General features: G+C 44.0%; 2 protein-coding genes across 4 annotated transcripts in view; both read right to left on the bottom strand.

Moving 5' to 3' along the window:
• Window positions 1-28,894: 28,894 nt before the first annotated feature.
• On the bottom strand, window positions 28,895-52,516 carry LOC142470943 (extracellular calcium-sensing receptor-like). Its single transcript, XM_075577749.1, has 10 exons — window positions 52,428-52,516; window positions 50,872-50,935; window positions 50,298-50,419; window positions 45,073-45,138; window positions 43,920-44,108; window positions 38,843-39,134; window positions 35,703-36,533; window positions 33,638-33,865; window positions 29,953-30,076; window positions 28,895-29,861 (listed from the first exon to the last, which is right to left on the bottom strand). The coding sequence occupies exons 1-10, from the start codon at window positions 52,514-52,516 to the stop codon at window positions 28,939-28,941; spliced, it is 2,928 nt and encodes a 975-aa protein (XP_075433864.1). The 3' UTR covers window positions 28,895-28,938.
• A 10,874-nt stretch (window positions 52,517-63,390) lies between these two features.
• The window catches only part of LOC142470695 (extracellular calcium-sensing receptor-like), a 25,478-nt gene continuing 16,779 nt past the window's right edge, over window positions 63,391-72,089 (bottom strand). For 2 of the 3 annotated variants that reach the window (XM_075577328.1, XM_075577329.1), the window contains exons 5-8: window positions 69,418-70,248; window positions 65,738-65,965; window positions 65,220-65,343; window positions 63,392-65,133 (exon numbers count right to left, since the gene is read on the bottom strand). In XM_075577328.1, the coding sequence (XP_075433443.1) occupies window positions 64,211-65,133; window positions 65,220-65,343; window positions 65,738-65,965; window positions 69,418-70,248 (2,106 nt within the window). In that variant the 3' untranslated portion in view covers window positions 63,392-64,210. Of the gene's footprint in view, window positions 65,134-65,219; window positions 65,344-65,737; window positions 65,966-69,417; window positions 70,249-72,089 lie in introns of all 3 variants that reach the window. The other variant, XM_075577330.1, reaches the window with a different exon arrangement.

Raw genomic sequence — 72,089 nt, 5'->3', positions numbered from 1 at the left:
TGCTCGGAAGAAACGTGTGGAGAAGCCACGTAATCCTCGCTTCAATGACCAGGAAAATACAGCTCTTGTCACTGGCATTCTGGAGCACTATGACAGTATATTTGGACATTTACTAGGTAAGTGTACATTTACATTTATTATTCAAATACATGTGATCCTAGGTCATCTGAGTTTTGTTCATATGCAAATATGGCTTCACAATATCTTTCTATGTTAATTAGTCTGGAAACACAGCTTTTTATCATGCCTTACAAGGACAACTAAACACAGGCGGTCAATTTGCCATAACTGCATACAATATGAATGCAACCTTGCTTACATGTATAGGTTTAGTAGTGAATGCTCATGTGCTTCACATATTACACATAAAACAGCATGTTTGCTATCTCTTGGAACAGCTAGCAGTGTAGGAAACTGGTGCTTCTATTATTAATCATTTACCTCATATATTTGATATGTTTTTCAAGGGCGGACAAGTTCAGCAAGCAGAAAAGAAATGTGGGACACAATAGTCATTGGTGTCAATGCGTGTGGGAATCATGTGAGGGACAAGCGGAATTGTCACAAGAGATTTGATGATATTAGGTCCAAATTGAAAAAGAAAATACAACACCAACGCGTGCATGCTACTGGCACTGGAGGTGGGCCCACACCACAACGTCTCATATTAAGTCCATTGGAGGAGCTGCTTCGGGCAAAATTACTTCCCGTCGTCGTGGAAGGCTTACCTGGTGACCGTGATATAGGAATTTACCCCTCACAATTTCCACCAGGTGAGAAATATTACTGTACTAGGCGTGTCGTTGCTTACAGTTATTTTGCATAGTTACACTGCTTTTTATACTGTCTTCACAATATAAGCATACCTGCATCTATATATGTATATGTCTGATTCTGTATATATATATATATCTAAATAGACATATATGTTGTAGTCCTACTAAAAGCAGTAACTAATATAGCACGTGCCATTGCGTGCTCATTTACATGTGAATTCCCAAAATGCATTGCTGCAGTGGAAGCAATTGATGGTGGGCGAAGATGGGGAACAACAGGGTAGTACACATGTGTAACACATGTTAATGAGAAATTATTACTAGCTACAGGTACAGAACAGAAATATGTAGAATATTATTGTGTATTTATTTATTTTACTCCGACAAACATGACATTACTGCCTATTTTAAGCATGCATCAAATATATTGCATGCAACGGCCTACAAACATCACTTGCACTAACACATCTATAGTTGTTTATGAAAAGGTCCATTTTTGCTTTAAGTCATATACAGACAGCATAATGAGGCACACGTATCATATTTTATGTCATTGTTTTCATAACTTCAAAACTGCACACGACTATTTAGCTCATCTACCATTGTGTTAAAGCAGCTGCAATTAATATCTCATCACAGCATACACTTCAACAGAGGGGGTGGGGTTCAGCACACACACTAATTACAGCCTCATTTTAGGGGCAACTTAGTTCACACCATTTTCACCTGTTTCAAGTAATTGAAAGGTGTGGCTCATTAGGCTTTTTGGGGAAGGGAATACCGTTCTTACAACCTGACTAGCACAACTGAAGTTAATCACACTCATTTGAAAGCTTCACTTTAGCTACTAAATGCCCCAACAACTAATTACTTATCAAACCGTACGTCACACATTAGTTCACTCATATCTATAGTTGAACTACTATCAACGACACATTATCACACACTGCATGTGTTGTCTTGTTTAGTCACAGCCACATTCATGTGTGCCACATCTTATATTAATGTACCACACATATCCTCTACCAAAAGCAACACTTTTTGCAATATGACCACCTTCATGATAACCATTGTGAATGGTCAGCTCATGATAGTTATGTACATTATGATACTGATATCACTACACAACATATGATTTTTATGTACAAATTTAATGTATTTTTCCTCACGCATTACTGCAGAACCATAGTATGTTGTATGTTAGGGAACTCAAAACTTCTAAGTACACAGGCATGTACATTGTTATTACAACTATTTATGTTCACTTTCACACACACATTTTGGGTTAAGGAAATGATGCTGTTAGGTACTCATAAATACAGAACATACAATAACTGTTTGTTCAATATTTACACATGTAAATGTAAAACTTATGTTATTGTTATATATAGTTGCCCCTGAAGGACATGTGTCACCTGAGACTGAACAAGTGTCTTCACCTGGGTCAGCCAGCTCAACACACCTAGAAGGTGAGTGTATCAGTTGGTGGCCATATAATATGTGCTCTTCTATATGTTATGTTGTCATGTTCATTAATTGTTTTGCACATCTTCTTTAAATAGGATTACTTAGTGTCAGTGAAAATGAAGTGTAAGGCAACTTGTATTGTGTTAGTGATGTTAACTATCATGTAGTAGTTGTGAGTTTACAGCAAGTTTTCATTCACTCATATTTCATTCTGAGTCCAAACATTATTCTTAAGTCAAGGTAGTTTTTAATGTGAGGTTATAAAACGTATGGAAACATGTTAGTTGTTACTTATGACACAGTACAATTACATAGTAACACAGCAGAGATTAACATGACATTTAATAATTTGTACATTTATTTGTAGAACATGATGAAGAGGATTATGATGATGATGATGATGACGCCACCGCCATACACACACAAATAGAAGCAAGTGACCATGAAGACGTTCCAATTGAAACTGTTTTACCGGCAAATCGTCCAGCAAATACGACATACGATGCAATTGTAGCTTCTGAGGGAAAAATTGTGGAAGCAGAAAATCGTCGCCATTCTGACTTCATGACAGTGCTGGAAAGGATGATTGCACTGCAGGAAGAAACAGTTTCACAATTGGCACATCTCCACAGAGTCTTCATTGAAGTGCCGAAACAGTTGCAAAAAATCAACACCTCATTCGAAGCATTAGTTGTTCAGCAAACACAAGCTAATTACTGGAGAATGACTAATGTACCACAATTCAACACCTCCCAGCCAGGATCTGTTCATGCAGGTCAGTTTTCACCACATTCATCTGATATTCATTCACCAGGCCCAAATGTTACCGGTCAAGTAGCAGAGATTGCTGTGCAGGTTCCTGACGACATACTACCACTGCCATCTGTACAAAATCAGCAGCTGACACCTACAAAGGAGCCCACAAAAACAAAATACAAGCAGTTACTACTGACCAGTTTTTGGTCAAAAACAACAAAAGACACACATGAAACAGACCAACCATCACTTGTGCAGTGTCTACCAACTTGCTCACAGTCACTACCCAAAAGCCCTGTAGGTGAATCACTGCCCAAAAGCCCTGTAGGTGAATCACTGCCCAAAAGCCCTGTAGGTGAATCACTGGCCACAAGCCCTGTAGGTGAGTCACTGGCCACAAGCCCCGTAGGTGAACAGTCACTGCCCAAAAGCCCTGTAGGTGAGTCACTGCCCACAAGCCCTGCCCGTGAAGTGCCAGAGGCCACTCAAAGTGGCTCTGCTGTGCCTAAAGTTGGTGGCAAAAGAAAAAGGAAAATTCAAGAGACAACAAGCAGGCCTGTTACTCGCTCGCAAAAGGAACAAAAAAAATAAATGTTATAATTCAGAAAATATGTCTTTGGCCTTGTTTTGTTGACTTCACATTATCTAATTACTATTGTATGTATGCTGAAGACTGTGTTGTTTCCAAACTTTCAAGTATGTTCTTGTACACGTGAAGTTTTGGAAATGTTAACACTCAATTAATGAATAGTGTTATAAATATTTATGTATTAATCGTCTGTTCAGTAATGGTCCACCTGGAACCAGTTGCAAAGTTTAGAGAAGCTGCCATTGACTTTGCAGCAAAACATTGCATTTGGGTGTGTTAATTGATGTAAGAATTGCATATGCATATTAGTCACATGCATTTATAAAAACACCTAAGTAACTGCAAACATCTTTCTTGTACGTGTACAGCAGGATTATGTGTAAATTATTACTTACCTTTGCCTTGCTTGGGCATTCTAATTTTGTCCTTTAATCATTTGTGTGTTCTTGTTTCAATAACATCTCAGAATGTATAAAAATATATATACACACACACACAGTGTGTGTGTGTGTGTGTGTGTGTGTGTGTGTGTGTGTGTGTGTGTGTGTGTGTGTGTGTGTGTGTGTGTGTGTGTGTGTGTGTGTGTGTGTGTATATATATATATATATATATATATAGTACTATATAAACTGGTATACATGTATTTTACAAACTAATACACTTCATGCTTCCTTGTGAAAGCACACTATTTTAATAATACAGGCATAATGTTTGAGAAATATCCTAAGTATGAGACTCTAACAGTATTGTGCTTAAACAAATGTTTATTACTTCATTCAATCATGTTTCTCACCATTTAAATAGGTTTCATACAAGGTATACTTACTGCCATCAATGTTGTGTGTACTCCTGCAATATTAAAAAAAATAAAATATAATATATAAATATATATATATTTTTATAAGAGAGATATATTTAGATATATATATATACACACGTATTTAAACTCATGCAGACAGGGAGTTAACCAGACTTTCACATACACACAGAAATGTAAGCGGGGAAAAAACATTTCTTTTTGCAGGTGTGTGTTTGTACTGATATGCCTGGCTAAGAACTATTTTCACACAGTGGTCTTTGTTAGTTTTCAAAAAAACACTATGTGAACGATTTCAAAGTCTAGGGATGTTTTTCAGAAACGAGATAAAAGAAGGAGAAATGTTTCTCCCACAGTCCCATATCACTAACCACAACTGTTAACCCAATTAGATTTACAAAGCCAATTGGCGTTTGAAATAAGGAGTCAAAGTAGTTAGTTTTGATGACCTTGACAAGGAAAAACAGGAGTTTGTTAGCCATTCAGCACATTCATTTTGATGAGCAAATAACACAGACCTGCACACAGCTTTTGTGCTACTCAGACATGGCTGATGAATTCGTTACCAATATTAATCCCCTTTTAGGGTATAAGTACATGATCTGTGAAGCCATCTTGAACAGTCGCGGACAGAAAGCAAGCACACGCCAAATCGATGATTTCATTCGAGCAAAATATCCTTATTACCAAGACCGTAAGCATGCACGGAATTTTAATTCCTCAATAAGATTCACTTTATCAAGTAATGACTTTTTTGAACGTGACCAGGATAAGCTACAACACACCTATGGTTTCTGGAAGATTGCCCAGGAAAAACAATTTCTCCTGAAAGACGGCACTTATATTGTCGTGAAAGGCATATTTATTCCTAATGGCAATAGCAATGTATCCGCTACTACTGATCCGTTTGAATCGATACGTGCTGCAATATCTGCAGCCTCCATTCCTGAAACCCACATTGTACAAGAACAAAAGTACTATGATTATGTACCAAGCCTTTCAGCTGAAAATGCATTGGAATGGGAACCCGAAGAAATGAACCTACCTCCCGACCAATTATTTGAAGAAAGCAGTGGCGATTCCTATGAGCGCTTCCTGGAGGAGATATGTGTCATACTGGATTCAGCGGTTGGGTCAAGCGTGGATGAAAATGCCTTGCATTTCTGGAGCGACCAGTTGCAGCCAGGCGAAGAGTTAATTCTAGAAGAATGGTAAATATAACAATCGTTATGCGTTGACTCTGCGTTTAAATTTTTTTTTTTTTTGTAACCACCATTTTCACTTTCAATGCGTGGATACAGCGTAACATTGCAGACTGCATAACATGTAGCGATCACAAACAAATTGTTTCCTAATACAATATAGTAGAACCTGAAAGAGTAGTACACATTGCTGACGGTATACATATACGTACTTTCCTATCCCTTTAAACATATTAGCAACATTTTTCCATAACTCTAACACATACCTGTTTTGTTATCATGCAACATCTACAACATTGAAAACCGGGTCCACCACGTATGACGTGGGACCCTTGTCATGGGCCAAGGCGTCCTTAAAAAGGATTACGGATGTAAGTCCCGCCCCCAAGCGACGTGCGCGCCTCAAAGCCTATTGGCTGTCATGTTTTGTTATAGTAACGGTAACTGCAGTGTGTGATGCGTGCGGCTCAGTGTTTGTAGGCGTACCCTGGGCGTTAGCCGAATGTTAATTGAGTGGGAGGAGTGTTAGCGTGCGTTTCACGCTGGCTTAACATGACGTCACACGTATTGCATTTGCGCATTGTGTTATCGGCCGTCCTTTCTGTCCAAACACGTCTGGTTTAAAAGAATACAGATGTACTCGTTTAGAATGATTTTAGTTTCATCTTCATTGTATTTGAAATAAAGATGTGATGTTTACTGGTATTTTCTACATGTATTGAACGCACAACGTTCGCTTTGTTTTGCGCATGCGCTAACAGTTAGTGGAGCCAAGCGTGAAGTGCGTGCGCACACTAAGATGTGCGCGCACATTTTTCAGTATACAGGCAACGTTCACTTCATATACATAGTTATGGCTGCTACAAATGATAATAAAAATTACATACTGATGTACACTTGTAGTTGTAACATATAAATGAGTGACGTGTGTATGTACACAATCATATAGAGCTGTGTAACGCGTTGTCACGGATACATATATAGTAAGGTGCCATATTTGACCATCATGTGTTTGCTGTATTTCAGAGATGTCGGGGAAGATACAATCGGATCAATGTATGATTTCAGAAGAGTCTACCTTTATATGAGATGATTGTGAGGAGGAGCCACCGACTACTATACTACATATGGAACTAATTTTATATTGCTTGCAGCGCTTATTAACAAACAATTAAAAAAGTGATACCCTTATGCCTATATTGCATAAGCACTTAATTAACATAATGATGTTGCAAAATAGTGCCTATTGAATTTTTCTTGAGTGTTCTTTAATGACTACTAACATTTTATGACATGGTGTGTTTTTTATATAACAACCATTCCCACTCTGCTAACACATTTGTTTATTCTATTGTGTAATGGAACGTATGACTGTCGAAACTATGTAACAATAATAATAATAATAATATGAGCATGTTCATGTATAGGGCTGCTAGTTGTACGCAGCGATTTACAGACACATGTTTCAGCCTGAGGTCCCTGGCCCGTGGAACGTACTAATGTTTTTTTGCCGCATGAGGCACAGGGAGATAAAGTGACTTGGCCAAGGTCACAAGGAGCCCACACCGGGAATTGAACCAGACTCCCCTGCTTCAAACTATCAGTGCCAGTGTGTGTCTTTACTCACTGAGCCACTCCTTCTCCCAATGTAAAGGACACTTACAACCAAGTAGCCATTTATATTTAAAATCTCTTGTTACATGGGTATGTAGATAAAATGGTTTGGGACTGTAGCAAATAATGTTACTGGCCAGATGTTATGGTCCCCTCCAATGCATGATGTTCTGAATATGACATCACCATCATGTTATGAAGTACGTTTCTGTGTATATTTCATTAACCTAACTAACTATAGTTTACGGTGTTTATTAATCGTTTAAAAATACATAGTATAGTCAATATGATGATATAAGCTACCATAATAAAGCTGGTGTTATCATTTGTCGGTGTTATACATGGATCCTACACCAATTGATAGAGACACAAACAGTTGTCTTAAAAAGTGTGTCTATGCTAGTGATGAATGTGCTCCCGTAAGTAAACAAATAAGTACAGTTATCCCCTTTTCTCCAAACACCTCTATATTACATTAATGGAAATTATAAGGAAACATACATAAAATGTGATGAAATGTGAGTAATCATTTTGTAATACAATGCACATGATACCTCAAGAGTAGCTAAATGCATATACATGATACAGAAAGTACATATATGTAACATTTGTGTTTAAACCAATATGTTGGGTTTTTAGTTCAAATAATTATAGGAAGATTGAGGTAGCCACATCTTATGAGAGATGTCAGCAAATATACATACCATGATCAGTCATACTGCAAATATACCTATAATGCAAAGGAACAATATATAAATTGCAAACATTGACATGCCATCTTCAGTACCGTAAACAACACATCAAAGTGTGTATTTGGTGTTAAATGTGCAACACCATGTATATTTAATGACATTCAAAATGTAAATGAGCCTGGTGTACACATCATATGGATGTACATGTTACACTGCACCAATAACATTGTATGTAAGCATACTAGAAGCATGAATGAGTATGGGCATAATATGTGTATTGTGTTAGCATAAGGAACAACACAATGCTAAAATATTAGTGCTTTGTTACCCCAGTTGTATTCACATACACACAACTAAAGTACAATTGAAGAGGGATTATATAACCTGTGCAACAATAACATACCGGTGCCACATCCCTTTGTGCACACAGCAGAGAAAAGAAAGGTGTGCAACCCATATTCATCTGTGTCCTAACAGAAGTTTATATAAAAAAAAATTATTGTTAAGATAACATAATGTAAGTATAAAAGTAGAACTTGGAACATATCTGTTTTTACTTACAAGAAAAAAATGAATTGATGAGATTCTGGCGTGTCTGGCCACCACTGGCTGTTTGTTCATTTTCAGCAGCTACATGGGTGGGATGCTCGTCTACCAAAGGCTCAGCTAGGTCTGATTGTACATTGTGCCTGAGTGCAACATTGTGCAAAATGCAACAGGCAAGGATAATATCAGAGACTTTTTGAGGCTTGTATAGAAGAGCCCCACCAGTTCTGTCCAGACACCTAAATCTGGTCTTGAGTAGGCCAAATGTCCTCTCTATAACAGATCTTGTAGATATATGGGCTGCATTGTACCTCTCCTCTGCTTCAGTTTGAGGGTTTAGCACCGGAGTCAAGAGCCACGGCCTAATTCCGTATCCTGAGTCACCTATAATGAATGGAGCACACATAAGCTTACATTAGTGATCAAATTCTACAATGCCAACATTCCTAAATAAAAATGTGTTTTGTGTTATAACATGTAAATGTGTACTCATCCAGCAGCCAACCATATTCAAAATGTCCCTCTTCGAACGCATGGAAGACTGAAGAGTTCCTCAGGATAGAGGAATCGTGACTGGAACCAGGGAATTTGGGTACCACATGCATTATCCTCATCGTGGCATCACATACCACCTGTACATTGAGTGAATGGTAGTGCTTCAGATTGCGGTACACATGCTCACTCTGACTAGGTGCAATCAAAGCAACATGTGTGCAATCGATTGCACCCAGCACACATGGTATCCCTGCTATATTATAAAAGCCAGTCCTGACTTCCAGCCACTCTGTCGCCTCTGTAGGAAAATGAATATAATTCCTAGCGCGTCTATTGAGTGCATAGAGAAACTGGGTCAAGGCCCGCGAGAATGTAGATTGCGAGACCCCGCCCACTATGCCCACAGTTGTCTGGTATGACGCGGAAGCAAGATAATGTAATGAGCACAGCATTTTAACAAGCCCAGGGACTGCACGACCTCTGGCTGTGAAAAAATCTAAATCTCCCCTTATCTCCTGATAAAGAGCTAAGATTGCTGCTGAACTCAAACGATAGCGACTTACAATCTCCTCCTCACTCATCCCATCTAACAGGGTTCTCTCCCTGTACAGACGCGGACGAGGCACAACTTGTCTCCTCTGTCTTCTCCTCTGATCTCCTGTCCCTCTCCCTGTCCCTCGGCCTGTCCCTCTCCCTGTCCCTGTCGTATCCGCGTCACTGTCCCTGTCACTGTCCCTCGGTGTGTCCCTCCCTTGCCCTATATGATTGTCTTCATCATCAAGCATGTCATAGAAAAGAATGTTCCTCCGTCTCCTAAACAATCTCAACATTTTGAAATGAGTAGCTGTGAATGAGCAGGTAATGGGCGTCCTTTAAATAGGTATAATGATGTCAGGTGACATAGTAAAATGCAAGGTTTTACATGAACATAATAAAGTACTTGTGTGGCAAGCTGTGTGCAGTTGTTGTGTGTATTCTGCAGGGAATGATGATATTTGCCAATGATGTGACGTGATGCTTTGTAGAAACATTGCTTGCTAATAAATAGTTGCATGTGCAATGCATGTAAAACTTGTGAACGCAAGAGTCAGTCATGTAATGAGACAAAAAGGCTGAGATTGATGTGGGAAAAGTTTTGTGTAACATGTGTAATTAGCCATGTTATTGTGACATGTTGCCAACAATGAATAGTCGTGTGCATATGCATGCATTTCTGTAAGGAGGATAGTTAGTATAGAATGAGTTAACAAGGTGTCCCAATGCTGAATTACTGTACATGTGTGTATAAGTTAGGTTGAAGTGCTTGTAATGCTACGGTTACAATGTAAACATGCAATGTGATTGAGCGTCCAATAAGTGACGTCATGAAAATAGGGAGGACCAAACGTAGATGTAAACATGAGAATTTAGATGTACATGAACGTTTAAAGATGCGTGACACATTACAAGCATTGTGTAATGTAAAGGAACATGAATATACGGTGTATGTGTGACATGTGTGACATGTGTAACATCATGTAAACAATTGTCGATCAATGCAGTAAAATGTGTGCTATGATGTGAGGTTCTCCTTTAAGAGTTGAGTATAGTATTTTCCCTTGCCACATCATCACATGATGAGTAATGTGACCCGCAAATGCTGCAAACATGTAAAAGTATAATGTTATGCAAATAATACACGTCAGCCGTGACACAATGCAGGGAATGCCCCCCACACTGTAATGCAAATGACGTTTGTATTGTGAGCAATGAAACGTAAACAGTACTATACTGTTATACGTCCCCGCTCCATTGACTCCATTGATGTACAGAAGATTTTTTTTTTCTAAGTGCCGTTCCGGCAGCCTTAGCGATCGTTCTCCCGTCCAAACTGCCAACTTTAGTTGGCGGGAGAAATCGGCCATAACATCTCAATTTCGTAGTGCCGATCAGGCCCGATAAGCTGTTTTTTTTTTGTTGAATCCAGCCGATTTAAAAAAGTGGCGATCAGTGGCGAAAACAGGCTTATCGGCAGCCGACTGGCCATAACAAAATAATCGGCTCCGAAACCTGGCGAAATCAAGCACTTATCGGCGCTTACTGAATCTCAAACCCAATTTTGGCTATAAAATGGTGATAATTCCCTTATCAACGCTTACTGCATGAGGCCCTATGTCTCAAAGGGGAGTATCAGAAGGGCTTAATCTCTGAGGTATACAAAATATTGGAGGCAGCCCAATCCCCCCCCACCCACTCCTATATGCAAAAGTGGAGCGAAGACCTGAACACCCCCATAGACCTGGAGGACTGGGAGGATGTCTGGGAGGCTGCTACCAAAACGTCAATTTGCTCAGTCACGAAGGAAAATATCTACAAAATCTTATTCCAATGGTACCTGACCCCGAGTAGACTGAGCCAGATCTACCCAGGCACCTCCGACGTTTGCTGGAGGGGATGTGGACAAAGGGGTGACATGTCCCACATTTGGTGGACATGCCCGGAGATCCAGAGATTCTGGACCTGGATACAGAGCCTCCTGATTGAGACTTTGGACTTAGAGGTCCCCTTGGACCCCCTGACCTACGTGCTGGGGAAACCAATTGAAGACCTCCCTGCCCCTATAGCTAGACTTACATCTGCGATCCTTACGGCCACCAGATGTTGCATCGCTGCGGCCTGGAAGCAAGTTAAGGCCCCCTCCAGGAGAACAGTAATTACAAGGATAGACGGGGTCATGAACATGGAGAGACTGACAGCCATGCTGAGGCAAAAAATGCCTCAATTTTATAGAACCTGGGAGCCTTGGCCGGGGTCGGGAGCCCCGACACTGGTGCAAGCCCTACTGCAACACTAGAACCCTTACTACCGAGGGCCGAGGTGCCCCTCCCCGCCACAATCCCCTCTCCCCCTCCCCTCACCCCTCCTCCCCTGCTTTTTCCCCATGTCGTTCCCAACTATCTACCCGCCCCTCGTCATCCCCTCTCTTTTCACCACTGTAAATGGAAAAAAGGTTTATTGTGTGTTTCCAATTGCCTCCCTGTTATGTGCCTGTAATTTGTTTCTTTGACAAACTGTTCTGCCATGTTGTGATTGTCAGTGCATCAAAAGACACCAATAAAGGAAAAATATTTAAAAAAAAAAAAAAAGATAAGCAGGTAACAAGAAATGAGTGGCCTATGGGACTTATCGTTAAAACAATCCCAAGCGGAGACGAAAGAGTCCGTAAGGTTGAAGTAAGAGTTAATAGGAAAGGAACTGTGAACCCTTTATAAGGCCCATTACAGAGACTATCCTTTAAATGTCCAAAACAGACCTGTGAATAAACGTCACCAGCCCTATGCCTGGCAGACCTATATTAATGTCTACAGTGCAGCAATGACAAGGTTAACTTTCAGCTGAGAGTTCTGGTTAATTAGTCTGGTCCCAGCTGCCTCCTCAAGGAGCTTTAAAACCCCCAGGGTGAACGCACATGCAGCCTATCTGAAGCATGTAGATACACTGAAACGCTGGAGGGAGAACAGCTTGATTTAAGGTCTGTTTTTCTGGGACATTTGGTTTGATGCTGAATTGTTTATGTGGACTTTGAACAGAAAGGGCAAAGCTCTGCTCAGGACATATATTGATTTACTTTATATATGCTGAAGAAAAGCTCTTGTTATTTTTGTGTGCCATATTTTGAGGCTCAATAAAAAGCCTTATCAAGAAAACCCATGTGTGGTTGCATATATCCTGCAAGATATGGTGGTGCAGGCCCACTTCCTGATGTCGGCTCGTCGCCAAATGAGAGGAACTTCCGAGGACGTCGCCCACAGGACCCATCAGATGCCTGGTCTCCAGTATATGGTTCAGCAGAGCGCTATCCGCAGCACCCCCCTGTGAGGGAACCTTCTCCCTGTTCCACTTGCGGAGAACAAGGACACCGGCATGTGGACTGTCCTCAGATGGATTGTTCCTTCAGCAGGACAGTCGCCTCGGCCTTCCCCAGAGGAAGTTGCAAGCCTTGGTTACTTCCAGTACGGATTGGGGGTAAAACTGTCCAGGCCCTTGTAGAATCAGGCTCTGGAAAAACGCTGGTCTTCCAGGAACTGTTACCGCCTGACGTGCTTTCCTTTGACTCCCCATGGAGTATAGAGTGAATACACGGTGATGTAAAATGGTATCCAATGGCAAAAATCCTGCTACAGGTAAAAGGTCAGGAGGCCAGGATCGAAGTAGGAGTCGCTCCTTGGCTCCCTGCCCCCGTTTTGCTCGGCCGTGACTGGCCTTTCTTTTCAACCCTAATGACTCCAGTCTCTCAGGAGGAGCCTCATTCTCTGGCTCAGGAGAAACCTGGTAAACTGTTCCCCTTCTCGGCAGGCCTGTTCCCCAGGTTCCAAAGTCTTCGAGACAAAGACGCTATGACAAACAGGACTGGTGGCAGAAATCTGGGACACAAGGTGGCCATACTAATAGCCAGGAGTCACAAGTGATGGCTGGGGGTGGCCAGAAAGAGGGATATATAGGTCCTGGGGATTTACCAGAGCTATACCTCCCTGATTTTTGCCAGTGGCAAAGGGAAGACCCAGTCCTTGCAAGACAATATGATAAAGTGGTAAAAATTGATGAACGGATATTGAATGCACAGGGGGTGATAGTATTTCCCCATTTTAAATGATATCCTGTATAGGGTGAATAGGCAGAAACAAACAGGGGAGGTCACCAGACAAATATTGGTTCCCAAGGCGTTTGTTAAATCTGTATTCACCCTAGCCCATACTGTTCCTTGGGGTCGTCACCTTGGCAGGGATAAAACCTTGGACCGTATTTCATCCTGATTCTATTGGTCAGGGATGCATAGTGATATTGCTAAGTTATGTGCGGCATGTCCTGAATGCCAGCTAACTTGTCCGAAGGGACAAAAACCAGCCCCCTTGGTTCCTCTACCCTTGCTGTCAGTTCCCTTTGAGAGGATTGGAGTAGACTTGGTACAGTAGGACCCCTAGAACCTTCTGCGAAAGGACACTGGTTTATTCTCGTAATAGTTGATTATGCAACAAGATATCCTGAGGCGTTCCCCCTGAGGACAGCAACGGCGAAGCATGTAACCAACAAATTGTTGGAGCTGTTCTCACGGGTTGGACTTCCCCAGGTTATGTTGACAGACCAAGGTACAAATTTTATGGCTAAACTGATGCAGGATGTCTTAAAATTACTAGAGGTCAAGTCTGTTCAGACATCGGTCTACCATCCACAGACTGACGGATTGATGGAATGATTTAATCGAACGCTAAAAGGTATGCTGAGAAAATTTGTAGATTCAGAGAAGAGAGCCTGGGATGAACATCTCCCTTTTCTGCTGTTTGCCGTGCGGGAAGTTCCTCAGGCCTCCACGGGATTCTCTCCATTTGAATTACTGTATAGTTGCCAACCCCAGGGTATCATAGACCTCCTAAAGGAGTCCTGGGAGGAACAGCGGTCCCTTTCTAAGAATACCCTGCAATACGTATTAGACCTTAGGAAGCGCCTAGATGTGGTCGGCCATTTTGCTAGGGAGAATCTTAGATCAGCCCTGGACAGTCAGGAGAAACATTACAATCAAAATGCGCGCATGAGAGTGTTTCACCTGGGAGACCAGGTGATGTTATTGTTACCCAGTTGTGAGATCAAACTCCTAGCAAAATGGCATGGCCCATTTGAAGTACTCCGCCACACAGGTGATGTGGATTACGAGATCGCTCAACCAGGGTCCAGGAAGAGTAAACAAATTTACCATGTGAACTTGCTGAAACCCTGGACGGTGCAGCGGTCTCTGCTCATCCACCCGGTGGAGGAGGAAATGGACCTGGGTCCTCAGCCCCCACGGGGGAACATCGTTGGTGACGAACAAATCCCAATGGGTAGACAATTGTCCTCTGAACAAAAAGGGGACTTGTTAGAAATAATTACACAACTCAATGATGTTTTTACTGATTTACCAGGGAAAACTAATTTAGTTTCACATGTGATAGAGACAGCACCTGGGGTAAAAGTACGTTCTCATCTTTAAAGGTTGCCTGAAAGCCGTAAGGCCCTGGTAGAGAAGAAGGTACAAGAATTGTTACATTTAGGCGTGATTGAGGAATCATGCAGTGAGTGGTGTAGTCCACTAGTTATGATCCCTAAACCCGATGGGAAGGTAAGATTTTGTGTGGACCTCCGAAAGGTCAATGCAGTATCCAAATTTGACGCATATCCGATGCCAAGGGTGGACGAGTTAATTGACGCCCTTGGTAACGTGGAATATATATCCACTCTGGACTTAACAAAAAGATACTGGCAAATACCTTTAGAGGAAAAGTCCAAGTGCAAACCAGACTTTGCCACTCCCATGGGTTTATACCAGTTTGTGACAATGCCATTTGGACTGCATGGAGCCCCAGCCACATTTCAGAGACTCATGGATAAAGTACTGAGACCTCATAGGGCTTATGCCGCAGCCTACCTAGATGACATTGTCATTTATAGTAAACACTGGCAGGCCCATCTAAATAGGCTGAAAGCGGTCCTCAAATCTCTAAGAGAGGCAGGGCTCACAGCCAACCCTAAGAAATGTGCCTTGGGTAAGGCGGAAACCAAATTCTTAGGTTATGTAGTGGGAGGTGGAAAAGTAAGGCCACTATCCGACAAGGTAGCTGCCCTGAAAGAAGTTCCGACCCCTCAAACAAAAACGCAGGTACGCTCTCTGCTGGGTTTAGCAGGGTACTATCGGCGGTTCATCCCCAACTACTCTGAAGTTGCAGCCCCATTAACAGACATCACAAAAAAAATGTGCCCCTACACAAGTGGTATGGACAAGGGAGTGCCAGAGAGCCTTTGAGGATGTTAAAAGGTGTCTATCAGAGGGTCCCGTCCTTAGAAGACCAGACTTTAACAGGCCTTTTGTTGTGCAAACCAATGCATCAGAGATAGGGCTAGGGGCAGTGTTGTCACAACAGTTTGAGGGAGTGGAACATCCAATCCTTTTTCTGAGTAGGAAATTGTCCTGAGGGAAAAAAAACTACTCAGTGATTGAGAAGGAGTGCCTCGCATTAAGGAGTAGGCAATCGAGGCCTTGAGGCATTACGTGGCAGGCGTCCATTCTACTCCACTGACGGACCATGCTCCATTGAAGTGGTTATGTTACTAACTAAGCTATTCCTGTTTGATATCCCTAGCTGGATGTTTATAATAATATATAGTCCCATGATTTTATTGAGGAACAATATACTCTGACATGAGCTAAATATTTAAGATGATATAAACACCATGTGAGTCACCTATATCAGGGGAGGGTATTTGTTTATTTTTTTTTTAATATATTTTGTGAATACACAATACTTTGTACCATGACATGCATTTTCCATTAACATTTTTTGCTTTCTTTTTTGTATATAAATTTCAAACAGATGCATTCGTTTCATCAGAGATTACATAGTGCCCTTGATGCGGGATGTTCCTGCATATTGTGGTGATGTCATCTTCCCTCGCAGGCTTGCATTTATCTGCAATCATTCCAGCATCCATGTATCTTTATAGTAATTTTTATATAAGATCATTGTAGTGTTCTTTTATTGAATTCCTTTATGAGTTTTGTATTGACAACTGCACTATGGGGAGAATCAATTGGAGCACGGGGCTGGGACTCCCGAGCCCTATGAAGTGATGATGTTCTACTGTATTCACTATGGTGTTTGACGTTACTCACGTCATTTGGGGCGGGTGGATCGTACTCTTCCCTTACCCTCCATGACAGTCTCATTAGTGCGCTGTACATCATACAGTCTAGCCACTCGCGCATGCGCACAACTCTGGGTATGGAGGTGGGGGGAGATTCTGCAGCAGGATTGTGATAGCGGCGACACCCGTTGCTAGGCATCGGGCGGCCACCGTGTGTCATTGTCATGCGCGTCGCGCTTCAGCTCTGACTGGTGAATGGGCTTGCGCGATTGGTCTATACTGAAAACGATGCATTGTGATATGACGTCACCATTTTGGCGCGAATCCGTGGTACAGGTTTGTGTATAAATTGTTTGTATTTTTCTAGTATCAGGTAACTCCTTGATAAAGTGCCACACGGCACGAAAAGCGTAGGAGCTTTTGTACCCTCCACCGTTTTTTAATGCAGTTTGAAAAAATTCATATTTTATTGCCACATGACCAGCTCTTTGTGCGGTGCACCTTAGGCTAAGGCCCCGCTCCCAGAGTCAGCGCGCCCGCACTGCATACAGGCGGGGCGCTGGCATACACAGACCGTGATATGCGGTCTCTAGGGAGCGGGTGCCGGAGCGGGAGGTGAGCGGGAGTGGGAGGCATGAGCGGGAGGGGGTGTGTGGCTTGACCGGAGGGACTCGCTACTCTTCCCCCCCCCCCTCCTCCACGAGCTCGGGCTGGAGCTGACAAGCAACACACACACACACACACACGCAGGCACTCTCACACACACACACAGAGAGAGGCAGGCACTCATACACAGACACACACACAGACAGAGGCAGGCACTCACGCACTCAGGCACACACATACACAAACACAGATAGGCACTCAGGCACACACAAAACACAGACAGGCACTCAGACACACATAGGCAAACACAAACACAGACTGTTTTCCCTCCCCGCTCCCCGAAGCCTCTCCTCCTCCCGAAGCCTCCCCTCCTCATTGGCTCACAGCCACACCACCTGACGCGTCGACGCTAGGGAATACAATTATCTTGTATCCCGTAGCATCTGACGCGTCACAGCCTGTAGCGAGCTGTGCAGCCAGGGAGGACCGGGACCGGCTCGGTGGGGATTCCCAGGCTGGTGGGGAACGCCCGACCCGCCGCCCGTGCCGCCGAGCGCAGCGGGTCCCAGCCCTTACACTACATTTTGGATACGCTTGTACACAAATGCAGCCTGTCTGAAGCATGGAGATACACTGAAATTCTGGAGGGAGAAGAGCTTGATTTAAGGTCTGTTTTTCTGGGACATTTTGTTTGATGCTAAATTGTTTCTGTGGACTTTGAACAGAAAGGGCAAAGCCCTGCTCAGGACTTAGGAGGCTATGCACTAAGCAGTGATAAGTCGCTTTAAGAACGCAAAGTGCTCTTAGAACGTGATGTTCTGCCGAACGCGATTCACTAAGCCACGCATAAAGGCACTTTGCATTCTATAACGGGCTTTTTTCAGGAAATTTTTCAAAGTCCAACTTTGCTCGTACGATAACCTGTTTGCGTTCAAAATTGCCCTTTTCCAGGATTCACTAAGCTACGCAAACTTATCGTACGTGAAAGTTGCATTCAACAAAGCTCACCAGCTAAAGGCAGGTGATAAAAAAGCTGGACTTTGAAAAAATTTTGCATGCGAAAACACCCATACAACAGGCTGGCGGGTGTCCCCGGCTGACCCCGTGGGGGTCTCCGAAGGAGGCCGGGGGTCTCGCGGGTGTCCCTAGCTGACCCCACAGGAGTCCGGGGGTCCCCGGGTCACCAAGCGGGGGTCCCCCGGCGGGACTGCGGGGGTCTCCGCGGGAGTCCGGGGGTACCCGCGGGCCTGTGGTACCAATGGAATGCCTCCAAAAAAATAAACAATATTTCTAACTAAATACACCCCCCTCCCCCTGCCCCCTAACACATACAATACATTAATGGGCAAAATTACTATTATCCACATATGGATAATAATGCATTTGCCCATTTAAAATACATATAAATTACAATAAATACAGTAAATACATATTACACTTACCTTTTCCAGGCACCCACGATGAAGGCCGTCTTCATCCTCATATTCATCCTGCCCATCTCCCTCCGGTGCTGCAAAACATACACAACAATCAAAATAGCCAATGTAATGTCCCCTAACCCCTTAATCACCTTAGCGGTCATTAAGCGCTACAGACATTAAGGGGTTAACCCACCCTCACCCACCACTCGGGAGGCCTAAATACCCTCCCCCACTACCCATCCCATGAGGCCTAAACACCCTCACCCACTAACCCAGGCGGGAGGCCTACCCACATACCCTTGGGGCCAATACCCCCTTCCCCCACCCCCAGTAACCACAAGAAAAACAACACACAGACCCACAATAAACATCATTATATTTATTCAATACGTAACCCACCCCCTGTGCCCCCCAATAAATACATGATTTATTATTTTACATACAGGACGTGGTCTGAGTGTTGTTCCTACTGAGGAGGGCGGCATACTGTATTTCTATTCAGCATTGCCGTGGAGTATATCGCATCTGTGGAGGTCTTAAAGCGCATGGGTCTTTGTCAAGACAGGGGAGGACCTCAGAAAGATACCAACATTTCCCGTGTGCTCACACATGGCCATGTGAGTAATGATTTTACATTATATTTCCCTATTTCCCTTCCATGTGATGTTTATCTGATTTGATTCTGTTTAGTTTTTGCTAGCATACCAGCGCTCCCCTCCTATTCTGTTTCTATTGTCTTAAGGATCCAGGTAGATCCTTTTTGGGTGAGCAGCAGGCTGTTTACCCCCATGAGTGACTCTTCATGGTGGGCACAGTAAGGTTCTCAATACGGTAGTATTCGTTTGTTTTAATTGTCCTCACGGTAGCGAGCGCCCCAGTTTTTGCTTGTATTGTTGGCTTGAGGTGCATCACCTGTGTCGTCACGGTACCTGTCACGGGGCGGGACATAAGACGTTCCTCACACCCACTCACCGTCACACACTCATTCATCCTCCTGAGTACCGGATATGAACCAGACCAGGCAGCCATCAGTCTGTTCTGCCAAGCGGGCTTCAGAACAAGCAGTTGCTGCCCAGGAATGAATTCTGTGCTACGGGCATGCTGGTCATAACAAGTCTTCTGCTTGGTCTGAGCCTCCCTGATGTTAGCCTGTGACAATCCCATAAACATCTCTAACTAGTCCCGGAGATCTACTACGTACTGAAGCACAGAAGCATTAGTAGTTGTAGTCTCCCCTTCCCATATCTCATAGAATAGATCAAGCGATCCCCGTACCCTATGACCATATAGAAGCTGGAAGGGGGAGAACCCAGTGGACTCTTGCGGTACCTCTAGGTTGGCAAACAGCAAGTGCTGAAAATGAGTTTCACAGTCTTTTCCTTCAGCCTCTATGAATGACCAAAGCATCTGCTTGAGGGTAAAATTGAACCGCTCACATAGTCCATTTGTCTGGGGGTGGTAAGGGGCTGTGCGCTGGTGCTTCACCCCGCATGAATCCCAGAGACACTGTAGTAATTCTGACTTGAATTGTGACCCTTGATCAGTTAGAATCTCACTCAGAAACCCTACTCCAGAAAAAATCACAATCAATGCCTTTGCAACTGCACTCACCTCAATGGTGGCAAGCGCTACAGCCTCAGAGTAACGGGTCGCAAAATCCACCACTGTGAGTATGTAATGCTTGCCGGTCCAGCTAGGGATCATCAGAGGTCCCTCTATGTTCATAGCTACTCTCTGGAAGGGTTCCCCAATAACCAGTTGTGGGTTCATTGGTACCTTCACATTTTCGCCCGCCTTACCTACTTGCTAGAAGTTACAACAGGACCAGCAAAACTCTGTCACTGCCCTTGATTCCCCCGATCAGTAGAAAAGCTGCAATAACTGGGCTCTGGTGCGAGTAACTCCCTGAAGCCCCGCTTGTGAATGAAGTGAGCTACCTGCAATAATTGCTGCCTATACTCCCTGGGTACCACTAACTTTCTCCTACCTGTCCACACTCTATCTGGAGCGGTAGGGGCTTGCTGTCTGTACAAGAGCCCACGGTGCCAAAGAAACTGGTCCGACCCTCTCTCAGAGGCAGACTCGGACGCCCAAAGTCTCATGCCCTCGAAGCCGGGATTGGACCGCAACGCATCTCTGAACTGTGCCCCCATCTCCGGCCACTCTCCATCAGTCACTATGTCGGGTGATGGGGAAACATGCAAAGGGGAAGGAAAGTCAGTGTAATGTTGCGACTCTGTCTGTCTTGTTTGCCTGGTCTCCTGAGAAACCTCTGGAGCTGTTGGTTCCAAATGTAGGGGGACTGCGAGATCCTCAGTGGGCAGGAGTACCACAGGCTCGCCTTCTTGGGCAAGTTCCCTGCTCTTGCTTCTGGTGATGGCTGCAAACAGTGCAGCTTCCTCCGCAAAGCAGCAGATGAGGTGCCCCAGGTCATTACCGAGTAGCACCTTAGTATCCAACCCAGGCAAAACCCACACATCCCTTATGCCTCGACCGGCACCCCAGTCGAGGAACACCTGGGTGATCTGGATTGACCTAAGTCCCCCCATCTGGCACTGTGACCTGCATCCCTGTGCCCTGGAGCAGATCCTCTAGATTGACCATATCAGGTCTTACTAGAGTAGCAGTGGAACCGGAGTCAAGCAAGCCGGCTGCTTGGCGAGCTCCAATGGTTACTGATCGCAAATGCTTCCATCTGACATCATTGGATTGCAACTCAACAGTTGTAATCTGATGCCCCTCTGCTGCTCCTGCTGTGCTCACTGAAGTGGTAGAGACCTCCGTTGTTGTCCTGGATGCTCTGGACAGATGCCCACTGCTCCTCTGTGTGTCCCAATCACATGGAGGCGACTGGTTTTGCAGCTGGAGTGTATTGCCCCTGATGGGGATTACCAGACCTTGGCCGGTCCAGACAATCAGGCTTGATGTGCCCAGTGCGGTTACACTGATAGCGCCGCTGCTCATGTCTTAACTCTGTGGTCTTGGGTGTACCCCCCTCAGCAATTGGGTTTTGCTTCCAGTGTGGTGTGCTATTTGCTGCCTGAGCTTTAGTGGCTCCATTCTGGGCAGACAACTTATTGTGGGACAGGGCACGACTAGTGATGTACTCATCAGCCATGTTGGCTGCATCCTGATAAGTAGCTGGCTTACAGTCAAAGACCCAGTCCCACACCTAAGGTGGGCACTGCTGGATAAATTGCTCCTTGAAGATCAAGTACAGTAAACTGTGGTACTTGGTGGCATCACATCCATCCACCCACTGAGTACCATGCGGGATCAATCATGAAGCAAAGCACATGTATTTTTCCCAGCTGGCCTTTTCCCCCGACCTGAACATGCCACGGTATGCCTCAGGAGTGAGGGCATACTGGGTCAGTAACAAAGCCTTGACATGCCTGTAGTCATTTCTGTCCATTGATGGGATTGCTTGGAAGGTCTCCAGGGCTATCCCAGTCAATAGCGGCGACAACCACAACACCCAGTCCTGTTCTGGCACACGAAACCAGTGACATTGATCTTCAAACACTTTTAGAAATCCATCTATCTTTACCATGCCATCTACAAACTTGCCTAAGCTGTAGTGTGACACCTTTGGCAGGGGAGGTTGGTCAGGGTTCCGCCGGAGTCTTGGGGGCTGCACACCTTGAGAGGCAGTAATTAGCTGCAACCACTGCTCAAAGGTGACCCCCTCTCCCCAGGTGGTGAGGAGAGAGGCAAGCCCTGTAGCAGGGAGAACTTTAGCCACTGGTGCTACCATGACTGCAATCCATGGATCATGCTCACCATCTGCTTCCTCATCATCCCCACTCTCCTCCTCCGCCTCCACTTCCCCAGGGCTGGACGATCCTCCGGTACCCTGGTGGGGCTAGTGGCCCCTGTATCCACAGGTGAGGCTATGCACGCCTCAGTTAAAGCTTTACTCACTTCATGTCTTTCGAGATCCTCCTCCAGCACTGTCTTTGCCCGACCGGCGGTCAGTAGTCCATAGCTTTCACACCGGATTATAATTCATAGATTGTCCCAGGTCTGATAGCAACCTCACCTTCTGTCCATCTTCACCTGGTGGTACAAAACTTAAGTGATAGAGAGAACCTGTGCTTTTCCTGCTTTGCGTAACGTGTGTAAGTCACTACTTGTTTTGAGAGCTCACAATCAAGGTAATTAAACAAATTGTAATATATTTGCATAAAATCATGTACACACTATGATACACAAAATACAGACAAAAAACACACTTACTGGGGGTGTGGGGGTCGAAAATTAAACTGTTCTAAGTGCAGTGAACTCTACATAAGAGTTTTACTCTGACTGGGACTTAGCCAGGAATCTCCTGGTTCCCAAATCGGCGTGAAGTTCAACACCACCGCCCCCTTCTCTTCTGAGAACTTGGACTTTTCTTGAACTTGAGCTACCACTGATTCACTGGAACCAAAATTGGCATCAAGTCCCAGGCGCGACCGCAACTGCTACGTTCGATTATTAGAACTTGGCCAAAAAAAGATGGGATTTATTCTCTGGTGGTCAGACTTTCGGCTTGAAATCGAAACCGTTGCTCTGCTATTCGCGCAAGAGAATTTTTGAAAAGCCCGCCCGTCCACACTTCTACTGCTAGAAATCTCAAATCTGATTATTTCAGATGTTTTCTTATAGTATTCTGAGTTTCATTCATGAAACTCAGCAGCCAATCATCATGTGGGAACTTTCTCAGCAGCCAATCAGAGTGATGCCGATACAGAAAGCCAAGCTGGCGGGGAATCTGAATCTGCCAAGGGACATGCGCAAGTTTGACACCTCCGTCCCTGGCTATTCAATGCAACCCGCTGGATCAGGCTCCATTTGGTCTGGCAGAACAATTGGCAGCCTGGATGACTGCCATTGTCCTCCGGACGTGGGTACTTGGGCCTTTCCCTGTTACCCAAATGGCTTCCGCACCTCCTGCATCCTCTGGCTACTTTGAACTCCGATGTCCACCAGACTAACTGGCATCTATGGGTAGCCCTGAAGGTCTATGTGGTGTGACAGAGTCACTGACTCAGTAGGCTGGAATGAAGGATATGTGTACCTTCCAGCACTCAACCAATTAACCTGCCGGCACCTGCCGTCTAATTAACAGGATTCCTGAAATACTGCAGGTTCAAAAGATACAGGAAGCTGTGAGACTGAGAGCCAGAACCAGAAAGCCAGAGCCATTGAGAGAGACTGACCGTTTTCCCTGCAAATACGTTACTTAGCCCCTATAAATAAACCCCACGTAAATAGAAGTACTGTATTTCTGGCCTTATTTGGGATTAAAGAGACCTCAACGTGATGTGGTTGTCACAGTGGGCATCGGTTCTGAATGTTCCCACACAGTACAGTACACAACAGTACATTACAATGTATTAATAAAATATACTTTAATACATCCCTAAGCTCTGGGAATGAGGAATAGAATAGAAAAGTGTACTTTTATTTCTATCAATCTTTATTCCCCACACACTATCCATTGGACTTAGACTAGACTCTGAGACTCTCCTCACAACCTTATCTACAGTTGGAGCACCCATGAATTCAATACAGGTTTTTGGCTACCTTGGCATTAACTGGGGTACCTCCCCAAACCTAGGGATCCCCACAGTTACAGGGATAATTTTCATCCCTGTGTCCCATTTACCTTTCTGGGCTATGCTTGAGCAAGGTACCCTAGCGGTGAGTCGCGCAAGCATTTTCAAGGGGAAATATTGCCGGGACAATGTGCCTACATGTATCCAGGAATCAGGGATGATTCCTGGGTACATTTTATGGGGAACCGACAACTCCTGAACCCTGACTACCTAGGCACATTCTGCCAACAATTCCTCTGAACCCCCCTCTCCCCCCCTCCTCTTGAAACTCATGCCCTAGCAATCCCTGCTCACTGGCAGCATGCCTGGAAAGGTAAAAAAACAAAAATTCTTTATTCACGCAAAGTACAGATTATACATACAGCGTTACTGGGCTCAAGAGCTGACTCTCTTGAACCTGTTCAGGAGCAACCAAAAATGGGCTTAACATTTATTAAGAGCCTGGTTACCCCCTCAATGTCACAATGGCACCATGAAACACCAGGTGGGCAAAGCAGATATTGCAATAAAATAACGTATTGCATTTACATACCACATTAATGTTCGTCACTGAGGAGCAGAAACGTACAATTTTCTGCATATCATGGCTCATTAACAAGGGCATTAATGTTATCTACAGTACATCAGTACAAGCTTGAAGGTTATAGAATAGGTCCCATAGTAAATAGAGTCCATGCATTGACTGTTTGGCCCCGTTGACCAACCGGTTTTCGTGCCCATCTTTTTACTGCAGCGATGAGGAGGAGTTTTGAATAAGATCTTGACTCAAGATATAGGACAGCGCCAACAATTGACCATTCATGTATGCTTCTTGAATAATCGAACCAGACCTATTGTGGTATATCAATGTGGCTATGAGCAATATTATTATACTGTAGCTATTCCAACTATTATATAGCATACATTTGTAGATAATGTGAGGAAAAACCTTCATAGGCCATTGTTAATATTAGTGTAAAATACACAATAGTAGCCTATAATATAACCTATCACACAACAGCAGGTAAGTGAAAGTATATTAGTACCCTCACTTGCCAACTAGAAGCTCATTTGCCAAGAGCACTCCTGGGCGGTTAAAACTAAGCATTTATTTTGCATATTAAAATAAGTTCTACACACAGGATAATAGTAATAAACATACAATGTACTTATACAGGAAGGGAGCAAGGAGATGGATGTGGGCTAGTGTGTATTGCACTATAGTTTGTGCCTAAATTGAGCCAACAAACCTAATAAACACCAATTATAGCCTATAAATATAGAACATAGGATCTCTGATTGACAACTGCTGTAATGACCCTAATCACTGAGCCTCAGTAGGTGTGTTGTGCGTCATGTGGCATAGCATACCGATCAAACCAACCTGTATTGTTATAATAAGCACAAACCAGTGTATACCAAATAGATGGACTGCCACTTTAACTCCAGAATATCAATTATCACTGCCTGTGCAACGCAATGACAGGTTGGTGGTACGTGGATTGAATCTACGCCCAATGACGTTGACAAGCACAGCACACAGGTAAGTGATCAGTATATGAAATATAAAAATCCTAGAAGCAGCCAATACTAAACACTCTGCTAGTATGTAGTAAGCAACATATAAATAATGCAGTGGTGAATGGACATGCCGTCCAAGTATAATCAATGCTGTTATCATGTACCAAGCAAAGCAACTGGAGTCTAACAATGATAGATTTTCCCAGGCAACAGTGGGCTTAAGAGTAATAGGTATTAATCATTGCAATTGCTCAGCAATATTGCCAGCAGGCTGAGGATAGAGATAATAAGTATCAGCACAAATGCAGCTCAATGAGTAACAAGCATGACAAGAAGCTGACTAACATACAGATAAATCAGCAAGGAGACAGGCTTAACCATTAACCACGGAGCGATAGACTGCTGCTGTACCAGGATACGAAAGCAATTAAAAGCGGGTCAAAAGCAGAGACAGAGATACAGTGTACCGACAATACCACTCTCTTGCCGATCCCTCCCTGGAGACGTCACCACGCCAAACGCCCTAAGCGTTTCCCTCCTACACGGAGATTCTTCAGGGGCGAGTGTTTTTGTTCTATAATATAACCTGCAATAGACTGCTATGTCAAATAAACACAGAGTTAATAAAATAAAAGTCCAGAATTTAGCATCAATTTGTTGGTAAATAACTGTGTCAGAAAAAATGATCCAATACAGGCTTCCTCTGGATCCTGGCAGCTCTCTTCGTGGAAACAACCACCTCCTTAAAATAACCTAAATAAAAAATACGACAGAAAGAAACCGAGGATCCCAGCAGGATGTGTCACCTCGTGGTATGATCCTCCGGCAATCTGCAACAGCTCACTTATGAAATCAGCCAAGTGCTGAAGAAACGCGTAGGGAATTTCTTTCTGTTACTGCCGCGTCCCTGCATCATCGTATAATACCGCAACGCTGAAGGTCTAGCACTAACCCAGACGATGAATCAGGAACATGGGGTGGAACAACAGTGAGCTGTTCCTGATTGCCAGAGGACCGTACCACGAGGTGACAAAAGCCGTCTGGGATCCTTGGTATTTTTCTGCTGACGGGAGTTGCAGAGTGCCTTTCCGGAGTACTGTTGGAGCATGAGCATTGTCTCATAGAATGCACATTTTTCACGAATGTTTGTGAGTCTGTATTTTTTAGCTTGTCCAGAAAATAAAAACTGATATATATATATATATATATATATATATATATATATATATATATATATATATATTCTGGTTATGCGCATACATTATGGCTCATACGTTTTCGTCTTATGTCTTTTTTTGGTGCTGTTAGCCACGCATGCGCACAGGTTAACCTCTGTTGAGTAGGGCGGGTTACCATGGCAATTAGGGATGCTGCGGGTTGCGCGCGCTATACCCGATTGCAGTAAACATGGTATTAAGAGTCACGAATGCTCACAAGGCTTCTTCCTTGCATGGCATGGTGGGTTTCCATGGCAACAGGAGATGCTACGGGCCGCACATGCGCACTTTATGCCATATGGTGTCTCATGTGTTCCATGTCGGTCTCCCTGGCTCCGTTTACATTGCATTAGAAGCACGGTACAACAGCCTGTAATGAGGCTTTAAAGGGAGGCGGTGCATGATTCTAATAGAGTCTTTGTGAATATTGACAGCCCTATCAGAGCTATGCTTTCAGGTGACTTAGTAAGAACAAGCAATGTAATTGGCACATTGGGTTTTAGCTACCATTTGATGCGTTATGTGGGGTTTGGAAAATTGTTCGCATTGGTTGATTGCATGATTTGTGTACACTGGTGGGGTATACGTTACAGTGGTCTTCATTCTAATACTGTACAACCCTGAGGAAGGTTCCGTTTGCAGGAACCGAAACGTTGGTTTTTGTGTTTCAATACACCTTTTGAATTTTCAACCCGTGTGTACCATCATCTGGTAATATACATCTTTATTATCTTTTATGGGACAAGCATCTGGATTTTCTCCTTATATGTGTTAGCCGGCTGCTGTGATTATATATATATATATATATATATATATATATATATATATATATATATATATATATATATATATATATATATAAAAATAATGCATGACATGTGCTATATATATATATATATATATATATATATATATATATATAGCACGTCATGCATTATTTTTATGATGTATCCAAAGTAGGACTGACATTTTGATCTTTCATTAAACCTATACATCATTTGCATAAGTTCACTGTCATGTTGTGTTCCTTGTTTCTTCACTGTTACAGTAGCATTAATTAATTTACTCACACATACTCTTAATAATTAATAATTGAAATCTACACATCCATTCTGTCACCTCTTCTCCTCTTTTCGTGTATTCATTTACTAACAAAGTTTTACACCCAGCAACAAATATATAAAAGCAACAGAGGCAATACTTTTTAATTAATATAAAAACATAAAAAATAGACAGCACCCAAATAAATGCTGAAGACAAGATGCAGGGTGCCAAAGGAACAAAGAGGACCCTAATTCCACAAAAATACTAACTAAAAACACAATAGGATGTTACAGATCTCACTGACATATAAAAGTATCAAACATAGAGATATGCCAAATGGAAAATTTAATCAGTCTTGGGTTGCAACCCCAGTATGAGCAGCAGGAGTGAGAGAGAAGGACGTTATCTTTCTGAGGACAAGGACGGTGGAATCACGCTTATCAAAAGCAGTATCCATCCTCTTGTTGCATTGGACTCTGTACATTTAGCCTTTGCTTGGGGTTTGCATATTTTTGGTGGGACGCAGAGTTTAGGGAAGTATCTTTAGTCCTTTTGGACCTCAGGGAATATGCCTGAGGAAGGGGTAATTAACCCAAAACAATGCCCCGCTATTGTCTCTCTTTTACCTTCCCCCCGCCCCCTATGTTCCCCTTGTGGTTTTCCTTGTCTTTCCCCCTTCCCCTGTGTTGTTCCCTTGTATCGCTTTATTTAGGGTAATTTTTTTACGGTTTTGCTACTTACATGTATGACATTGCTCCTTTTTGCTTAACTTGTGCTTCTTTAATTACATTTTCCATTTGGCATATCTCTACGTTTGATACTTTTTTTTATAAGTCAGTGAGTGCTGGAACATCCTATAGTGTTTCTACTTTTTAATTAATATACAAAGAGCTGAATGTAGAAATGGTTTATTGTATGAATAAGCATTCTGTTTTTACAGTTATTTGACCTTGTGAGTCCGACCTCTGTCTTTGCCCATGAGATGTTCTCTCGAGTTCATGTTGGGTTTGAACAATATGATGAAACATTTGGGCATAAACATGCAGACCAACAGAGCCCAGCTGGAAGACAGGATGGCGAAGACCTCCATGGCCACGGTGTACTTGCCGCGTGCACTGAGGGAGGCCGGGATATAGGACACCCAGACAATGAGGAAGGCCAGCATGCTGAAGGTGATGAATTTTGCCTCATTGAAGCTGTCAGGTAGCTGCCTGGCCAGGAAGGCAACAATAAAGCTAACAGTAGCAAGCATACCAAGATATCCTAGCATACACCAAAAGACTATGGGGGAACCCTCATTACACTCAATGATAATGACCCCAGATTTGGTTTGGGTGTTGTGTTCTGGGAAGGGAGGTGAGAATGAGAGCCAGAAGATGCAGAGAAAAGTTTGAATAAGGATGCAGAAAATGACAACAATATAAGAGACCCGATTGCTGGTCCACTTCCTCAGATTGCTACCAGGCTTGGTGGCCTTGAAGGCGATGACAACCATTATGGTTTTGGCCAAGATACATGAGACGCAAAGGGCAAAGACCATACCGAAAGCAACCTGGCGCAGAAGACACTTCTCAGTTTGGGGGTAACCAATGAAAGCTAAAGAGCAGAGGAAGCAGAGGGACAGGGAACACAGGAGAAGACAACTGAGGGTGTAGTTATTGGCTCTGACAATGGGAGTGGTTTTGAAGTGGATAAAAAGTCCAAACATGAAAACTGGGACTAAAGATGAGGAAACACTTGTAGCGGCCAAGGTGACACCCAATGGCTCATCATAGGAGAGGAATTCTCTGTACTTTGGGAGGCATGTGACCCTTTGAAGATTGGGCCACATATCCCACGGACATTTAGAGCAATGAATAGAGTCTGAAAAAGACAGAAAAAAATAAGTGTGATAATCTATCAAGCTATGTTCAGAATTTATGTTGTCTCTCTAGTTCTTCTTAGATCTTCTCACCTGTTTGGTTGGAGATCTCTCCTTGGGGACAGAGGACACATTCGAAGCAGCAGATCGGCTTCCCTCTCAATGCTGCCTTCCTGAAACCAGGGGGACAACTGCTACTGCAGAGAGAGAGAGGGACCTGGAGGATAATTTGGAACGATTAAGTGAATATGAGGAAGATATGACTGGGATACAGTACTATAAAACGGCCAAACTCTGTCCGGTCTGGTTGAGACAGATTGGATTATTGGGATATAACATGTTGTCACCAGCACTGAAAGTTGCATGTTGAGTAATTTTATCAAACCACAGTGGGACATAGATGACGTTTTGTAAGTAAATGAATGAGCGGGTACATTTCTGTCTAGGGTTTCCACCTATTAACCAATTCCACCAACTACATAGAACTCATCCTATTACTTCATATAATGTCTCCCCATAATCCCTCCTATTGCCCCATGTAGCCACCTCCTATGTCTCCAATTTCTCCATATAACCACTCCCTATAACTCCTATTACCCCACATATCCATTCCCTACAACTCATATTGCCCTAAATAATTGCTCCCTATACTCCTTCTATTGCCCCATATAACTGCTCCCTATAACCTCCTATTACCCCATATAACTGCTGTGACGGTAGGGGGTAACCAGGCTCTTCAATAAGAGGCCATTCTTCAGACCTATTTTGGTTACCCCTGATCTACGTACAAGGGTCCAAGAGAGTTAGCTCTTGGCCCAATAACATTGTATCATTCCAATATACTGTACTGTATGTATAAAAAGTATTTTTTGTGTTTTTCCCTTTCCGATCATGCAGTCAAGCAGGGAATGCTTGGGTATTAGTTTCAGGGGTGGGTTTGTGGAGGAACCGTTGACCGTGACTAAGAGGTTAGGGTCGGACGTTGTCGGTTCCCCCATGCCTGATTCCCGGATACATGTAGTCATATTATCCCGGCAATACCCCCCTTGAAAACGCAAGCGTGACTCACCACAAGGGCACCATGCTTCTGCACAGCCCAGAAAGGATAATGAGTTACAGAGATAAAACATATATTCCTGTAACTGAAGGAATCCCTAGGTTAAGGGGGGTACCCCAGCTAGTGCAAAGGTGACCCATAACCAGAGTAGGGTTTGAGGGTGACCCAACCATATATAAGGTTGAGGGGAGACTCTGAGCGTCCAGACTGAGTCCAAGATAAAGTGGAATAAGGCAGATAGAAATAAAACTACAGCATTTTTCCTGTTCTGTCCCCTGTACCCAGAGACTCAGAAGTGTATGAAAATATACGTTAATATAATATAATTTGCTTGTTACATCGGAACCGATGTCCAAACAGGCTACCCGAGCTAACACATATGTGCCGGTAAGTCTTCTGGAGATCGGAGTTCAAAGCAACCAAAAGATGCCCAGAGGTATGATTTGAGATTGCCAAGGAGAGAGGTGTCAGGCGTGCACATGTCTCCTGGCTATTTAGAATTTCCCACTGACCGAGCTATTCTAGCCGGCTTAGCTCTGATTGGTTGCCTGGGAAAGTTCCCATGTATTGATTAGCTGCTCAGTTTTGTGAATGAAAAATGAGAATACTATAAGAATCGATGAGCCAATCAGATTTGAGTTCTCCGGTTGTAAGACCTCGGGCGAGTATTTCAAAGTTGCAAATAGCAGAGCAACCAGCTTCGATTATGAGTTTTAAAAGCCTGCCCTCCAGAGACTAAGACCAGCTTTTTGCACCCAAGTTCTCAGAAATGATCATAGCGGACGCGGATGGGATTTTATAGCGATTTGAGTTACAGGGGATTTGGAGTAACTCGCGGTCAGGAGGGACCAAGTTATCAGAAGAGAGCATACCTGTGGCATATGGAATGTCATATCGATTTGAGTTCCAGGAGATTTCTGGTGTCACAGGAGACACGGCTATTTACACCATTTTACCAGGATCATTCATTGAGAAAAACAAGGTAATGAAATAAATTGTAATTTATTCGCATAAATTCGCATACACACAATGGAACACAAAATACAGATGAAAATACACACTTACTGGGAGTCTGGTGTTGAAAACTAGATTTTTCTAGTTGCAGGGAGCTCTAAATAAGGGTTTTACCCTGACCGGGACTTAGCCTGAAATCTCCTGGAACTCAAATCCACTGCTCCTTTCTCTTCTAAGAACTTGGACTTTCTTGACTGCGAATTACCACCAATCCTCTGGAACTTCAATCGGCATAAAATCCCAGCCGCGTCCGCTACGTTCGATTTTGAGAACTTGGTCGCTAAAGTTGGGATTTAGAATCTGGCAGGCAGGTTTTTCTGTCTTGAAATCGAAGCCGGTTGCTCTGCTTTTCGCGCAAGAGTAACTTTGAAAAACCCGCCCGTGCTCTTACAACAAGAAAACTCGAATCTGATTGGCTCACAGGTTCTTTATAGTATACTGAGTTTCATTCACAAAACTCAGCAGCCAATCATCGCGTGGGAAAATTCCCAGCAACCAATCAGAGCCGAGCCGGTAAGAAAAGCCGGGTCAGCAGGAAAAATGAAATAGCCAGAGACATGTGCAAGCCTGGCACCTCTCTCCATGGCTATTTAAATGCTACCTGCTGGGACAGTCTCCTCCATGTCTGGAAGAGCAAGTGGCATCCTAGATGACTGCCATTGTTCTCCGGACCTGGGTACTCAGCCCTTCCCCGCTAACAAAATGCTCTTCACACCTCTGGGCAACCTCTGGTTTCTTTGAACTCCGATGTCCAGCAGACTTACCTGTGCCTATGGGTTAGACTGGGCAGCCTGGGTGGACATCGGTTCCGAATGTAAAAGCCCATTACATTACATTAATAAAGTATAATTTTAATACACTTCCCTGAGTCTCTTGTTATAGAAAGTAGAACAGGAAAAATAGTTTTCTTTAATCCGTATCTCCCTTATCCCTCACTACACTTCACCTTAGACTCAGTTTGGACTCTGAGAGTTTCCCCTCACCCTTATATATGATTGGGGCACCAACAAAACCTATACTGGTTGTGGGTCACCTGGGCACTAGCTGAGGTACTCCCCTTAACCTAGGAATTCCCTCAGCTACAGGAATAGATGTTTCATCCCTGTGCCCCATTCACCTTTCTGGGCTGTGCTGAAGCAGAGTACCCTAGCGGTAAGTCGCGCTTGCGTTTTCAAATGGAAGTATTGCCGGGGCAATGTGCCTACATGAATCCGAGAATCAGGCATGATTCCTGGGTACATTTTTGGGGGATCTGACAACTCTGGACACCAACTACCTAGGCACATTCTGACAACGGTTCCTCCACAAAACCCCCCTTGAAACTAACCTAGCAATCCCTGCTTGATTCCATGCCCAGAAAGGGAAAAACACAAAAAATATGTTGATTACAGAGAGTAAAAGGGAAACATACAATGTTACTGGGCCCAAGAGTTAACTCTCTGGGACCCTTATACACAGATCAGGGGTTACCAAAACAGGCTTTACCTTTATTTGAGAGCCTGGTTACCCCCTACCGTCACATTGTGTCTAAACAAATTTTTGCCAAACAAATTACAATTTATTTAATTACCTTGTTTTGCTCAATGAATGATCCTGGTAAGAAGGTGTATTAATAACCTGGTCTCCCGTGACAGCCGCTCCCTATAACTCTTCCTATTACCAGTCCTTATACATGTACTGTATCTCCTCTCCATAGAAGTACCTTACCTCACTTCCACCTGACGCCCAATGCACGACACTGGCATTGATGGTGAAAACCTGTCCAATGGCAGTTGCGGTATCATAGCTGCCCACCTTGACCGGTTTTGTTCCACCCTCCGGGCTCGGTTGCCAGTTCACTATATCATACACCGCAGGTGGGTCCCCGTTCTCGTTAAAGAAGAGCTCCCTCCCATTGCTCGTTCTCATGCGCACCTTCTTCACATAGTGCAAGAGCTGCGGAGAGAGTTATGTTACATAGGCTCAGAGTTATTACAGACTATTATAGTTCTGTTATGTTACATAGGCTCAGAGTTATTACAGACAATGGGGCTCGTAAAGGAATGAGAACCAATGGAGTAATCAAAGGGAAACTCATGCAAAGCAGTGGGACTCTGCTGCCCAGAGGTACTGGTCATTTACTCCCAAACTTGGGTATGGTGTCAACATATTATTTTCTTCCATATAACTGGCCCATATAACGCCTCCTTTTGCTCCATATAACTGCTCCCTATAGATTTTCTTATTGCTCCATAAAACCCCTCCCTATAACATCTCCTTTTACTCCATATAACCCCTCCCTATCACTCATCTTATTTCCCCATATTACAGTACATCTCCCTAAAACTCCTCCCATTGCCTTATATAACCCCTCCATTTAACTCCTACCATTGCCCCTTAAAACCCCTCCCTATAACTCCTCCTATTGCTCCATTAAAACTGCTCACTATGGTTGTAGATCCTCGGAAGCCCGTAAAATATTTTATGTTACATTAAGTTTATGAGGCGTTCCCTCTAACAATGCATATCCCATACAGTAGGTCAGTTTTGGTTACCGTCATAAATTATAGCAAATAGTGGCATTACTCATAACCTTGACACTGAAATAGGTCGGTTATAGGGTTTGGATAAGTGTAAGACCACAGTTAGGTATGATTTAATAATCATATTGTTATTTACTATATTATTTCCCTCTTCTATCTTCTCTTTATTTACTCTAATGAATTAACTATTGAAAACTGGAGAGAAGTAACCCCACCTTGGGTGAGGACAGGCTTTACACCATGTTATTTAAAGTTAACGCAAAGCAGTGCTATCTTCACCGGGCATTAAGCCTATATGCAAACGAGGAACCAAATGATCATTGTTTTTGCATATATTTAGCTTTTTAGAGGCCTGTTAAAAGCGGGGAAAATAATAGATATTATCTAATAATGTAACATCACTTTAGTAGCCCAGATTTAATGTAGCTCTCAGTTTCTACCCCTATAACTCTTCCTATTACTTCAATGCTATGCTCTGTATCTTGACCAGTGAAGTACAAAGTCCTAGATGCCATATTGGTGGGCTGGAGAAATGGAGATTGGTTGCAGGCTTTGATACCATTGAGGAAACCAACAATAGATTTCTTCAGCGATTAAATCATAAAGTACAGAGTTTACAAAACCCCATACTGTACGTTTTTTCTTCAAGTGTTATCTGGCAGCACAATTAGAAGGAAACATATATATCCTGAGGTGATGAGGAGGGTGGATGTGGAGTGGTGAGAATATATAGTACAGGCATACCCCGCTTTAAGTACACTCACTTTAAGTACACTCACGAGTAAGTACATATCGCCCAATAGGCAAACGGCAGCTCGCGCATGCGCCTGTCAGCATGTCCTTAACAGCAATACCGGCTCCCTACCTATACCGAAGCTGTGCGCAAGCGGGGAGACTATAGAGCCTGTTACAAATGCGTTATTTACATCAGTTATGCACGTATATATCAATTGCAGTACAGTACATGCATCGATAAGTGGGAAAAGGTAGTGCTTCACTTTAAGTACATTTTCGCTTTACATACATGCTCCGGTCCCATTGCATACGTTAATGCGGGGTATGCCTGTATATTTTTCCTTTTATCGGTGCTGCCACAGTACACTCAGAGAAGAAACCTACAATGTTTTGGTAAACTCTGCACACTGTAATCTCATCTCTAATGTTGATCCATCAAAAGGTGTCTAATATTTCTTTTTTACTGTATTGGGCTACAGTATACTCTAGTTTTGCGATTTGTTAAAGATTTCTACCTGCCATGGTTGGAAATTCCAAATATTTGAGCATCTTCCATGTGAGAATGGCCCTTCTCCTTCACGGCAGTCGGTCAAATCTTTCAAAGCTTTGGCTACCACACGGACTGCAGTATAGATATTGTAGGTTGACCTTAAGTCAGAGACATCATTGTAGATGTTCTGGATGTTTTCTAGATTTTCTGCTCCCGTACACTCTTTTATTGAAGTCCCTGATGAGCCTGTTATGTTTTTCTGGTCCAGGAACTTGCAGCTGAAAGCTTCCTCCCAGAATATTTTCACCCACTCTGTTCCTGTAGACATGAATGGGTGGATGCTGTTGAGGAACTCTTTAAACTCTGGGATAGTTCCGCTGGGGAGGGCAAAGCCAAATGTTCCAGAAAGAAGTCCTGAGTATTTATCCACTGATAAGACAGTGGAGGTAGCCCAAGCTTCACTGGCCAACAATATCTTCCCTGTCACCTTCTGTCTCAACATCTCATCCAGAATAAAGGGTAAATCAAAATCAGTGGAGAAGATGATCACAGCCTTGGCCGTTGACTCTTTGAGGACCCGGGCAATCTGTGGAGCATTGCGGTCAGGCTGATTTATCATTATGTTCTCCGTGAAGGCCACACAAGCTCCGGCCTTAAGTATCTCTCTACTGGTGACCTGGATGCCCTGTTGCCCATAATCATTATCAATAGCAACCAGTCCCACCCAGGTCCAGCCGAAGTGCAACACCAGCTGGGCCAGTCCCTGGGACTGGAAGGCGTCACTGGGGACAGTTCTGAAGAAGGAGGGGAACTGTGTCCGGTCGCTCAGGAGGGAGCTGGTTGAGTAGAAGCTGATCTGTTAAGGAAGATGCCGGAGAGGTTGTTGAACAAAACAGAATCCAAATTGGTTTCAGGATTTTTGGGCCTAAATGTTATAGTCTCCTAGATGCCAAACTGGAACAAAAATAGTGCAGCATAACAACAGTACCACTTTTATCAAAGAGAAAACTTCCAATTGATTTCAACGATTATCCTTCACTCTTTTTAACAAATAAACCTGGCACTTGTGCGAAAAACAATAACAATCTGACCATATATCAATGTCCAGATAGGTGTTCCTGTGATCATAAAACAATGTCCAGTTTGATACTCCTGTGATCTTAAATCAGGTCACTTGGGCAGTTATATAGCATGAAAGACAAAAGCAAAAAGACACATACAGTATATGGTCAGATTGTTATTGTTTTTCGCACAGGCGCCAGGTTTATTTGTTATTTGTCCTTATCTGTAAGTACTAGTCAGATTTTTCTACTAGGCAGCCTGGCTCATATATATGGTTTTTTTATTTATCACTAATCACTGATATTTCACTAAATAGTATTTAAGTTTAAGCGCTTATATCACTTTATTTTTTCTGTCTTCACTCTTTTTGGCGCTTGCTTTACAACAGTTTGGCATTGGACAGACCATTAAAATGTATTACTGCATTAAATATCATGGTAAATATTGCATTAGGCTTAACACAATGCATTTTGTTAAGCCTAATGCAATATTTACCATGAGATTTAATGCAGTGATAAATTTCAAAGGTCTGTCCAATGCCAAACTGTTGTAAACAACCGGTGCAATAATGTCTGTTACCGCTATGTACATCATGTGATCTTCCAACATGTGCCTGAAACCTTATTGACTGGTTTCTTTTTTCCTTGTGTTGATGAAATCTGCCAGGTCTGAGGACACATTATTCTCAATGCCTAGGAGATCAGGGTCCCACACCGCAATTACCAAGCGGAAAATAAAGGGGCAATCCCTGCAAGGACAAAAGTGAACTAATTCCCCTGACAAGTTTGCATAGTACTTTTTATCAAAAGTCTTGCATTGCATGTATTTGTCAAAATATGTTAAGATCATAAATGGTCAATATTTTCTTTTGTTCCACTGACAATTTTTTTTTTCAAACTTAATTTTTTTATTGAGTAGTAAGGCGAAAATATACAGAAATACAATGGTTAAATAAGTAATCAGGGGGAGGGGGGTTGGATACAAAAATAAAAAGGGGAGGGTGGGGCTAGGAGTTGGAACAGCAAGTTGGCAGGACTTTAGAAACATAATACTCATCAACATAACATACTTTGCTTTTTTCTGGGGCAGCCTCTTTATCTCCCATGGGGTCTGTCTCTAAGAAAATCGGGGTGGTGAGACGGAACGTACATTTTGTGAGGTAGACTATAGTGATGGGGTGGGGGAGGCAATTAGATATACCCTTTAGTGGTGGTATAGGGATGGTTTTGCCAAATTACAAACTGAGACCTTAAAACTACATTTTGACTGTCTATAAACATTATCCAGGGTAGACATACCTTCTGGTAAATATCGAATGTATCATTTAGAAAGCTAGTGAGTTTTTCCATCGTACATACGAACCATAACTTGTTTCTAATTAGCGGGATTGAAGGTATTTTATCTTGTTTCCAAAGACCTGCTAGAGCGCACCGTGCTGCTGTGATAATATGAGTTTCCACTGATAATTTTAATAGGATTAATAATTTTTTTTTTTTTTACTATAATCTGACAAATTTAAGTTTTTTTAATTATGTTTTGTAAAGTAAGACTTGGGAGGGGTGTGATTTCCTCTAACAGCTCTCTTTTGAGCAATGTCCATGTGGGTTCAGCAAGTGCATCTATAGCCAGAAACAATATCCCCAACTTCCCTATCTTTACTGACTCTCTGATAAGGACATGTCGGGATAGGAAGAAAAAACTTGGTTGACAAACACTCCCCCCATTCAGGGACCCCTAAGAAATTCAACTGGCAGACTATATGGAATTACACGTGTAATACACAGGCAGACTTTGTGGAATTACACCTGAAATACAAAGGTAGACTGTGTGGAATTGCACGTGTAATACACTGGCAGACTATATGGAATTACACAAGTAATACACTGGCAGACAACAATTTATGGAATTAGACGTGTAATACACTGCAGACTGTGTAATTACACGTGTAATACAGTGGCAGACTATGTGAAATGACACATGTAAGACACTGGCAGACTATGTGGAATTACACATGTAATACACAGGCAGACTACAGTATGTGGAATGCTCAAGATCCAATGATTTTTTTCAGTACCATGGACAGCAAACTCAACCTTACAGTACCTGTGGGTATCGGTACAGCCCCAGGATCTGAGCCATCAGAATGGTGTATGTAGAGATAGAGTGGCCGACAACAGCTGCCAAGGGGACACCGTGATGGCACCTGTAATTGGGCACAGGTGGCCCGTGCCCAGTCAGCACTTGAAGGGTTCCTTCTATTGCCCTCTGTAGCACAGCGCAGGAGTCATAGATATGGAGGCCCAAGGTGATGTTGGGTAGAAGCTCAATGTCCCTGTTGATCTCCTTCACGGCAAACCGCATGGCCTGGACACGCTGGTAATTCTCGAAACGGAACCTAGATGTTAGGGTGGGGGTTGGAAAATCTGATGAGGCAATTTAACCCTCAGGATATTTTGAGGATCAAACCATGAGTCAAATATTAAAGAGTGAAGAATGGGGTGTATAGATCATTTATGACATGATACTAAAGTGTGAAGAAAAAAGTATGTGCACTCATAATAACAAGGAGATCTGCCATGGGTGCACAGGAATTACCCATTGAATGGAATAACTGTGAAAATAAAACATACTCTGATGGACTTAGTAATCAATAAAGTACATTTATTTTAAGAGTAGTGACGTTTTAGCCATGATAAAGGTCCATGTTAGTACTGAAACGTTAATCCTAATAAAATAAATGTACTTTATTGATTACCACTCACTGGAGTGCTGCTCTCTGTGATATGTATTCACAATGACAGTAAAGGGTGCATGGAGGCAGAGTAAGGTGTGTCAGTACTAGAATAGCAGGGAGGGTGGTGCACAGCAGGATTGAGGATAGCAAAATGGGCTCCGTTTTACAGACAAATATTTATACATAACACTGGCCATTTAATCCATTAAACAAACCGTTGACATTAGGTCACTTTGTCCCTTTGTTTCACTGACATTTTAACCTATTAAACACGCCCCTTTCATTAGGTCACTTTGCTCCTACGTGGGACTGACCTTTTAACCCATTAAACACGTCCCTGTCATTAGGTCACTTTGCTCCTACGTGGGACTGACCCTTTAACCATTAAACACTTCCAGTTATTAGGTCACATCCCTCTCTTTGCTCCTGCGTGGGTCTGACACTTTAACCCAGGCCTGCACAACATACGGCCCGTGGGCCGCATGCGGCCCACCTGGCCTCTTTGTGCGGCCCGCGATGACTCCGGCCGGGCACCAGTTAATTATATAAATTTAAAAAAAAGTTAAAAAAAATGGTGGCAATTCCCCGCGGTCCCGGCGCGCATGCGTAGGGCCCACTCCTCCCCCTGCACCCTCCCCCCTGCTCCCTCCCCCCGCTCCCAACGTGGGATGGAGGGGGAAGTAACAAGCAAGCTCCTCTGTGGCCGCTCCCCCCCCCTGCTCCCAACGTGGGGCGGTAGGGGAAGTAACAGCCAGCTCCTCCTGCGGCCTGCTTCCCAGCGCTTCCCTCCACGGCCAGCTTCCCGCGTCCCCCCGAGCTCACCTCCTGTGGCCCCCCCCGAGCTCACCTCCCGCATCCCACCCTCCGAGCCCCCCTTCCCGAGCCCACGCCCCCATGCCCAACTCTCGTCCCAGGCAGCTGCCGCAGGGATATCGGGGGCAGGAGGGGAAAGCGTCCGGCGGCAAGCTGCACCCACCCGGTTAAGGTAAGTCACTGTCACCCACCCAGTCACTGTCACCCAGTCACTGTCACCCTGTCACCCAGTCACTGTCACCAACCCAGTCACTGTCACCCTCCCAGTCATTGTCACCCAGTCACTGTCACCTTGTCACCCAGTCACTGTCACCCTGTCACTGTCACCCTGTCCCTGTCACCCTATCACCCACTCACTGTCACACTGTCACCTGGTCACTCTCTCCCACCCAGTCACTGTCACCCACCCAGTCATTGTCACCCAGTCACTGTCACCCTGTCACCCAGTCACTGTCACCCTGTCACTGTCACCCTGTCACCCTGTCACCCAGTCACTGTCACCCTGTCACTGTCACCCTGTCACCCAGTCACTGTCACCCAGTCACTGTCACCCAGTCACTGTAACCCTGTCACCCAGTCACTGTCACCCTGTAAACCAGTCACTGTCACCCAGTCACTGTCACCCTGTCACTGTCACCCACCAAGGCACTGTCACCCTGTCACTATCACCCACCCACCCAGTCACTGTCACCCTGTCACCCAGTCACTGTCACCCTGTCACTGTCACCCACCCAGTCACTGTCACCCTGTCACTGTCACGCACCCACCCAGTCCCTGTCACCCTGTCACCCAGTCACTGTCACCCTGTCACACAGTCACTGTCACCCAGTCACTGTCACCCAGTCACCAAGTCACTGTCACCCAGTCACCCTGTCACCCAGTCACTGTCACCCAGTCACTGTCACCCAGTCACCCAGTCACTGTCACCCAGTGCTGCTCTCTGTGATATATATTCACAATGACAGTAAAGGGTGCATGGAGGCAGAGTAAGGTGTGTCAGTACTAGAATAGCAGGGAGGGTGGTGCACAGCAGGATTGAGCATAGCAAAATGGGCTCCGTTTTACAGACAAATATTTATAAATAAGACTGGCCATTTAATCCATTAAACAAACCGTTGACATTAGATCACTTTGTCCCTTTGTTTCACTGACATTTTAACCTATTAAACACGTCGCTTTCATTAGGTCACTTTGCTCCTACGTGGGACTGACCCGTTAACCATTAAACACTTCCAGCTATTAGGTCACTTTGCTCCTACGTGGGACTGATCCCAGTCACTGTCTCCAGTCACTGTCACCCAGTCACTGTCTGCCAGTCACTGTCTCTCACCCAGTCACTGTCTCCAGTCACTGTCACCCTGTCACTGTCTGCCAGTCACTGTCTCTCACCCAGTCACTGTCTCCCACCCAGTCACTGTCACCCACCCAGTCACTGTCAACCCGCCATTCACCCACCCACCGCCATTCATCCACCCATCATCATTCACCCACCAACCGCCATTCACCCACCGCTATTCACCCACCGCCATTCACCCACCGCCATTCACCCACGCACCACCATTCACCCTCCCATCACCATTCACCCACCCACCATCATTCACCCAACTGTCATTCACCCACCCAGTCACTGTCATTCACCCACCAACCCACTCACTAACCCACCCAGGCAGGCAGTCACATGTCTTAAGTTGAAAATATACAAAATAAACAGGTTGCATTGTAATGTTTTTTTCTGTATCACAATAACAAAATAGTTAAGTAAAAGTTGCGCACTAAAATATATTTTTTCATGGTAGGTGAGCTATGGGCTCGGGGTGGGGGGTGTGCTATGGGTACAGGGAGGGGGGGTGCGCTATGGGTTCGGGGAGGGGGGCCCTGCTCCTTTCATTTGTCCCGGGCCCCATGATTTCTGTTGGCGGCCCTGTGGGTGATGTGAGGTGCAGGGGGGGAGGGTGATGGGAGATGCAGGGGGGTGATTGGAAGTGCATGGGGGGTCATTGGAGGTGCATGGGTGGGTGATTTGAGGTGCATGGGGGGATTTGAGGTGCAGGGGGGTGATTTGAGGTGCAGGGGGGGTCATTGGAGGTGAAAGGGGGTGATTTGAGGTGCATGGGGGTGATTTGAGGTGCAAGGGGGGTGATTTGAGGTGTATGGGGGGTGATTTGAAGTTTATGGGGGGTGATTTGAGGTGCATGGGGGTAATTTGAGGTACAAGGGGGGGTTGATTTGAGGTGCAAGGGGGGTGATATTAGGTGCAAGGGGGTGATTTGAGGTGCAAGGTGGTCATTGGAGGTGCAAGGGGGGTGATTTGAGGTGTATGGGGGGTGATTTGGGGTACAAGGGGGGTGATTTTAGTTGCAAAGGGGGTGATTTGAGGTGCAAGGGGGAGAGTGATGGGAGGTGCAAGGGGAGAGAGTGATGTGAGGTGCAAGGGGGAGAGCGATGTGAGGTGCAGGGGGTGTGTGTTGTGTGTGCTGTGTAGGGGGGTATTGTGTGTTTGATGTGGAGGGGGAGTATTATGTGTGTGTTTGAGGGGGAGAGATAGGGGTATGAGAGATAGATGGGGAGTATCGCAAAGGTTGATAGTGAGGGGTTCTGGGGGAGATAGGAGGATGATGATGAAGGTTGCTGGGGGAGAGAGGAGGAGGAGGAGGAGGAAGAGGAAGAGGAAGAGGAGGAGGAGGAGGAGGAGGAAGAGGAAGAGGAGGAGGAGGAGGAGGAGGAGGAGGAAGAGGAGGAGGAGGAGGAGGAGGAGGAGGATGATGATGATGATGATGATGATGTGATGATTTTACCCGTGCGGCCCAATTTTTTTTTCCTTGGAGCAGTTCGGCCCTTCTCACTTTACGAGTTGTGCAGGCCTGCTTTAACCCATTAAAAATGTCCCTGTCATTAGGTCATTTTGCTTGCATGTGTCGCTGACCACTTTAAAGATGACATCAACATCATCTTTGGGGCCAAAAGGGGGACATGGCCCATATTTGGTGGTCATGTCCGGAGATTCAGAGGTACTGGACAATGATCCAGAAGCTTCTATAAGAACCTATGGGGCTTCTTTTCCCCCTGGACCCCTTGACCTTCGTGCTGAGCAAACCTATAGATGACCTGCCCCCCCACCCCCCCCTGAGTAGACTAGTATCAGCTATCCTAACCGCAGCCAGATGCTCAATAGCAGCGGCGTGGAAACACACCAAAGCCCCAGCGAGAAACACGGTGTTGAGAAGAATAGACGAGGTCATTGCCATGGATAAACTTACAGCAATGCTCAATAAAACAATGCCACATTTTCGGAATACCTGGGACCCCAGGAGCGGCCCGCTAGGACTAGGCCTGCATTAGGCCGTCCTCATACTGATGGAAAGGGAGGAAGAAAACAGAGTTCCCCCATCCTCCCCCCACCCCCCACCCCCAGTATGTCTTCCCTCCCTCCCCCCCTTAGACCTTCCCCCCCCCCCCCCCTCCACACCAACTGAAAAATACCCACTTTGGGACATGTTGTTTAAATCAGTTGAAAATTCATGTCATGTGCCTATGACATTGTCGTTATCATTTGGATGTATGTTGTTCTCAATAAAAAAAGTGATATAAAAAAAGATGACATCAACAATTGTTTTATCAATAAATACATCTTACGTTTTGCATATGGCCGGAGTGGGTTTCTCTGTGAAGCTAATTTTGGGGTATATTGTGTAAACATGAATGTTTAATATCCCACCGATTACGATGTCTCCGGCCTCCACAATCCCCCTGAGTTCGGTGTTATTGAGGCTGCACCCCAGCGTGAATGGGGTAGTGTAGAATACCACAAGGTGCCATATTGTCCTATAGGAAAATGACAGCATTTTCTGACATCACAAAACTGTAGGGTCATGAATGTGATGTCTCCGGGAATTGCACAGGATAAACGCTGGCCTTGGGAAAAGGAGACACTCGTCATTCACTTATTTCAAAGCTCTGTTCCTTTATTTAGTTAATGAAGCATCCTCTTGCAATGCTCAACCTCTCAGACCTGAAGGGTTCTGAGGCAGGATGTAAGTTCCGTGTGTTATATGAATAGCAGAAGAGGCTGCAGTTTAGGATGGAGGTGCAGTGACAGGGTTGTTTATGTGAGGGAGGTGGTCAGTAGAGGAATAGCAGAGAGAGGTCCATGGCCGGATGGGGGTGCAGTGACAGAGATGTGTGTGTGTGATGGGTCAGTACAGGAATTGCAGACTGGGCTGCAGGTTAGTTTGGAAGAGACAGATATGTGTATGCAGGTGTGTGTGTTACATGAATAGCAGAAGAGGCTGCAGTTCAGGATGGAGGTGCAGTGACATGGCTGTGTATGTGTGTGATGGTCACCACAGGAATAGCAGAGGTGCTGCAGGGCCAGAAGGAGGTCAGTGACAGAGGTGTGTGTGTGTGTGTGTGTGTGTGTGTGTGTGTGTGTGTGTGTGTGTGTGTGTGTGTGTGTGTGTGTGTGTGTGTGTGTGTGTGTGTGTGAAGGCTCAGTACAGAAATAGCAGACTGGGCTGCAGGGTAGACTGGAGGTGACAGAGGTGTATGTGTGTGTGTTTTCTGAGATCCATCATAGCTTCAGGTGCAGTGAGAGGAGTAGGAGTAAGGCTGCTGCATAGAGCAGCTAAAGGGAAGGAAAGTTTGTTTCCTGAGAGAGAAGAAACTACAGGCATAAGTAAAGTAAGGAAACAGAAGAGAAAATTAGTAGAGAGCAGAGCGAAGCAAGTGGATGAGAACATGAGCAGTGAGTCAGAGAAAGGCACCTATGTCTGTACTGTAGGTGAGATACCCGAGAGCCCCAATCCCCAGGCACAGGGGCTTAGCAGCTCTCTGGAGAGAAGACCAGTGCTCTGTCCTAGAGAGGAGAGGGAGGACAGGAGAGTACGTAACTCTCACATTGTTCTACGGTTCAGAGATTACTCCTCTTCCAAACACACCCCCCTGAGACCAGCAGAGCAGGCATGGGGTCTGAGTATAGAGAGAAGCAGGTAACAGCAGCTCACACAGTTACAGACAAAATAACCAGAAGAAGAGGTGAGAACATGTGTAGCACTGAAACAGCAAAAATACATTTGCCGTCTGTGCAACTGTACTAATTCAATCCATCTACAGAGTTACAGCATTCAGCCTCATTAGAACAGCCTGGCAGGGACCTCTGTTCCCCCCTCCCAGGATATTATCAGGAATTACAACAGTACCATCTGAGGTTCTATGCTTAACTAAACAATAGAGATCAGGAAACTATATTGTTGCTATTTGTGGTTACTTTTGTTGCATACGTACTGCACCAGAGACCATACTGTATCAGATAAGTATCTGAAGAAATCCTGGCAACCTGTTCCTCTTATGTGTCAAAATAGAGCAGCTAACTAAAGATACTATTAATTGTATCACTTTCACACTGACAACCTAGGTAGGGACCATTATCCCCTTACAGTGTGATATGAGACTTAAGATCTGAGTGCGAGGTGGTTTGGGTTTTCATTAACCATTAACTGTGATTCAAAAAAACTCAACTTCTCTGTCCCTCTGCCCTCCCCTTTCATGACTTCGCTGGCCTTGCAGCCAGCGACGTCACCCAAAACCAAATTACAACTCTTGCAAATGGTGACGGCAGCAGGTGACGTCATTGGTCGCGTCGCCGTCACTATAAGGCCTCGGTCCCGCTGCGCTCGTTGGCGCGGGCGGCAATGTAGCGAGTTCCCCACCAGCAGGGGAATCCTCGCGAGCCGGTCCCGGTCCCCACTGGCGGCACAGCTGACTACACGCTGTCGCGCGTCAGCCGCTGGAGACACCAGAGAATGGTGTTTTCTAGCTTTGACGCGTGACGTGTGTGGCTGTGAGCCAATGGGGAGGGGAGGCTGCGGGAGGAGGAGAGGCTTGGGGGAGCAGGGAGGAGTGTGGAGTGAAAGTAGGTGAGTGCCTTTCTCTGTGTGTGTGTGTCTGTGTGTGTGCGTGCCTGTCTGTGTGTGTATGTGTGTGCCCGAGTGCGTGAGTGCCTGCCTCTGTCTGTGTGTGTGTGTGTGTGTGTGTATAAGTGCGTGAGTGCCTGCCTGTGTGTGCGCGCGTGTGTGTATGAGTGCGTGAGTGCCTGCCTGTGTGTGTGTGTGTGTGTATGTATGTATGTATGAGTGCCTGCGTGTGTGTGTGTTTAATACTTACCGAAGCTCCAGCCCGAGTCCGTGGAGGGAGGGGGGGGAGAGTAGCGGGTCCCTCCGCTCAAGCCACGCCCCCCCTCCCTGTCAAACCGCCCACCACCCGCCCACCTCCCGCTCCGGCTCCCGCTCCCTACAGACCGCATATCGCGGTCTGTGTATCTCAGCGCACCGCCTGTCAGCAGTGCGGGTGCGCTGACTCTGGGAGCGGGGCCTTAGCCTAAGGGTGGCCTAAGGCCCATCAGTTACTCCGAGGTAGATTATTATGCCATAGCATCCTTACATTTAAAGAAAACTCCTGGATCAGATGGACTAACTGCAGAGTTTTATAAATGCTTCAAGGATATTTTAGTGCCAATCCTTGCTCAGCTTTACAAAATATTTTACTTTTCCAAGAACTAGGAAACTTCCCAGCAGGAATCTTTAGTAGTAGTATTATATAAAAAGGATAACAAACATGAATGAAAGAATTGGAGACATGTAGCGTTATTAACTATTGACTACAAGATTTTAGCTAAGATTTTTTTTGCTAGGTTGAGTTGTGTGTCAGATACAGTACACTGGTTAGTGAGTGGCAGGGCTGTGCAGTGAAAGGAAGAAAGATATGTAATAACCTGTTATTTTTAAGAGATACTTGAGTACATCAGTATGCAGGACAGAATGGAGAAGAAGTGACCGCTGTGTGTGTATGGGTGGGAGTGTAGTCAGTACAAGAATAGCAGAGGAGGTGCAGGGCAGGAAGGAGGTCTAGTGACAGCTGTGTGTGTGAGGGCTCAGTAAAGGAATAGCAGAGAGGGCTGCAGGACAGGATGGAGGTGCAGTGACAGAGATGTGTGTGTGTGTGTGGGGAGGGGGGGTCAGTAAAAGAATAGCAGAGAGGGCTGCAGGGCAGGATGGAGGTGCAGTGGCAGAGATGTGTGTGTGTGTTGGGGGGAAGAGGGGTCAGTAAAAGAATAGCATAGATTTGTGCAGAATGGAGGTGCAGTGACAGAGCTGTGTGAGTGGGGGTGTAGTCAGTACAGGAATAGTAGTAAGTGCAGCAGTGTACGGTGGAGGTATAGTGGCAGAGCTATGTGAGTGGGAGTGTAGTCAGTACAGGGACAGCAAATGAGGTGCAGGGCAGGATAGCGGTGAAGTGATAGAGCTGTGTGTGTGAGGGGGGAGATAACGTAGTCAGTACAGGAATAGCCAAGAAGGTGCAGGGCAGGGTGGAGATTTAGTGACAGAGGTGTGTGTACAGTATGTTGTCAGTAAAAGAATAGCAGAGAGGGGTGGCAGTGCAGAATGGAGGTGTAGTGACAAGAGCTGTTTGTGTGGGGGTGTAGATACACCTTTTTGGGAAATAGGGGGATGAGGGGGGGGGGTAATGAAGGAAAGATAATACCCCTGCTCAACTAAGTTCCATGTAGGATTGAGAAGTGTAGTGGTTACAGTGCTAGGCATAGAAATATACTAATAATCTACAGAAAAGAAATGTCAAAACCAATGGTGAAGAATACCACACATTAATCAATTGTTGTGTATAGACAGAGGTATTTTTTTTAGCAACAGACAGTATTACTCTGAGTTCGCTATATCTTTGAGTCACTATAGAAAAGTTGATTGGTTGCGATTTTGAGGTCAGTGTCTGTGAACACCACATAAGCAGTTAGCCTTTAGCAGCCAGCACATGTATCCCGGTATACATAAGACTGGGAACCATGGCAAGGTAATGGAACTCAGTACATACTACTGTATACTATTAAATGCCTAAAACAATCACTTGAAAGTTGTGAATGTAGTCAGTACAGGAATAGAAGAGAAGGTGCAGGACAGGATGGAGGTGCAGTGACAGAGCTGTGTGTGTGTGTGTGTGTGTGCGTGTGGGGGTGGGTGGTGTTGTAGTCAGTACAGCAATACTAGAGGAGGTGCAGGACAGGATTGAGGTGCAGTGACAGAGCTGTGTGTGTGTGTGGGGGGGGTGGGGGGGGGGGGTGTTGTAGTCAGTACAGCAATACTAGAGGAGGTGCAGGACAGGATTGAGGTGCAGTGACAGAGCTGGGTGTGCGGTGACAGGATACACTCACCTCTTCTGCCTCAGTCTCATACCGTTTCTATTTAAAAGCCCTTTTTTATACAGGAGTAGAATTTGCTGTTAGGGAATTTCAATTCCCCTAGAGAATAAATAAGCAGTAATCCCTCCCACTGCTGGAATAAACAGCATTACAGTGCAGAACATACTGTAACATGCAGAGAAAATACATTGCTACCTCTGCAGTGCTGAAAGGGTTCTAGGCAATTTTTTTAATGAGATAATTTTATGTGTAGCTTTGGGACTACTTGTGTGAGAATAACAAATTCCCAGCGAGGCAACGGACTTTGGAAACCTTCTGCCTTGTCTAGTTTTTATGCTCTGATAAATTGTTTAATTATCTGAACTATGTGAATTTAATATGGAAACTAAAAAAATTGAAGCTTATATTAGGAGGAGGCTGGCACTGCTGCTGCTCGTGCTGTGCATAATGGTCATGGTGTAGAAGTGTGTGTGAGGGGAGTCCTTTTTCATTTTTTATATATTAATACAAAATACAATTATTCACAAGTACACACAATATTTACAGAAAAACCATCCTGAGAATCACATCAACATTACATTTGATCTTGCAGAGATTCCCTTCCAAAGAAATCTAAATGCATCTCTCCAACTTCCCAGATCCCCTCAGTTATATACTCGTTATATCTGATAAACAAATACCACAAAGTGGTCAAGCAAGTTTCCTGCAAAAAGAAAATCTAATTATTAAAGTCCCTTAAAATAGAAAAGGCTTCAGTCCGTGTCTTTTTTGTCTTAATACTATTCACATTAATAGTTGCCACTTTCAGCAGAGAGGGGCACTTTAGCATATTTAGTGAATCAATCACAGCCATTTTTTTTCTTTTTATTAATAGTTTTCTTTTTGACCATTTTCTTTCTCCCCGGGGGACTCTCTGATGGCAGAATTATTTTTTTTGATGGTCCGGCCATCTCAATAGCTTGAATAAATCCAGACAGTTGCGGGGTCTGACGGTCTGAAATATCGGGGTCTGCGTCATCCATCTTTTCCCCCCAACGCTTTTCTTTAATACAGTGATTCTCAAACTTTTTTTGTTTGGAGGAACCCTTGAAGTACTTCGAAAAATCTCGGGGAACCCCTATCTGGCTGACACATATTAGGTTCGACAGGGGTCAGTCACAACATTTGACACCTCACGAGCCACCTCTATCTCCCACAATCTGTCCATGAATTTCTCTCCCATCCGTCTCACTAACTCTCCCCCCCTCCCGCCTCGCATGTATTTATCCCTTGCGTCTCACTCTTACTCCCTCTTTTCCTCACTCACTCACTCCCTCTCTCCCACCCCCCTCTCTTCTCTCACTCGTCCTTACCTTGCGTCAATTACCCCACTCTCTCTCAATCCACCCTACAAAATACATACCAAAAAAAGCCCACCCCCTGGGGGGGGGGGGTTCTGTTGTCCGTAGAAGGAACCCCTTAGACTGCTTCAAGGAGCCCCAGGGAACCCTGGTTGGAAATCACTGCTTTAATATCTCATGTGTATTGTGTAGGAAGCTCTCTTCTGGGACAGTTTCTTTACCTTCCGTTGCTGAAATTTTCATTCCAAATGAACTTATTTGGGCAGTCTTGTTTTTCCTTTTATTGTTTACCATTCATCATTGTCATCTTTGCGATGCTCAACGCCATCTTAGTGAGATATCACCTTCCTCAGTAGAATTCTCTGTGTCTGGTGCAACACTTTGATCACCTCTTTGTTCTTCATCTGACTCTCTTTGGGCCGGAGGTGCATATTTCAGACCCAAAGACCCCAAAATGTTTTCTACAGGTGTAAGTTTGAAACTTTCTGATGACTCTGCTTTATTCTCTTTATCATTATGAGATGTTGTACTCTGTACACTTTACATTTCCCTCTGTCTATAATGGTTGTGCTCGGCTTCTGGACAATCTTTAAAGGAATGACCACATTTATAGCACAGGTTGCAGACTATATCCTTGTCACACTCAGAGCTGTGATGACCAATTGAATCACATAAAGTGCATCTGATTTTATCACATGCTGAGCTTAAGTGCCTGGGGGAAACACATTTAAAACACTTTTTAGGCTGTCCCAAATAAACCATCGCCCGCGGTCCCTTTCAATATATATGGAGTTTGGAAGGTGACATGCCACGCTGTGTGTGTACCTGAGTTTAACTTTAAACTTGAAGCCCCCATTCCAGAAACCTTCAGCATCCATGTTTTCACTGGCCCAGACTGAACATCACACCGTCTTTGTAGCCAAAAATATATATATTCTACCGCTACAGCCTCAATATCAAAGATAATATTCACTTCCACTGTCACAGGGCGAGATACCTGGATAACTTTAAAAGATTCCCATTCTGGATTATCTCTCACCTCCTTGTAATGAAACCAGAACTTTTCTAGCCCTTCTGGAGTCTTAAAGCTTACTTCATAGTTTCTGCAATTAGGGGCATGCAATAATGCATAAACATAACTGGCTTGGAAGCATAGAGAAGCTTTAATTAATAATTTCCAATAACAAATCTGTCCGGTACATGCTCCATATCCCCACAATAAGGCAGTCTGACTACGTATCTGCACTTTCTGGCAACTTCAAATCAGATACTGTATACTGTAGTGCCGATGTGTATTCTAAAACAAATCTGGGGCAACCACCAACAAGACCCAGGTACATGCTGGTTACATGCTGGGTACATACTGCAACATTTTAGTGACATTTCTGCAGACAGACTAATGGCCCATCGGATTAACAGAGGGGGTCCCTGGCAGTCCCATTCAAACTGAATTTTATAGTTCCTATTTTAGGAACTTTAGTTCATAGTTCCTGTTTTAGGAACTCCCATCTCTTGTGCCTTAAAAGCTTCTGTGATGGTAGGGGTAGCCAGCCTCACATAATAAAGGCGAAGCCAGTCTGGCTGCCCCAATATCATGTGTAATGGTCACCTCTGTGAGGCTTATTTTGGCCAGTGTATGATATGTTTTGTGTAACCGCTTCAAGAAAAGAGCTAATTACTGTCTGACGTCTGGAAGGGGGAAAACTGTATAAAATGGGGACCGGGGATTGTACAATAAAGAAAAACACTTGTTTTCCCAATGTTAGAGTATAGCATGTTCCTGTAGACGGACGTTCACAGAGGTACACAATGGGAGGCTTTATAAGGTGAAATTATAATAGGCTTTATTGTGCCTTTTCCTTTTCATCAGGAAAGTATCCAAACACAGGGGGGGGGGGGACAAAGCTTCTAACCACTTGGGAGTATTTCTAGTGAACTCCTATGCAATTAATTCACATCTCCGTTAGTTAATCAATTCTCCCAACCCCAAACACATAGCATGCAATAAGCAGACATAAGCAGTCTTTTAAGAATGAAAGTCTTATCTGTTCCTTGTGGTTTGGAGGGGAAATCTTCACTGTCCCTGCTTCAGCTCCCTTGTCTCCAGGGTTGGTCAGCATACAGGTTTAGAAGTTTTCCCTGTGTCTTGAAAGCAGCTCTGCTATCTTTTGGCAGAGCTCAAGACAAGTGTGTCTCCAAGTTCAGCTCAGGTGTCAGCTAAAGAGTTCTTACTTCCTGGTTCAAAGGCAGGCTTTTTGTAAACAATCTAATCAGGCAGGTGGTGTTTAGTAATTAACTACCACACTGCTAGATTAAAGGCACATTACTGAACAGGGATAAGTCCCCTGTTACAGTTCCCAATGCAGTTTTTCCACAAGCTAGTATTGTAATTTATGTTATTAGCATTTATCTGCAGGCATTTACAGTAATTCACTTAGCTGAGCTGCCTGCAGAGAAATGCCAGGTCCTGACAAAGGGCTGGGGTAGGCTAAGTGCTGGGTCAAATGATAAGAGGGGAAGGGCTGAGTATCAGGTCCGGGGAATGGCTCTGAGCAGGGTAGAGCTTTTGTTCTCTGCAGACTCTGAGGAGCTTACCTAGCGGGAGGTACAACACTTGCCAAGGGAACCTTTTGCCAGGTCTGAGCCCCGTAGACATGATTCCCATTGCCAAGTTTGAATTCCATGCTCTCCAGCAGCTATGTCATCCAGGGGAGGTCCTGATTGCCAAAGCTGTCTCCCTTCTCCCATTGGTGCAGACGGGCGAGCCCCCATCCTCTGATTGGCTGCACCATCATGATCCGCGCTATAATTGGTTGGCTGCTCCTGCTTCATGTTAAGTATAGTCAGTGGGGGCTATGTAAGGAGTGTGGCTAGATCACAGAACCAGACAAGTTTGAGAGATGATCACAGATACGGCTGGCAGGAGATTTGAAAGTGCTCAGTGTGAACTTGCACTGATCTCAGCGGAAAAGCACTGGATAAGCACAGGATGTGAAGCGGACAGGATAAGCCTTCTGAAGCAGGCCCCTGTACCTAGTTGAGGTTAGATTCTTTCCTCCAGTGGGTGAGTGTTTCACTGTCATCTTGTATTTTGTGTGTTTGCTGGCTTGCCAGAATAAACTTTCGTTTATTCAAATTATTGTGTCCTGTCTGGTGATAGTGATCCCGGTGATAAAAGTTGTAAAATGTACTGGTCTCCAGTGACAGCCTCTACTGCTGCAGCACTTTCCACTGCCTCAGCTTTTTCTATCGCAGTCACTTCTTCTTGAGCTTGGGCGGTTTGCAGGTCTGTATCAGGTGTATTTCCAGCATTATTCCTGCAGCCCATATTCAAAGTTGCCCATTATAAGTGGCATGACTACTGTACAACTCAAGTTTAAAAGGAACTTAAAAAGAAGTGAGGAAGAAGTGGACACCCCAACAGGCCCTGATTCCTGCATTTGAACTACGCTGGAAAGGAGGATATCATCTATACCAGACTGCATCATTACTGCTGCGATGCTGCCTTTACCATTTAAATTTGCTGTGACTTCACTTCTTCTCAAATTATGCACTTCTTTTTACCAGCCTCAGTATGTCTCAAACTCTATTCATATATCTCCATCTCTCCTTCCTAAACCACTTCTCAGTTCACATTAACTCCTTTCTTACCTGCGTCCTCTGACACCACACAGCTATATCCCCTGCACTAAAAAACACCCCTACAAATCATCCTCACACATCCCCTTTCTATCCATGCTTCTCCTCCTTGCTTCTGGGGATATCTCTCCCAATCCTGGTCCCTGCCTTATTCCTACATGCTCTCATCCTTGCCTGCCAATTGCAACCTCTACTCCTTCTGGTGTCAACCCCTCCAACCTCATACCCATCCCCTGCCCCCCTCCCTCCTCTCTCCCTTTCTCCTGTGCCTTTTGGAATGCTCGCTCCCTTTCTAACAAGTTCCTCTCTGTACATGACTTTTTTCTCTCTCACTCTCTGCTCCTATTTGCTATAACTGAGACCTGGCTCACTCAGTCTGACTCTGCTCTGGAAGCTGCCCTCTCCTATGGTGGCCTTTCCTTCTCCCACACTCCGCGCACTGATGGCAGGGGTGGAGGCGTGGGGCTCCTGCTCTCCTCTCTCTGTCGTTACCGAACCCTTCCTATTCCTCCCTCTCTTGCTTTTCCCTCCTTTGAGGCTCACACTGTCCAGATTTTCTCTCCTCTCCCTGTCCATGTGGCGGTCATCTATCGCCCACCTACCTCTACTCATCCCGCTTCTGCCTTTCTCTCTCACTTTGAATCCTGGCTCTCTTTCTTCCTCTCCTCAGACTCCCCTGTTCTTCTCCTTGGGGACTTCAATTGCCACATTGATGACCCCTCTCTCCCTTGGGCTTCCCGCTTTCTTTCTCTAACCTCTTCTTTTGGCCTTCAACAGTGGACTGCATCCAGCACCCACAAGGATGGCCACTACTTAGACCTTGTTTTCACTAAGAACTTCTCTCTCTCCAATTTCTCCATTTCCCCTTTCCCTCTCTCTGACCATCATTTCATCTCATTCTCTCTATCTCGCTTCTCCCCTTCTCCACCTCCATCTACCCCCCGGTTCTGCAGAAACCTGTGCTCTATTCACTTACCTGACTTTGAGTCCACTTTACGCTCCTCCCTCTCCTCTCTCAGCTCTGCTACAGACCCCAACAACCTGGTCAGGAACTACAACTCTGTCTTGTCCTCGTCTCTTGATCTACATGCCCCGCTTTCTCTCTTCCACACTCGCCCTTCTAAACCTAGACCCTGGCTAAATTCCCACACACGCATGCTGTGTTCCCCCACTTGTTCCTCTGAACGCCTCTGGAGGAAGTCTCACACTCTCGCAGACTTCCTTCACTACAAATTTATGCTATCCTATTCCAACTCTGCCCTCTCGCAAGCTAAACAAGCCTACTTTTCTGTACTAATCAACATGCACAAGTCTAACCCACTCCAACTGTTCTCTGTCTTTGATACTCTACTCAAACCACCCTCAGCTGCCTCTCCTTCCTCCATCTCCGCTCAGAACTTTGCTGACTATTTTAAGGAAAAGGTGGAGTCCATACGGCAGAACATCCCCTCTGTTTCTTCCTCCCATCCTACACCTCTTCCTAACTCTCCTCCTGCCTTCCTTGACTCTTTTTCCACTGTCTCAGAGGAGGATGTGTCGCTGTTGATCGCCTCTTCTCCCTCTACCACTTGCCCTCTTGACCCCATTCCCTCCCATCTCCTAAAACCTCTTGCTCCTACTATAATCCCTACGCTCACACACATTTTTAACTCCTCCCTCTGCTCTGGAACCTTTCCATCCTCCTTCAAACATGCAACCATCATACCATTACTCAAAAACAGCAAGCTTGACCCTACCTGTCTTTCTAACTATCGACCTGTCTCCCTCCTGCCTTTTGCCTCTAAACTCCTTGAACGTCTTGTATTCTCTCACTTGCTCCATTTTCTCAACACCTATTCTCTCCTAGACCCTCTACAATCTGGTTTCCGCACTGCTCACTCCACGGAAAAAGCCCTCACTAAAACAACTGATGACCTCCATGCTGCCAAAGACAGAGGTCATTACACTCTGCTCATATTACTCGACCTCTCTGCAGCATTTGACACCATGGACCACCCTCTTCTCCTTCATATTCTCCATACTCTTGGTATTCGGAACAAAGCTCTATCCTGGATCTCATCCTACCTCTCCCATCGTACTTTCAGTGTCTCTTCTGCTAACACCTCCTCCTCCTCTATTGATCTCTCTGTGGGGGTACCCCAGGTCTCTGTCCTGGGACCTCTTCTCTTTTCTCTGTACACACTCTCTCTAGGTGACCTAATAACATATTTTGGGTTTAAATATCACATCTATGCTGACAACACACAAATATACTTTTCAACACCCGACCTTACACCTGCTGTGCAAACCAAAGTTTCTGAATGTCTCTCTGCTATATCATCCTGGATGGCCCTCCGCCGCCTTAAACTCAACATGGCTAAAACAGAGCTCCTCATGCTTCCTCCAAAACCTGGCCCTACTACCTCCTTCCACATTACTGTTGGAACTACGATCATTCACCCAGTAGCCCAAGCACGCTGCCTAGGGGGTCACACTCGACTCCTCTCTCACATTCGCCCCTCACATTCAAAACATTTCTAAAACTTGTCGCTTTTTCCTCCGCAATATAACAAAGATACGCCCTTTCCTCTGTTGCTCGACTGCTAAAACTCTGACTAAGGCCCTCATTCTCTCCCATCTTGATTACTGTATCCTCCTGCTGTCCGGCCTTCCTGCCTCTCACCTGTCTCCCCTACAATCTATCCTAAATGCTGCTGCCAGAATCACTCTACTCTTTCCTAGATCTGCCTCAGCATCTCCCCTCATGAAATCCCTCTCCTGGCTTCCGATCAAAACCCGCATCTCACACTCCATTCTTCTCCTCACTTTTAAAGCTTTACACTCTTCTGCCCCTCCTTTCATCTCAGCCCTAATTTCTCATTATGCACCAATCCCGACTCTTGCGTTCTGCTCAAGGATGTCTTCTTTCTACCCTCTTTGTATCTAAAGCCCTCTCCCGCCTTAAACCTTTTTCACTGACTGCCCCACACCTCTGGAATGCCCTTCCCCCCAGTACCCGACTAGCACCCTCTCTATCCACCTTTAAGACGGACCTTAAGACACACTTGCTTAAAGAAGCATATGAATAGCACTGTGAATATTCTGAACACATGATACATAAAGCTTGGCCCCCTGCAGACGCACTTACCAGAGCTCCCTCCTACTGTCTCTGTACGTTCTCCCTACCTACCAATTAGACTGTAAGCTCCTCGGGGCAGGGAATCCTCTTCCTTAAAGTTACGTTTATGTCTGAAGCACTTATTCCCATGATCTGTTATTTATATTATCTGTTATTTATTTGATTACCACATGTATTACTACTGTGAAGCGCTATGTATATTAATGGCGCTATATAAATAAAGACATACAATACAATACAATACATGATTCAGGCTCTAAGCTTGGGCTGTTTGCAGTATGTCTGCCTTGGGTGTGGCTGCAAATTCTTGTACCTGTCTGCTCTCCTAAGCTGTTTGCAGGGTCTCTGTCTGAGGTGCAGCTGTTTGCAGGGTATCTGTCTCAGGTGCAGCTGTAGTTGCCTGTGCATTAGTGTGTATTGTATCTACTTACTGACTTGTGGGATAACAATTTCTGTCATTCGCAGTCTCTTTTTCTCATGCTCTGCGTGTCTTAAATTCTTGGCTTCATTAGGTCGTGAGTTTGTTTTAGCTGCAATTCTCTAACCTGTCTGGTTCTGAGCTGAGCTTTCAGCATTCTCCATTTCAGCTTCATTCAGTCCAACATTTTCATTCATCTCTTTTTCCAAATTTTCTGACTCTTCCTTCTGCAGAAGTCTCTGTACTTTAGCATTAAGGGAAACATTCCTATCTGCATGTTACTTAGTATTCAGAATACATGAGATCGGGTACCAACTCCTCCCCCTCCTCCAGGCTCACAGCTCCTCCCCTTCCTGTGTGTAAGGGGGAGGTTGGCATTGCTGCTGCCTGTGCTGTACCTGTGCTGTGCATACATCATGGTGTAGTAGTGTGTGTGAGGGGGAGGCTGCAACTGCCTCTGCCTGGTCGGTACCTGTGCTGTGTATACATATCATGGCAGAGTAGTGTGTGTGTGTGAGAGGGAGACTAGCACTGCTGCTGCCCGTGCTGTACCTGTGCTGTGTATACATGCAATGGTGTAGTAGTGTGTGTGAAAGGGAGACTGGCTCTGCTGCTGTCCCAGTGATTGAGGCCTGGGACCTTTGCTGGTAACTTGTCAGAAAAAAATAACTCAACTGTAGCCTGGTTAGGAGAGAAGAGCTAATCATGGCGCTCCTCATTTGCGGGACTAGTAGCTGATATAAGCAGCGGCACAGGCGAGAAAAACATATGAATGTTCCTGGCTTCCTGGCTGTGCAGCTGCTGATTCAAATACAATTACAAAGTGTGTGTATTCCACAGACAGAGTACACTAGAGGATCCCTTTTTGTGGTGCACTGCAGACCTATATAAGTATAACAAGGTCAAATAATGACTAAAGAACTGTTAAAATAATTTTATTGATATATTTATACTAATGTTAAAAATAGATATAGGTCCAAAGAGACAGGACCTATAGCTATATACAATTTACCTCTATGTTTAAATCCTCAAGGAGTAGATTGTGAAAACCAAAGATCTTTACAGAGCGGTGATTGTGAATATATATATCCCAGATAGGTGGAGAGTATCACCTATTATGGGTTCTATGACTACTACCTAAGTGTATATATTTAGCAATTTGGGGAGTATACCCCCTGTAACAGGGGAGTTATCCCTGTTTAGGAAATGTGCCTCTAATCCAGCAGTGTGGTGGTTAACTGCTGGTAGTCAATTAACCAACACCACCTCCCTGATTAGGCTTCTTAGAAAAGCCTGTCTTTGAGACAGGAAGTGAGATTGTTCCTGAGTCTCAGAAGTTGTGGGACTGACCATAGGGACAGATGTCTTGAAGCCTGCCAGAAGAAACAGCACGCTGCCTGCAAGACACAGGGGAAAGAACCTCTAAACCTGAATGCTGACAGAGCCTGAGGAAAAAGGCCGCAACCCAGGAACAGAGAAGACTTTCCCTCCAACTACAAGAAACAGATAAGACTTTCCTTTATAAGACTTTGTATCTGCACATATCAAGATATATGTGTGGGGCTGGGAGACATGCTAATCTAAAGGGAGTTGTGGACTGCATAGGTTTCACTAGAAATACTCCCAAGCGGAACATAAGCTTTGTTTGACCCTTTTTTTTTAATATGTTTGGATGTTTTTTCTTATGTTAAAGGAACAGGCGCAATAAAAGCTTTATTTAATTTCACCTTAACAAGTCTCCCTTGCATACCTCTGCGCACGTCCTCCAACACCCCCTATGGTGAAAATCAGTGAAATAAAAACCCTAATGGGTCCTGGTGGTCCTAATAGAAGATAGTGTTGCCAGATATCTGCGTCATAGCATAAAGTGAATAATGTGGATAAAAATGTGAAGCATAACCGCTACTGTTAATAAGATCATGTATAGAGAAGGAGCCAGAGATTGATACTTAGTATGTATCGAGTGGTGTGTGATTACTGCGCATGCGTGTCGCGTTCCATGTGCAGTGTTTTGTTTAGCCGTGCGTTTCTGCCCTGATAGGGTTTGTAAGGACAAAACAAACAGCCCACTGGAGAGATTCTTACTGGTAAGTACCAATTGAGTAGGAGATTATGATTTTTATCTTCCTTGTATATAGTTTATACAGATGTATGCTGTGTGATTACTGCGCATGTGCATCGCGTTCCGTGTGCAGTATTTTGTATAGCCGTGCGTTTCTGCCCTGATTGTTTTTGTAAAGGACAAAGAAAACAGCCATAAAGTAGGAAATAGTTATCACAGCTCTACCTTAATATTCGTTAGTATATATAGGATATGGCGGTGCATGGGGAATAAATGGGTATGTTTATCAAATGATCAAGGATGATCACAAAAAGGTTTCCACTAGTTTGCACACAGCCTAAATAACATGGGCAGTATATAAGGGAATTAACTAGTCCCAGCATACATATAATGCAGAAACCAGGAGGGATAAAAATACAAAAATAATAAAATTTTATTAATTGCTTATAACTCTTCTAGATGAAAAAAATATAACCACTCAGATTTGCCGTTAGTGAAGGTGTTATGCAGAGAACGTCGTTAACTCATTTCGGCAAAAAACTGCTAATTGCCAACTTTTCCTGGCTATTTGAAACTCGCCATACTAATGCACATATTGGCGTGTTCCAGCGATTCGGAGCTTCTGGAATACCACGCTATATTAGCATGGCGAGTTTCAGGTTCTCGCCACGAGCTTGGCGAGTTTTACAGCTCTGAAAATTTTTCTGGGCACTTTTAAAAATCGCGCCATTTTCTCCCGAGTTTAAGGATTTCTGGCTAGTTTTTTCGCCAGAAGATGGCGCTATTTCCTTATCTATGCTCTCTGCATAAGCCCCATAGTGTTTTTGGATCTAGAATGGGAGATTAGTGAAGACTGTAAAATTATCACCAAGACACATTTCAAACCTGTTGCCACAAACGGTTACTTACACAACAAAAGTAACCATTACAAGAAGTGGCTTGGTAATATCCCCAGGGGCCAATTTCTCAGAGTCAGGAGGAATTGTTCTCTTGACTCTGATTTCTTGGCCCAGGGGGAACTGTTGGTCCATAAATTTATAGCCAAAGGTTATGACATTCATGTCATTCTTGAGACATTCAGACAGGTCGGTGCTTTGGATCGTATGGCTTTACTGAGTAAATCTAAAAAGAACTATCTGAAAGATAGATCTACTGCTGAAAAAGTAGATACACTAACTAAATCTCGATCATTTGTTACTACATTTAATAATGCAGCAAAAGGTATCAGTTCTATCTTAAACAAACATTGGAACATCATGCTAAGGGATCCTTTCCTCGGTCCTAAGTTACCATGTAGAATTCCAATCATTTATAGGAAAGCTAGGAATATAAAAACTTTATTGGCACCTAGTCGTTTGAAATCTAACCTGGTATCTTCAATAAAAAGGAAACCAAAAAGTAGCAATTCAACATGTGGACGCAGTAGATGTTTAACTTGCAAACACATACACAAAGGGGACCATGTCATATCACATCATAATAAATCCATCCGTGCAATAAAGGGTCAAATCAATTGTCTATCCACATTTGTCATATATATGATAATATGCCCATGTGGCTACCAATATGTGGGTAGAACAACACGTACTCTAAGCACACGTTTTTTAGAACACAGACGTAATATTATTCATGGCATCACCACCCACAATTTATCCAAACACTATTTGGAAAAACACAATAAAGATCCATCTTCTTTAATGGTGATGGGGCTGGAATTGGTACCCTCCACTTTGTTGAGTGGAGATAGACTTAAGAAACTAAATTCACGCGAGACATATTGGATATACATGTTAGATACTTTAAGTCCGGGTGGTCTCAATGATTGCATCGACACAAGCACTATTGTATAGCATCCCTTTCTTACTATGCCAGTTTAGGGTGTTCACAGAGGTCTGGGTTGAACATGTCACATGTTCCCTCTGTTTCTCCCGGGTGGTGTATTTTGAATAGTACCCTTGGTCAAGCATTTTTGCACAAACATTTTTTGATATTTACTTAATCACAACTATTAATATTATAAGTTTTAATTGGAAATTATAGGCACATACACATCCAACATATATGTTGGTTTAATACACTTGCTTCACACATTATATATTGAGTTCAATATGCCAGTACCCTTGGTCAAGCATATTTTTGCACAAATATTTTTGATATTCACTTAGATACAACCATTAATATTATACGGTCCACTTGGAAATCATAGGCACATACACATTCAACATATCATATGTTGGTTTAATACACTTGCTTTACACATCATATATTGAGTTTATTCATATCTTTTATATAAACATTGATTATCACAATTTCACATTATTTATTCACATGATATTAACATGATTAGATTTAGATCAGCAACACATATAAGATTGCTGTTTTTTTTTTACTTTATGGCTCCTGATTCATGTTTATTGCCTACTTGCTCGTTCTCTCCTTCCTTCTCCTTCCCTCTCGTTTTGGGGTGTTTGTTTTGATAATGAATTGTCAGTTACATAAATTCATCCACCCATTTTTTGGGGTGGGCTCTCATCTGGTCTTCTCTCAATCTATATATATTAGATTAGGTCTATTTAAACTATTTGTTTATTATGCTCACTTAGAGCGGTTTTGTATCTTTTTCCCCCATACACTCATTCATTATTGTTAATGGTTAGGATTGATGAAATCTATCAATCCATTTTCCATGTTGAATATATACCTAATATATCTGTTCTAATGAATTCTTCCTTCAGCAATTAATCCAGAAATGAAGTGTAGATTATCTACAATTATACATTTTCTCTTCCATTGCCCGTTTACTATGATATTTTAAATTCTAACATTGTGTCGATTTTAACTTGGTTTAAATATACAAGGAATATGGTATGTCTATATTGTTGGATTTAATTATATCACTGTTTGATTACTATTAGCTAATTCATATTAGATTGAGTAATTTAGTAATATTGATTTAATTCCTATGTAGCATTTAGGTTTTGTTAAAATGTGTTGTAAATACTAATTTATTCGTATTTATAATTTTATTGTATTCTTCATTTATATCAAGTAGTATTTGTTGTTTATTTATTTAATATTAATATTTTTTGCCTTTCGTCCACAACATTTGTTTTATTATTCATTTGTATACATGTTTTTTCTTTATATGTTCTGTCAATTAGCCATACATCTAGCACAGATGATCTATACATTTATAATTGATTTGAATTGTCTGAAATTTGCATAGTTTATTAGATTGGAACACTTTAAATAGCGAGGCAGTTCAATCAGTGTTCATCCCCTGATGAAATCCGCTGAGACGGATGAAACGCGTAGGGTCACGTGGTACAGGAACTACGACGGCCGAATAGTCCAGACACCAGAGCAGAGACGTCAGTCCAGGAGCATCCTGCAGCATGAGCGGTGGAAGTTTGTGTGCAGCCAAAACGCCTATTATCCCATCCAAGGTGACGGAGAGAGGTCAGAACGGCAGCACATCTAACAGCGAAGCTGATTTACAGCAGTCACACCCGGATGCAGACGGAGGACAGCAGTAAAGTTCTGGACGTCAGCATGGTGCATGGGCTAGTCCCATAAATTGCTTATTTTTATCTTACAAAGTGTGAGTTGGCAATCGTCTGTTCATGGAATATTAAAACCCTTTATATTTGATTTTACACAAGGATCGGGCGCTTTTTCTTTCTTTTTTTCTAATATATATATATATAATGTGTAAAATCAGCGCTAGAACTAGCACAATTGGTGAAATTGTATTTAAAAATAATGTCCAAAAATAATTAATTGATATAATGCAAATCAAGTATTGAAAAAGGATATTGTGCCTGTAGGATGCAGCTCTAATTAGGATATGCCTATCCAAAGAATATTGAAATCGAGAAAAAAAGCGCAATCCTACATAGCAGTTGAAAATATAGGGAACATTTATTGGAAAACAACAAAGTCTTGGTTACTGGACATAAATACTAAAAATACACAGACAATAAATGTATTTATAACAAACACAATTAGAGGGGTAATCCAAGATAAAAATTAATTGGTAAAATACCAAATAAAATGTCCAAAAAGTCTATTGTGGAGGAGTGTATTGCAGATGATGAATCACTTGTACCATAGAACAATAGCAAATAGGGAAGAGTAAAAAAAGCTGTGTATAGTGGTATAATCAGTAGTGGGCTGAAAGATAACCTCCGTATTGAAAAGGTTGCTGAAAGATGACAGGCAGGGCAGATGTAGGGAATAAAGGAAGGATCTCACCACGATGAACCCCAAGGGTCTCCACGTCCCTCCGTCAGCTGCACCAGCGATTGCACGCCGTAAGGTGACCAAGTAATGCTGAACCGGGTAACTAACACTGGAGACACTCTCCTGCTTCCTGTTTCTCCCAGCCTGCCACAGATCTGAAGTTTCAAAGTTGCACTCTGCAATGTGTGATCTCCGTTGTAACAGGAGAATATCAGACTCAGCCGCACTGAATGTAAATCGGTGAACTCCCAATAGGTATATCGGCATAAACTTGAAAGTATTCCACTCCTCACTCTTTGATCCACACTCCTCCCACAAACAACTTCTGGACACAGTGACGTAATTCAACGCGTTTCGTCAGCTGTTGCGCCGATTTCTTCAAGGGTGTGAAGGGGGGCTTCTTTTGGGTATCAGTTTATTATTGGTGTGCATGTGGTAGCTCTTCTGTATTATAATATATATACAAACATACTGTATATATATAAAAAAAAACATTTATATATATATATAATCAAAAACGAATAGACGATACCGTTCTGTGGCTAACAAAATGCGTTTATTTATTATATATATATTGCACATTTCATGCATCATTTCATGTAACTAGCATAGGACTGAAATGTTGATACTTCATTGTACCTATACATCATTTGCATAAGTTCACTGCCGTGTCAACTTGTTCCTTGTTTCTTCACTTTTACAGTAACAGAAATTCATTTACTCGCACTTATCTTAATAATTAATAATTGAAACCTACACATTCATTCTGTCACTTCTCCTCCGCCATTTATTTACTCTATTACTAAGAAAGTTTTACACCCAGCAACAATTAAATAAAGCAACAGAGATAACAGTTTTAAATGGTTTATTGTGTCTGAGTAGGTGTCCTGTTTTTACATTTATTTGACTTTGTGAGTCCGACTTTTGTCTTTTCCCATGAGAAGTTCTCTCGAGTTCATGTTGGGTTTGAATAATATGATGAAACATTTGGGAACAAACATGCAGACCACAAGAGACCAGCTGGAAGACAGGATAGCGAAGACTTCCATGGCCGCTGTGTACTTGCCGCGTGCACTGAGGGAGGCCAGGATAAAGGACACCCAGACACTGAGGAAGGCCAGCATGCTGAAGGTGATTAACGTGGCCTCGTTGAAGCTGTCAGGAAGCTGCCTGGCCAGGAAGGCAACAATGAAGCTAATAGTAGCCAGCAGACCAAGATATCCCAACATGCACCAGAAGACGATGGGGGAGCCCTCGTTACACTCAACGATAATGAACGCAGATTGTGTTTGGGTGTTGTGTTCTAGGAAGGGAGGTGAGAATGAGAGCCAGAAGATGCATAGAAAAGTTTGAATAAGGATGCAGAAAATGACAACAAGATAAGACACTTGAGGGCTGGTCCACTTATTAAGGTTGCTACCAGGCTTGGTGGCCTTGAAGGCAATGACCACCATGATGGTTTTAGCCAAGATGCATGAGACACAGAGGGCGAAGACCATACCAAAAGCTACTTGGCGCATAAGGCACTTCTCAGGGTGGGGGTAACCAATAAAAGCCAAAGAGCAGAGGAAGCAGAGGGACAGGGACCACAAGAGAAGACAACTGAGGGTGTAGTTATTGGCTCTGACAATGGGAGTGTTCTTGTAGTGAATGAAAAGTCCAAGTATGATAACTGGGACTAAAGAGGAGGAAACACTTGTAGCAGCCAAGATGACACCCAATGGCTCTTCATAGGAGAGGAATTCTATGGATTTTGGGAGGCATCTGTCCCGAATTTGATTGGGCCACATATCCCACGGACATTTAAAGCAATGAATAGAGTCTGAAAGAGTGACAGAAATAATTACTGTAATTACAGTATCTATCAAGATATGTTCAGAATTTTTGTTGGCTTTCTAATCTGCTCACCTGTTTGGTTGGAGATCTCTCCTTGAGGACAGAGGACACAATGGAAACAGCAGACAGGCTCTCCTCTCAATGCTGCCTTCCTGAAACCAGGGGGACAACTGTTACTGCAGACGGAGAGAGGGATCTGAAGGAGAATTTGGAACAAAGAAGTGTACTGTATAAGAGGAAGAAATGGCTCGGATACAGTACAATGAAAAGCACAAAGTCTGTCCTGACTTGTTGAGATAGACTGGATGATTGAGATATGATACGTTATCACAAGCACTGCAAGTTGAAGGTTTAGTTATACTATCGAACTGCAGTGGGACAGAGATGGCGTTTTGTAAGTAAATGAATGAGCGGGTACATTAATGTCAAGTGTTTCCAACATTTGTATAATCCCACCATCCCTATAACTCCTCCTAGTTACCCCTTATAACCTCTCCCTATATCTCCTATTGCCCCATGAAAACCCTCCCTATATATCCTCCTATTACAGCTCACTATACATTTATCTCCTCTCCATGGCAGTACCTTACCTCCCTTCCACCTGACGCCCAATGCACGACACTGGCATTGATGGTGAAAACCTGTCCAATGGCAGCTCCGGTATCGTAGCTGCCCACCTTGACCTGTTTTATGCCGCCCTCCAGACTCAGCTGCCAGTTCACTATATCATACACTGCAGGTGGGTCCCCATTCTCATTAAAGTAGAGCTCCCTGCCACTGCTCGTTCTCATGCGCACCTTCTTCACATAGTGCAAGAGCTGCGGAGAGAGTAGGGAGGATATTTTATGTTACATAGGCTCATAGTTATTAAAGACAATGGGGCTTATAAAGGAATGGGAACAAATGAAGTCAACAAAGTAAACTTATTGAAAGCAGTGGGACTCTGCAGCCCAGAGGAGCTGACCATTTACACCCAAAATTGGGTTCAGTACGTCGTCGACATATAACCTCTCCCTAATGCTCATTTTATTTTTCCATATATCTGGACCCTATAACACCTCCTAATGCCACATATAACCACTCTGTATAACTCTACCAATTACCCCATAAAACTGCTCCCTACAACTCCTCCGACTGACCCATATAACCCCTAACTATCACTCATCCTATTACCCCATATTACCCCATTCGTAAAAACTTCCAAGTGGTACATATAACCACCCCTTCTAACGCCTCCTATTTACCCATATTACCACTCCTTTTTAAAAGATACTCAATTGCTCTGAGTACCATCCCCCCCATGATTGTTTCATATAACTATGATGGTGAGGGGGTAACCAGGCTTATTAATAAAGGTTAAACCCACTTGGTTACCCCTGATCCGTGTGTTGAGGTCCTAGAATGTCAGCTCTTGGACTTGACTGTCGTGTATCCATTACTGTGACTGTATGTAAATTATGCGACAAGCAAGACGTTTTGTGTTTTTGCCTTTCCAGGGACGCTAACTAGCAGAGATTGCTGGGCTAAGTGTTTCAGGGGGGGGGGGGGGTTGCGGAGAAGGCCTTTTCAGACTGTAGCTATGTAGTAGGGTCCCCGAGTTACGGGATACCCCAAAGATGTACCCGAGAATCAGGTAAGATTCTCAGGCACATTGAAGCACAGTGCTCCGGTCAAAATCCTAGCCTGGAAACATTCTTGTGACTCACCGCCAGGATTCCCTGCTTCAGCACAGACCAGGAAGGTAAAAAAAGTGCATTGGGGATCATGGTATCCCCAGAATGGTACAGGGGTCTCTAGCATAAGGGGGGATGCCCAGTTCATGTCCCAGACACCCTGAACCTGGAATAGGGGTTCAGGGGGTGCTCCAGCTATGAGATAAAGCTGTGAGGTCTTTATTAGTGTGTAAAGTCTAAAGGCAGGTTTCTATAGTGTGGCAGGGATTAGGTTAGTAAGAGTAGAAAGTATATCATCGTATTCGACCCCTGACCCCTGCAAGGGGACTTAGAAATTGTTAGCACAAGATACAGGGGAGAAGTATATTTTATTAAAGGTTTATATTTAATAGGTACATTATATGTACGTATAACCTGTATATGAACTGTGGGATTTCAAAGTCCGGGGATCCGAGAGACCAGATGGCTACCAAGCTTGGTGCCACTGAGTCTGCTCAGGTACCTTAGTTGAAAGCCTCAGGGATGCCAAGGTGTTAGAACAGGGGGAGTACTGTAGTTATACTTGAGTACCCGTCCTGGTCTAACAAAGGGCTATCCGGCCACCATTTGCTAGGCCCCAGACTCTGAGGAGCCTGGCATCACGGGGGACTCAATATGCTAAGAGGCAGAGGTGCCAGGTTGGCGCATACCCCTTAGCAGAATTGGAAAAGGTACCCACCCGGTATCAGAATACCGGCAAATTGTTGATAGGCTAGCAGAGGAATCTCCACGCAATGATTGGCTGTAGTAGTTTGTGAATGGGACTCTAAAAACCCATAAGAAGCCTTGTAGCCAATCAGGAAGGCAGATTCTAAGCGCCAAACCATCAGCGGCAAATTCAAGATCCGAAAAAGATGCTCTGTACGAAATAGACGTGAGCCGGCTTCAGAAATTCATACTCAAGAAAAGGGGCCAAGTTCTGAAAACGGAACGCAGCGGTCGCGGCTGGAATTGCATGCCGAATTGCGTTCCAAGACTTTTGTAAGTAGCTCCCAGTCATTGGAAAGGACTCGTACAGACTTCATTTGTTAACATTTAGTTCTAGGAAAGTTTTGTTTGTTAGCCCAGATTCCAGTAAGTGTGTTTTTCATTGCAAATTGTGATCCATTGTGTGTATGTCTTTTCGTGGAATAAACTACTGCCTTGTCTTGCTCAATCATATGATCCCGGTATAAAAGGTGTTAATAACCCTGGTCTCCTGTGACAATAACCCCTCCATATAAATCATCCTATTACTTAATAAAACCACTCCCTATAGGGTAGATCCTCAAAAGTCTGTTAAATATTTAACGATACATTAACTTCAGTTAACATCTCCATAAGTTCTAACAGGAATCTTCAAATCTCAGTAATGATGTGCAGTTTTCAGCCATAATGGCCACTTGCGTTAATATACCAAATGTTAGTGCTAATGTATGCAAAAGAGGGGTTCCCTCTACTGATGCATTTCTCCCAGAGCTCTGGTAGCGCAGGGATTTAATGTAACGTTAGTTAGGACAGAGTTAAAGGTGGCATTACTCACATCCAGACCCCGAAATATGACTGTTACTGGGTCAGTATAAGTGTAAACCCACAGTTTGTTCAATCATACCTATTACCTTGTTATTTACTGGGTTATTTCACTCGCCGGTCTTTTTTTATTTTTAGTCTAAATAATGAACTATTCAGGAATCCTGATAGAAGTAAGGCCATCTTTGGGTAAGACAGGCTGGCCCCATGTTATTTGAAGGTAACGCAAAACAGTGCTAACTTCACATGGCATTAAGCCCTATATGCAAATGAGGTATCTAACAACCATTGTTTTTGCATATATTTAGCTTTGTAGTTACCCGTTAAACTCAGTGAAGCTAATAGACATTATCTATTTAGAACCAGAGACGAACATGAACACAGACAGAGCTCAATGCACATCCAGCGAAACTTTATACACGGTACAGTGCCTAAATATACATGTATAGATATCTATTAAATAAAATGGTCTTTTAGTTTAACATTTTGGCCAAATTGTTGTAAGCCCCTGAGTCACTGCACGGCAGACCACATCTCAATTATCTATTTAGGTAACATCACGTTAGTAGCCCAGATTTAATGAGCTTGATGTATCTACCCCTATAATTCTTCCTATTACCCCAAAGTTATGCTCGACCAGTGTAGTACAAAGTCCTAGATGCCAAATTGGTGGCCTGGAGAAATGGAGAGTGGCTGCAGGCTGGGATACCTTTGAGTAGACCAATAGAGTTCTTCAGAGATTAAATCATAATGTACAGAGTTTACCAAACCTCATGCGTTTTTTCTTCAAGTGTAATCTGGCAGCACAGTTACTGTAGAAGGAAACATACTGTATATCTCCTACGGTGATAAGGCTGAACGTGGAGTAGTGAGAATTTACATGTTTCATTCGATCTGTGCTGCCACAGTACAATCAGAGAAGAAACCCTGTAAGGTTTGGAATGCTCTGTGCACTATTATCTCCTCCCTAATGTTGGTTAATCAAAAGGTGTCTAATATCATTTCATTTTACTGTATTATGCTGTTTTGTGTTTATTAAAGATCTCTACCTGCCATGGTCTGAAATTCCAAATATCTGAGCATCTTCCATGTGAGAAAGGTCCTTCTCCATCACGGCAGTCAATCAAATCTTGCAAAGCTTTGGCTACAACACGAACAGCAGTATAGACACTGTAGGTAATCCTTAAACTGGAGACATCATTGTAGAGGTTCTGGATGGTTTCTAAATTTTCAGCTCCCGTACACTGTTTTGTTGATGTTACTGATGAGCCTGTTATGTTGTTCTGGTCTGGGAACTTGCAGCTGAAAGCTTCCTCCCAGAATATCTTCACCCACTCTCCTCCCGTAGACATGGAAAGGTTGATGCTGTTTAGAAACTCTCTAAACCCTGGGATAGTTCCTCTGGGGAGGGCAAAGCCAATTGTTCCAGATAGAAGTCCTGAGTATTTGTCCACTGATACAATGGGGGAGGTAGCCCAAGCTTCACTGGCCAACCATATCTTCCCTGTCACCTTCTGTCTCAACATCTCATCTAAAATGAAGGTCAAGTCAAAATCAGTGGAAAAGATGATCACAGCATTGGCCGTTGACTCTTTGATGACCCGAGCAATGTGTGGAGCATTGCGGTCAGGCTGATTTATCCTGATGTTCTCTGTGAAGGACACACAAGCTCCAGCCTTAAGTATCTCTCGACTGATGACCTGGATGCCCCGTTGCCCATAATCATTGTCTACAGCCACCAGTCCCACCCAGGTCCAGCCAAAGTGCAAAATCAGCTGGGCCAGTCCCTTAGACTGGAAGGCATCGCTGGGGACAGTCCTGAAGAAGGAAGGGAACTGTGTCCGGTCGCTCAAGAGGGAGCTGGTGGATAAGTGGCTGATCTGTTAAGAGGAAGATGTCAGAGAGGTTGATAAACAAAACTGCCTCAGAATTAGTTCCAAATGTTTGGGGGATAAATTTACTAAATTCTCCCAGATGCAAAACTAAAGCATAAGAACTGTACCACATTTATTAAAGGGAAAACCCACAATTACTAAAACGAGATTCCTTCACCGTGTTTGGTGCTGGTTTTACAACAGTTTGGCATCCAGCAGAGTTTAGCATCACTGAATTGCATCTCATGGTGAATATTGCATTAGGTTTAACAATATGCACTGTGTTAACTGGTGCAATAATTTCTGTTACAGCTATGTACATCATGTGATCTGTCTACATATGCATGTTTTACTGACATTGGTTTCCTCTATCCTTGTGTTGATTAAATCTGCCAGGTCTGAGGACACATTAACCTTGACGCCTAGGAGATCAGAGTCCTGCATCGCAATTACCAAGCAGAGAACAATATCTTTATTTACATTGCAAATATCTTCATCTTAAAGGGGCAATCGCTTCTAGGACCATAGTGACCTAATTCCACTGACATATTTTAGGGCTCAGCAGGGGGATGAACATTTTTTCCCCCACTTGTAACCCTCAGACATAGCTAATGTGTCACGAGGGGACTCCTTGAGCGGGTAGGACATCGGTGGCCGGAACAGCGGGAGCGGTCACAAGCAGAGATCAGAGGCCGGCGGCAGATAGCGTAGTCGGGTCACAAGCAGAGGTAAGAGGCAGGTGGCAGATAGCATAGTCGGTCACAAGCAGAGGTAAGAGGCAGGTGGCAGATAGCGTAGTCGGAGTCACAAGCAGAGGTCGGCAACAAGGAGACAGGAACAAGGCAGGGGAGTGGGGACAGGTCTGGGAAAAGGGACTGAGAACAGGGAGCATGGACTGAGACCAGGGAACAAACAGGTACAAGCCAGATTACCAGCAATGGCCTTTAATGGAACAGAACTCAGATACAGAACAGGACGGGTACAGGAACAGATCAGAAGATCAAAGTAAAAAGGACAAACTGAAGCAGGAACTATAAGGACAGAGAACAGAAGCAACAAGGAAAGAGACAGACAGATAGAGGAACCTCAGAGCACAGAAAACAGCAGCACACTCGGTGGACAGAGAAAGGGACTGGGAGGAGAGGGAGAACTATGAAAACATACAGTATGTCAGGCCTATTTCCTGACATAATGCTGAGGTGGGGGCCTGAGTGTCTAATGCAGGTGGTTTTAATCATTTTTCTCTCAGGGCACCCCTAACCACAGTGCTTGGTTGCTGATTCACCTCCACAACAAGACATGGCCAGAGAAAACACAGGACATATAGACTGTCACAGGAGAGATACGGAGAGAGACAGACAGAGTCACAGGAGACAGAAAGACAGTCAGACGGGGCAGGGAGTCACAGGGGGCTAATCAAAGGGGTCAGGGAGTCATAGAATTAAGGAGCAAGGAGTCACAATGGGAAGGGGGTCAGAGGGGGCAGTGAGTCAGAAGAGTCAGAAGGGGAAAAGAGTCAGGAATCAGAAGGGGCAAAGAGTCACAGGAGAAAGAGGGGGTAAAGGGTGACCGAGAGTTAGTGGGGGCAAAGAGTCAGAGAGGGCAGAGAGCCACAGGGGGAAGAGAGTCAGAGGGGGCAAGAGTCAGAGGGGGCAGAGAGTATCAGGGGAAGAGAGTCAGATGGGGCTGAGAGTCGGAGGATTCAGAGTTGGCAGAAAGGCACAGAAAACACACACAACAGGACAGCCACAGAAAACACAAACACACGCCCCTCTCTCCTGCCCATGCTGATTCCCCTCCTGAATGGCTGTTTTATAGAGGAAACTACCCTGCTCTCTCCCTGCTCT

This window comes from Ascaphus truei, chromosome 20, assembly GCF_040206685.1.
Source record: "Ascaphus truei isolate aAscTru1 chromosome 20, aAscTru1.hap1, whole genome shotgun sequence".
Taxonomy (NCBI): Eukaryota; Metazoa; Chordata; class Amphibia; order Anura; family Ascaphidae; genus Ascaphus; species Ascaphus truei.
The sequence above is the reverse complement of the archived record's forward strand: the minus strand, read 5'-3'. Positions and strand labels throughout refer to the sequence as shown.

Bases quoted from the DNA above. Each gene is read 5' to 3' on its own strand.
- LOC142470943 (XM_075577749.1), bottom strand. From the start codon at position 52,516: ATGGAATTCAAACTTGGCAATGGGAATCATGTCTACGGGGCTCAGACC. The intron at 30,077-33,637 runs GTAAGGTACTTC...ATTATCCTCCAG, and splicing joins GGGCGTCAGGTGGAAGTGAG to GTCCCTCTCTCTCTCTGCAG. The intron at 29,862-29,952 runs GTGAGAAGATCT...TGTCTTTTTCAG, and splicing joins AGAGATCTCCAACCAAACAG to ACTCTATTCATTGCTCTAAA.